Source organism: Mustela erminea, chromosome 7 (genome assembly GCF_009829155.1).
Source record: "Mustela erminea isolate mMusErm1 chromosome 7, mMusErm1.Pri, whole genome shotgun sequence".
Lineage (NCBI taxonomy): Eukaryota > Metazoa > Chordata > Mammalia > Carnivora > Mustelidae > Mustela > Mustela erminea.
In genome coordinates, this window is record NC_045620.1 from 6,170,734 (window position 1) to 6,242,822 (window position 72,089).

Consider the following 72,089-nt stretch of genomic DNA (forward strand, 5'->3'; position numbering starts at 1 on the left):
GTGAAACGGGGCTGTGGAGGGTCTGAGCGGGTAGGGTAGGCAGAAAGCAGCATCTTAGGGGGGTTGATTTGTGTAGTGATGTGCAGGGTAGATGGGAGCAGGGGAACGGGAATCTTCTCAGGTGACGGCTGTGGACGGGAAAAGTAGAGCTGAGTGAAATGGGTAAAAAGAAGGAAAACCACCTGGATTTGAAGATGCTGAGAATGAGGGGTTAAAAGAACAGGAATAATGAACATTTCTAGATTGTCAAGTGCAGCAGAGAAGCACACAGGTTCAGGCGTGGGTTTGAGTGATGTGGCACCTTTGGCGAGCTGGTGTCGTGGGCACGGCCTGTATCATACCGATGCCTCCGTTTCCTGATCCATTAAGCAGAGAAAATAACAGTCTCAGCCTCACAGGCTTGTTTAAAGATGAAATCAGTTAATATTTGTCAAGACCCTGGGAAAATATCTAACAGTAAGCTGCACTGTTAGGTGTGGGATTAACAAAGTGGGACCTTCTTCCTCTGCTGACCATTAGCTTCACATGCCTCATTCCCTTTCATTCGCACAGACAGTTCTGGAATCAGGTTGTGTGCCCTGGGTGGGGGGTCATGATCTTTTATTCCTGTTTTGCAGAGGAAAACACTCAGGCTCAGAGAGGTTAGGTGACTTTCCTGACATCACACAGTCACGGGCCCAGCTGGAAACGGAACCCAACCTGTAATCAGACACGAGGCGACTTTCCTGAAGCAGCGGGTCCTTGAGGGCTGACAGTTTTCCCCAGGCCTGTCGTGGGACCGGGAAGTGGCTAGCGGCCCCCGTTGCTGGAAATGAAGCTACCTCTCTGCAGAGCGGCGCTGGTGAATGCTGGAAGCTGGTGGCCAGAACTGGAACTGGAGTTCTCCTCGCTCATTGGCTCCTGCAGCTGCCGATGGGGGAGCAGCAGAAAGGGAACTGGTTTCCAGACGCAGCAATGGGGCAGCGACCTCCTTACACGGAGCAGGTTTCCCCTTGGGGGGCTCCTGCTCCTCCTGGCCTCAGTCTGGGATAAAAGATTTCCCGCCGCCGGTGTGTCCCCACATCAGAGAGAGTCCGGGCAGTCGCGTCTGCTCTGCGCTTCCTTTCCCTTGCGATCTGTCTCTGAAACAGTCACAGTTTTGTTTGGAGCGGTCCATAATGTCCTTTCAAACCTGTTAACAGCTCGGGGCTTTGTTTGTGTACATCAGAGAGAAGTGCAGCCCTCTGTCGCTAACGCCCCTGACAGGTGGTGACGGTCACCCGCGGAGGGTTCAAGCTGCCTCCATTCAGATTCGGGCGTGCGTCCATGTGTGTCTGAGAGCAGGTGCCCTTCCCCCTCATCAGTGTTTTCTCTCTCCTCCTGTTGAGCCACACACACGTGCACGCTTGTGTGTGAGCACACACACACGCACACACGCGCACCCCAGCACCTCTTCGCTGTCGGTCAGTATTCTCCCCGCGTGCTGAGCTTGATAACTAACGGAGAGTTTCTCCTGGCAATTTCACTTCTCACCAGAGGCACCCTGTATTTCGAAATTGTACAAAAGCCGTGTATATTCGATCTCACGCGGGCTCTCTGTGGGTTTCAAAGGTGGATTAACTTCACCAACGAGGTGGTCGATAGAACATAAACTATGAATGAGATTGTAATTTTGTGGTGGGTCCTGGAGACGTCAGTGCGTTGAAGGCAGCCTTCCTCTCCGCGGGTGGGTTGAGGAGTGGCCCTTTCCTCGTGTTTTACTGTTTCAGGGCAGCTCGGGGAGAAGCAAGAGAATTATGAATACAGCGAGAAAGCAGATCCTCAGAACCCACGGCCTTATTACTTTTGGTGGGAAAAGGACACCCACTCAGGTGGATGCGGCTGCCCTGGAGCCCCTCTTCATAAGGCGGTGGGTTTGGGGTCAGGGTGCAAAAATGTAAGCCAGGGTCCCTGAGAAGCCATGCTTGCCCGCGACTGTTGGGAGACGAAGGCCTTGGCTGCCATGTTGGGTCTGTGCTCATGCATGAAGCCCAGCGAACATCCCCCCTGGTCCCCTCCTGACTGATTTCGTTAACAGCCCTTTATCGTGTCCTGTGGATTCGACATCCCAAATACGTCTGGTCTCCCTTGACTCCTGTCCACGGCCACGACTGCAGACTGAGCTGCTTCTCTCCCTGCGCCCGGCAGCGGCGCCCCCGCTGGACTCGCTGCCCACTCTGGCGCACCCCGATCCACGGCCAAGGTGCCCATCTCACGGGGCGAATCTGGTCACATTTTAACCATCCTTCCAGCCTCCCTCCCAGCTTGGACAATTCATTAGCTCCGTCTTCCTTCTGGGGTAAAGGTGAGCAGTCTGGCTGGTCCCGGTCTCGTTGTGAGCGGTGACAGACCCCCTGACGCTTGCGTCTGCAGCCCCGCCTCCTGCTTCCTCATCCTCAGTGGTCCCTCTCATCCCCACCCCTTGCTCCCCCTCCCCCAAAGGGCTGTTCCCTCGAGCGGTAGCAGTGACACTGGTCACCCTGACACAAGTCTTGTTCCCCTGTCCCTTTCCCCCAGGACCACCCAGTGGGCCTTCAGATATCAGCACAACTGACCCGTTCATCCAGCAGGTGTTCACAGAGCACCTGCTCCGTGCTGGGGGCTGTTCTCGGTGCTGTGGTGGAACAGCAGGAAGACAACGGGCTTCCAGTCTCTCGGCGAAGGGGTCAGCGGCTGCGCGGTGTCATGTCAGGGGTGGTCAGTGACGTAGGAAATGAAGTGAGAGTGAGGACAGGGCGTCAGAGGAGGGGGTCAAGGGAGGGCTGCTTCTGGGGTCCACGACATTTCCTATGAGGATGGGACTTTTTTTTTTTTTTTTAAGATTTTATTTATTTCTTCGGCAGAGACAGATCACAAGTAGGCAGAGAGGCAGGCAGAGAGAGAGGAGGAGGAAGCAGGCTCCCTGCCGAGCAGAGAGCCTGATGCGGGGCTCCATCCCAGGACCCTGAGATCATGACCTGAGCTGAAGGCAGAGGCTTTAACCCACTGAGCCACCCAGGCGCCCCGAGGATGTGACTTTTGAGCAAGACCTGAGTGAGTTGAGGAAGGGACCCCCGGGGTCCTCGAAGTCCCCAGGGAAGGCTTCCCCGACTGGACCCATCCCCTGCTGTCATCCGCACACAGGACGGTGTACTTCTTTGCATTCTTGGTCATAATTGGACATCCTGTACATTTTTTGTGCCATCTGTGTGATCAACATTTATCTCCTGAATCAAATTTTAGTTCCATGAGGGCACGGACTGCCATCTTTCCCTTTTCTCTTCACACCTTCTTATCCCCAGCGTCCATACAGCATGCAGAGCAGGCTGAGTAATGCCGCGTGAGTGAGGGGAGCTTCCTGTGAGGCGATCCCCCAACCCTGGCAATTCCTTCTCCCACCAGATCCTTGGAATTCCCTCTCTCACTGGATCCTTGGCACAATAAAGGCCTCTTGTGTAAGGTTGCAGAGCTCAGGTACCAGCCCATCTCTGAGCATCCTGTCCTTCTGGGTTTTGGGTCACGGGATGGGGAGGGAGACGGCTTGAGACGGGAGATATGGGGGACCAGGCACACGGGCAGGGCCAAGCAGAGCCAGCGATGGGGCTTCATGACTTCTCCAGGAGGTGGATATTGGAACTTCAGCGCTGCTGGTCCTTATGCCCAAGTCAGTGGCCGTTGAAGCACGCTCATCGTCACGTTCAAGTGGAAGAGCACCTGGCGTAGCAGCGCCCACGTCCCGTCTGTCTTTGTCAGGAACCCTAGCAGGCAGGTGTTCTTCCGAGGCCCTGGAGCAGGCTGTATTCTTTTCTTGGACATCGGCCCTGATGGTACTACAGAAGAGGCATCGGAAAGATCAGATCGGGAGACCCGACCCTTGAGGCTTGTCTGTCTTGCCCTTGGAATAAACCAAGAAAACAGGGAATCGTTAATTGTCGGGAGCCTGTTGCTCCGGGAGGGGTTCCGGGATGAAGAGGGGAAAATTTGAAGCATACCTCACCCTCTCGTCACACGCTCAAGACAACACCTATATTTTGAGACGCGCTGGTAACATTTCAGAGCAATTACCATAAATAGAACATCTACCAGGTTTCGCTGCATTTACCTGTGACATTACACTAAGTGAATCTGCTGGAAGTGGTAGAATCATGCCTCACTGCAGATGCCGTTTGGCACTCCGGACAGCAAGCAGCTGGTTTGCTGGTTTAAAAGTGGAATGGAGGCCGGAGGGCATAAGCCGGGAAGTTTCGAGGCCGTCTTCCTGAGCTGCTGTTGAGTGCCTTGGGCTCCTGCCTGCTCAGCTGGGAGTCGGTCCTGTCCCAGCCCCAGACTGGTAGAGGCACGACCCTGGAGGCCGGAGGCAAGGACCGGAACAGTACCCAGAATCTCAGATGTGCAGGAGCGTAAAACACATAGGTTTCTGGCTTGTTTAAAAAGTCAATTTTACCAGGGCTTGGGGAGAGGGAGAGGGAGGAGACTGAGTAGACGGAGCGCCGAGGTGGTCAGGGCAGTGGAACTACTCCTTGTGACCCTCGTGGCAGATGCATGTCATGGTACATTTGTCAAAGCGCAGCACCAGGAGCTCACCTTAATGTAACTTAGGGACTTTTGGCAATGATGATATACCCATGTAGGGTCATCGATTATAAAAATTGGACCATGCTGGTGTGGGATGTTGATAGTTGACAATGCTGTGTGTTTTGTGGGGGGGCAGGGAGTAGATGGGAACTTTCTGTACTTTCTGCTCAATTCTCCTCTGAACCTAAAACTGCTTTAAAAAAACTGTATTAAAAAAATAACTGACTAGAGCCCCCACTGTGTGCCAACATAGAGCTCCCAGGGAAGGTAGCTGTTAAGGAAATTGATTACATAATCTATTTGCAGGTGTAATAAGTGCCATGGAGGTAAAGCACTGGGGGTTATGGGTGGTTATAAAGAAGACCTAGTCTTGCAGATGGTCAGCATCACTTTCTCTGAAGAAGGGATATTTGAGTTGAAATCATCCCCATACACCAGCAAAATGCAGCAAATAAGACCAACGGAAATTATTGGTGATTAAAATAATTCAATAATTCGATTGAAATAATTCAATTGCTGATGGGATTGAAAAATTTAGAGTGTGGTAGCTTCAGGTTTGGCTTGATGCAGGTGCTTCATCAGTGTCATTAAATCTCTCCTCTTCTCCATTTCTAGCACTGTTTTCTTCCGTATGGGTTTTACCTTCATTCAGGGTCTGTTCTGTGGTGGCACCTGCTGGCCTAGAGTCTTCTTGAGGGCCTTTTTCGTTGGGGAACCCTTAGTGTGAAGAGAGCTGATGTGAAAAGGAAATTCAGTAAATGTTTGTTAAACAAATAAAGGTACTTTTCTGCTTATATGACCTTTTGTGGGTGACATTGAGCACCTGTATCAAGCCATACCTGAAGCTAGGACTATGCATGGACTTTGCAATTCCATGAGCCAGTAAAAACTCTTTATTTTGTTGGTTTGATTGCTTGATAGTACTCTTAAGCAACTTCAACTGAAATATCACTTCTTCAGAGAAAGTTCCCTAAGCACCCAATATGAAGTCTGGCTGACTTACACAGACATTTATAAACCCCTGGGCTTTTCATTAGTTTTCTTTTCTTCCTCTCTTCACATGTTGAAATCTGTTCCATTTGTGATGGGCTGTATTGTGTCCCCCCAATCCATATATTGAAGCCCTAACCCCTGTAGTGCCTCAGAATGTGACCATATTTGAGACAGGCTCTTTAACAAGGTAATTAAGGTAAAAGGAGGTCGTTGAATGACTGATATGACTCCTGTACCTGTAGGAAGGGGTGGTTAAGGACACAGACACAGAGAGAGGGCCGTGGGAGAATATGGGGGAAAGGTGGCCATCTAGGAGCCAAGGGGAGAGGACTCAGACCCTCTCAAGCCATCTCAATTTTGCCCATACCTCGGTCTCAGATTACGAGCCTCCAAAACTGAGAAAAATCAATCTCTGTTGTCGAAGCCTGCCCAGTCTATGGTACTTTGTCACGGCAGCCTCAGTAGACTGACGGATGATCTGTAACAGATTCAGCTCAAATCTTCTCTCCTCTGTGAAAGAATAGAAGGGGGTTGGCAAGCTGTGGCCCTTGGGCCAAATCGGGCTGGTGACCTGTTTTTGTTAATAAAGTTTTATTGGCACCCGGCCATGCCCATTTGTTCACTTGCTGTGTGTGGCTGGTTTTGTGCTATAAAAGCAGAGCCGAGACGTCACAATTGAGACATCGTGACTCATAAAGCTGAGAATATTTACGTCATTTTACAGAAAATGCATGCTAATTCTTGGTCCAGGAGAGTGGTTGGTGGCTCGGGCTGTGCACTCAGACAGGCGTGGGTTTAAATCCTTGTTGTTGTTGATAAACTGGGTAAATCACTTAACCCCCCTGGGGGGGGGAAGCTAGTATTATAATCCTGAATACTCGCATTACTCTCCTGGTGGAGCTTGTAGTGCTGACCTGCTAGATGCTGGAAGGCTTGTAGAATTGGTTTCTTGTCTAACCGGTAATTTTTTCTTGAGTCGAAAATAATTGGTTGATCCTTTATGCCATCTGTGACTCTGAATGGATTGAATGGGCGCTAAAAAGATGACTAGCCTTCCCCCTGGTTTTGTTGTTTTGGTTTTCCTTCTTGTTTCTTCGTTTTTCTTTTTTTCCTGAAGCACAAGACAGAAGTCTCCTGTCTGCTGTCAGGTGGGCCGTGTCAAACCCCCACAGTGTGTTTGCACAAAAATCTGAAAAGCTTCCACTGGGAAGGCGATGCTGGTGGCTGGGGACGGGCTGGAGGGGGCTCTGTCCTGCCATGAGCTTGCACAACACGTAGTCTCAATGGCTTCACTGCTCCTCTGTCCTGATCAAACGTAATTTTATGAAGAGCTCTGTGTAGGTTAATCTTACTCTGAAGCAAAAGGAAGATGTAAGACCTCGGAAAGCCTGTTTCAATGAGGCCACTAGCTGCTACTGGGGTGCACTCTGCTTTTCATGGCTGTAAAGCATGTAAGACAGTGGGTGGCTTATGGCCCAGGTTAGGGGTAGGCTGATGAAGAGTCCAAACCTGGACTCTACTGCTGTGCTACCTTGAACTGCTTGCTTAACCTCTCTGAGCTCCAGTTCCCTGACCATAAAAGAAGTGATAATAGTAACCTACCTCCTAGGTTAGGGTGAGGATAAAATGAGGTGATTTCTGTAGACGTGTGTACAAAATCACCTGGTTTTGTATCAGTCCATGGGGAATGTTCTGTAATTATTAGCTGTTATTATTATGATGGGCTGACAGTACCTCCATTTCCTCTCTGTATACCAACTCAAGAAATTTATATAGGAGGGTTTGTTGGGAAGGTTAAGGAAAGCGGAGTAATGCAGTTTAATGGATCACTTGGTTTTTATTCCTTAACAATCTTTGAAGGCAGAAATCTGTGACCCAAAAGAAGTCCTCACTTAAGAAACCTTGAAACAGTCAATATCTGAGTGGGTGAAAATGGGATTCTCCTGAGAACTCTGACTCCTCTGTGTGAAACTACCTTTTTTTTTTTTTCCTTTTAGGAAGTGAGAGAGTATGTGTGGGCAGTGGGGAGGGGCAGATGGAGAGGGGGAGAGAGAGAATATTAAGGAGGCTCCGTGCTTATTGTGGGGCCTGACCCAGGGCTCGATCTCACAATCCTGAAACCATGACCTGAGCCAACATCAGGAATCAGATGCTTAACTGACTGAGCCACCCAGGTGCCCTTGAAATTTCTTTTTCTTCTTCTTTTCTTTTCTTCCCTTTTTTTTCCCTCTCTCTTCCTTTCTCCCTTCCTTCCTTCCTCTCTCTCTCTTTCTCTTTTTTAAGATTTTATTTATTTATTTGAGGGGGGGGAGGGGGCAGAGGGAGAGGGAGCAGGATCCCCGCTGAGCAGGGAGGCCACACAGGGCTCAGTCCCAGGACCCTGAGATCCTCCCCTGAGCCGAAAGTAGGTGCTTAACTGGCTGAGCCACCCAGATGCCCCTGAACATACTTTCTTAAGTCAAACTTGCAAACGGTTTTCAGCAGCGGTTACCCCCACAAAGCCATACCTGCAGAACTTGTTCCATCTTACTCCCCAGCACCTCGTTTCTTTCCTCCTCTTTTCTGTTGCTCTCTTTGCTCAGCCAGCAGCATGGGCACCTGTAGGAAAAGGTGATGGTGAAGAGGGTGTGGGGGAAGAGAGTCTATGACTGCCAGAGCGGTGAAGGCCGGGAGTACTATTTCTCACGCTGGAAGAAATCTGAATGTCACACACGTTAACGGAATGTGCTCATTCAGATGCACTTCCGAAAGCGCTCTATAGAATAGAAGACATTGAGCGAAAATGGGCAGTGGCCCGGCTAGATTTGATTTTCAGCAGGTGTTGCTTGATGGACTCAGTGATGATTTTGATATTTGGTTAACATTTTGGAACCTGATTGCTAAAGTCTGGTTATTTTTTCAATAATCCAAAGGACGCTCCCCATGGGTCCCCCTAAGAATCTGAGACCCAGCTGGTCATCTCTGAAGAACCGTGGACGTGGCCTGAGCCATAGTCTTTGGTGAATGAATGTAATCATGTTCTGAAGAAAGGATATCCTGCGGCCAAAGTGAAATCTTTCTAATCTTAAATTTGTTTATCCCCCTTTGTTGCCTGGCTGGTTAATAACATCACTACCAAAAATCTGCAGGCAGTGATCTAGGCTTCTTGTTTCTAGGCTGACCATCCCCCATTCTTTTACCTTGTTCTTTTTTTGAATCAGTTTTAAACTCTTCTGGATCGATGCTGGGCTACGTGATCCCACTCAGCTGGAGAGCTTCTGGGATGAATGGGCCAATTCCAGAGCCACTGCAGATAGTCTGCAAGACTGAAAAGCCAATTATAGGTAATTAGGAGTCACTCCAAGATTCTGTAGACAGTAGCTTGATACTGCCTTATGGCCATAAACAACGAACTCTGAATAAAAACTAATTTGAAATAGCTTGACTATTAGTTTCTACCATTATTTGTATGTTTCTCATTGCCACACATTCAACTTTTGCATCCTCAGATCTAAGAATTACACACGTCAGCATGTATTTTACAGATAATAGGGGCCTTGTCTGGAACCGTAGTGAGATTCTCTCCACGCTGCTCATATGAAGCTGAGACTCATTAAGATTTTCTAGTAATAAATGGGCCGACTTAGCCCTTCAGAGCTGGAGCTAGAAGTTATTGCTCACCCTCATTTCTGTCTCTTTCTGCCCATGACACTCTTTCAAAACTGAAAAGTCTTTTTAATATGAAAATATCCCTTACACACATTGAGAAACTAGAAAAGTATAAAAAATATAAATCATCTTTAATACAGCTCCTGGAGATGACCACGATGAACTTTTGGAATAGATCTTTTGTCGGTCTGTCTTTGTGTTTCTGTTTTTTTTTTCCTTCCTCCTCCTCCTTCTTTTTTTTAATTTAAATAATCTCTACATCCTAAATGGGACTCACAGTCATGACCCTGAGATCAACTGTGCCTGGCTTTGTGTTTCTTATTGTCTACTCCTCTACTTAGAAACGTGAAGTCTTCCTAAATCTGTTCTGTTTTGTAATATGGTTTTTCATCACTTTTATTAAGTGATAAATTTTTCATTACTAAGTGATAAATTTTTCATTGCTTTAAGTGATACTTTATTAAATATCTTTTTATCATCAATGAATATAGATCTTTATCATCACTTTAAATGACTGCGGCATAAGAGTCTGTAATATGTGTATTAAACACGTCTATCATTATTTTAGGATCATCTCATCACTGCCTCCCACTTCCAGCTACTGCTGGTGAGCCCATTGACCTGAAGGTTTTCACTAGCTTTGTGTGGAGGCAGTTCAATGGGAAGTGAATTGTCTTCCAAAAAATGGTGTTGGGACAACTGGATATTTATATGCAAAAATGAACTTCAATCCCTACCCTATTTCATATACAAAAATTAAAGTGAAATAGGTCATATGCCTACATGTAAGATCTGTCAATGGAAAGTTTATAGAAGAAAATATTTTTTAACCTTAGGTTAGGCAAAGATTTGTTAGATAAGACATAAAAACAATGAATCATGGGAAAACATGATTGATAAATTGGAGAAAAAGAGACAGTCTATTAAAGTATTGGCAAAATATTTGAACAGACATTTCATCAAAGAATAGGAATGAATGGCAAACAGGCACATGAAAAGTTGCTTGACATCATAGGGAGATGCAAATTAAAGTCACAATAGATACCACTTCACATTCACTAGAATGGCTAAAATTAAAGTCTGACAGTAAGAAGTGTTGACAAGGATGGGAAAGCAAAATGCTTTAGAAAACATGTTGGCAGTTCTTACAAATGTTCTTACAAATGTCAGCAACCCTCACCAGAGGGCCAAGCTATTTCATTCCTAGCTGTTTTCCCCCCAGAGGTAAAATATGTTCACACAAAGACTTGTGCTTGAATGTGTGTAGCAGCTTTGTTTGTATCAGCGGCAAGTTGGAAATAATGCAAATGTCCATGCATAAGGACATTGTGGTGTATTTGCACAGTGGAGTACTGGACCATGGGCAAAAGGCTGAACAACAGATACACACTACAAACATGAATGGACTTCAGAGGCAGTATTGAAAATGAAGTAAGCCAGAGACAAGAGTCCTCACAGGAAATTCTCGAAAAGGCAAGAATTATGTTGACAGAAAGCAGATGAGTGTGGTTGCGAGGGTCTGGGGTTGGGGTGGGGGTTGACTGCAGACGGGCATGAGCGATCTTTTTGGGGTTATGAACATCTTCTCGTCATGATTTCTGCTGGTGGTGATATGACTGTACACATTTGTCAAATATCAGATTGTCAGAGAAAGATAGTTATTGTATGATCTCACTAACTTGTGGAATTTAAGAAACAAAACAGAGGATCAAAGGGGGAGAGAGGAAAAAATAAAACAAGATGAAACCAGAGAGGGAGATAAACCGTAAGAGACTGTTAATCATAGGAGACAGGCTGAGGGTTGCTGGAGGGGAGTTGGGGGGGGACGGGGTAACTGGGTGATGGACATCAGGAGGGCACATGATCTGATGAGAACTGGGTGTCTTATGCAACTGATGAGTCACTGACCTGTACCTTTGAAACCAATAACACATTATATGTTAATTAATTGAATTTAAATTAAATTAAAAATTAAATTTAAATTAAAAAAATAATCAGATTGTGCCTTTAAAACCAGTAAATTGTGTTATATGTACATTATACCCCCATCAAGGAGATTAAAAAAAAATAATAAAGTCTTTTGGGAAAACCCAATAGAGGAATGTGCCATGATTCTTACACTTCTGCAATGAGTCACACCAGCCTGGAGGTTCAGGATTCTAGAATCTTCCAGCAGGCATGTCTCAAGCAGCAACACTTGAAAAACCACATTCCTACAAGCTCTCTCATGCCACTGTCAGGACTGGTGGATTTCCTTCATGTTAACTCAATGCGGGGGGGGGGGATGCCTTGTTAGGAGCATCCCAAGCCTTCTCTCTGCATGATTAGAAACCAGTGGAGCGCTCTGGGGGAAGGTGGTCTGAACTGCTGTGTGGGCTTGGACTCTTGCGTCTCCCCATTCACAAAGGGTTCTGGGGAGCTGGGGAACTTTCCCTTGACGTCCCCGGGCATGGCCGACATCTTAAACAGGGTTGGAATTGCTTCTTTTAGCTTTCTCTTTTTACCCTCCTGCCCCTGACTGTGGATTTAATTCCTATTTTCCTATCATCATCAGCCACTGAGCTCGATGTAAAATATTCAGAGGTGGAGGTACTTGGGGAGGGTTCGCTCTCTTGAACTGGGACCTTATTTCCCCCTTCAATTTACCTTTTGCACAGCTTGATACGCATCAGTAGCACTAAATAAATAAGCCATAATTAATACATATTTGGCTCTTGTAGTGTTTATTTTCCTCTTCTGAAACTCAGATTAGAATATGCATCCCACGGCTTGAATGTTTAAATACCAAACCAAAGGGACTTTTCTACTCCCTTCTTTCTCTTGTCTTACGGTCAACTAATTATTTTAACGAGGGGGATGGCTCCGTCCCAGAGGCCTTCCATTTCCACTCTTAATAACTAGATGACTAAGAAGAATATACTCATAGAAGAGAGTAGTTAGTGAGCAAGCTGCAGGTGTGTGTGTGTGTGTGTGTAAGGGAAAAAGGAGGTACGTAGGAATATCTGTCTGCCTTTGGAAAAGTCTCCCCGACGAGCAGCATGGGCGATAGCTCCACACGCAGAAGACACATTTGGCAGCATCCTTCCTGAAGTCACCAACATGCACCACTCAGCATTTGCAGGGTGAGAAACTGTGTCTCGTGTGGAAGCGTTTCTGCAGTAATGCCTTGGGACGCGTCATGAAATCACCTCCCTCAGTATCTTCTGGTGAGTGAAGGGAACTGTTTGGTTGTTACGGTTCATCAGAACAGAAATACTGGTTCAGCGCTTGCTGTGAGCCAACAGCTAGGGACACGTTGTGCTGTCTCATGCTTATAATCAACTTATAACATAGGAACTCTTGCCATGTTACAGATGGGGAAAACAGAGGCTCATAGAGGTTAGATAACTTGCCCAAAGTAAGGGCAGCGTTGGAGCCCAGGTCTGCCTGATTCCACGTGTGTGTTCTTGGTCATCGCTCTCCTGCTCATGTGTGACCGGTCCTGTGAGAATTTGAGACCGTTGTCAAATGGTGGTGGTGGCTTCACCATCAGGGCTGGCGAAGAATTTTATTTCCAGCAGCCAACAATCAGAATGGCAGCCAGATAATTAACTTGTCTTCCCCGAAGGAGGTTTGTTCATGGGACAGTCTTCAAATGGGGCACGAAAAGGCACTTGGCAAATTGCAAAAGGAAATAACGCTTCAAAATGAAAAATTGATGCACATTTATCAACTGTGGGTAACGAAGGAGCAGGCACCCTCCATTTCGGGCCATCGCTGAAATCAGTTACAAAGGGTCATATGGATGATGAAAATGGTTGCATTTCTAGATTCCAATCTTCTACCAAAGCAGAGATGATTTTCCAATCACTGTGTTACTCAGGCCTCACATGGGCTCCCTCTTTGTTGTATGTTATTTATTTATTTTCGTTTGCTGTTTTAATAATGGTGAAACCCACCAGGGCACCCTAGCCAGCATCAGCAATGTCCGATGACAAGCTTTTAAAATGGTTTCTTTCAGATCGATCTGTGAACGTAAAGCCTTTTTTAACACCGAGAGAGGGATCATCAAAGAGCAGTTTGCATTTTTCCCAAATTAAATCTTGTGCTCCTGGAGACGGGGCACGAGGCAGTCCTGGGGTTTGTGGTTACTAGGATTGTGAGATAAAAGTCATGTCCCTGGGTAACAAAAGAAAAGTAAGTTTGAGACGTTCGTGGTGACTGTTGTTCTCCTGTTTGATCTGTCTGGTGTCAAATGAACAAACGGAATAGTTTATACTCCTTTTCTTTCCCTACCTCCTCCAAACAGGCCTTCCCACCCTGTGTGTTTGGCCTGAGTGTGAGGTCAGCAGATCACAATCTGTGAAACTCCATCAGTGGAAACTAACACAGACTCATAGATTGTTCCGTGTTGAGGTGAAGCCGTTCGCCTCTCCTTAGTCTCATTAACAGAGCTGGGGAAGAGGGTCTTTAATGCACACTGTAATTAAAGGAAGTAAAAATTGGCTTCAGTCATGAAAAATGAATTTGAACTTTTATCCCCTAGTAATTAAATTAAATATCAAGCAACCCAGCAGTGTTTTTTTTTTTTTTTCGTTTCGTTTTGTTTTGATTTTTTAAACAATACTCTTTTAGGGACTTTCCTCTTTCTGTAGTGCACTGACTTCAGCCAGGGCTTAGGGACTGTCTGCTAATAAGTGAGCCCTTCTGTAATTTTTATTCCTTCCTCCCTGGACGCAAAGAGGCTGACTGAGATTGCTGCACTTGATTGCGGTACCTTCTTCAAAATTTCCGATGACAGAGTTCGTCGCTGCTGCGAATTTCTGTACGAGCTCTTGGCTGTTGAGTGTAAACAGTTTTGCCACAAGCTGCTGTGATCAAAAGGCAATTGTACGTTTTTAAGTTGACTTGCAAAAAATACATCTTGAAAATACATATACATGGGGCGCCTGGGTGGCTCAGTCATTAAGCATCTGCCGTTGGCTCAGGTCATGATCCCAGGGTCCTGGGATTGAGCCCGGCATTGGTCTCCCTGCTCAGCGGTAAACCTCCTTCCCCCTGTCCCATTCCCCCTGCTTGTGTTCCCTCTCTCGCTGTCTCTCTCTGTGTTAAATAAATAAATAAATGACATCTTTAAAAAAACACATGTACATTCGTGTATAAAGGGGATGAAAGAGATTAATTTGCAATTTTTTCAGTCTCGCCCCTGCCTTATGAAAGGAAGTGAGTTTTGCTTTGGGCGTTGGGCCCTTGCTTTCTTTTCTTGAGCAGGATCTGAGGAATGAGAGGGGAGAGAGCAGCAAGGAATGGTGTCAGAGAGGCCCACGGGAGCGACATGATAAACCAGCAGGCAATAAACCAGCAAAAATTGGGGGAAAGAGGAGGAGGAGAAAGGGTCGGAAGCACCATGTAGGCTGGGTTTCCAGGAAATGTTTCAGAAGTGAGTCTGGGATCAGTCATTTTCCATGTGGAGGGTGGTGGGTAGCAGAAGCAAAGCCTTTTCAAAAATGTTTAAGGTATATGAATAATATTCTGTTTTATCAAGATTCATGACAATGAGTAAAGATTTGGATTCCTTTTGGTTATGTTTTATTGTACTGTCGTTATTATGTTTTGGAATCGATAGAGATACAGAGTGTCAGCCAAGATCACACGGGCCTCTGGCTACACCCAGATATTCATTCACTCATCATTTTGGTTCATTTAGCTGTTTTCTGTCTCTTTTGTGTGGAGCATTCAAAGGTCTTGGGTTCTTAGACATGTAGTTTTTTGTGTGTTTGTTTTTTTTGGGTTTTTTTGGGGAGGATCCTGTAACTTTGGGTGATACCCAGGCCTTCTACCCTCTCTGAAGTCTCTCCTATCCTACAGCTCATTTACCTTCTGAATCAGCGGAACTAGGGAGTAAACTGGGAAAATCTTTCTGATTCAAACTCTTGCTCTGGGAATGGCATGTGGAGATTTGCTGGAACTGGAGCGGGGTGCTGTCCAGAGGGTCACGTAGGATGGAGTTCGTTCCCCTGCAAGGCTCCCCTGTTAGAATCCAGTTTCTGTTGGAGTCTACGGTGGCCGCTTGATGATGGGGAGGCCCTTGACACGTCTGGGCCAAGGTTGGACTGGATGACCTCCAAGATCTTGTTTAGCCTAAAAATGTCATGACTCTGTAATATAAAAGTTTTCTTTCACTTGCAGATATAATGATTTCCTGAGGTTAGTGGCAGGAATGGGAAGATGGTAACTTATTTAGTTCCTATGAGCTGTGTCTTCCGCCTCAGGTTTTGACATGGGACATAGGTGGCATGTCTGATATCATTGTAGAGTGTGTTCTTGTATTTATAGATCTTATAATGATTTGTGTTTCCACTGACATTTTATTTATATAGTCAGGATGGCAGATGTCTGGGGAAGGTTTGGATTTCCTTCTCTATTGTTGTGAAACATAAGGACATTTCTCCATTGGACAAATACTCAGGCATTCTCTTGACTCAACTGAATGCTCCGTCATCATCATCACCGTCATCATCATCATCATCATAGAAGAGGAAACTGGACCACTCTGGCGGTTTGAACTACAGAACAAAAAAATGGTTTACTGAAAGGCCTTGAGACCAACTTAAAGCAAAATCAAATAGTAAATTATCTTTGTTCTGATGGAGTGAAGTTACATATCAAGCTTGATTGTTACCATTTTATAGTTTGTGGGTAATCTCTGATTTGCCACTTTGGTCATTGACCATTCTAAACTTCCATTTCCTTCATTTGTAAAGACAAGGCAATGCTGTGTATTTATTTATTTATTTATTTATTTATTTATTTTAAAAGATTTTATTTATTCATTTGACAGAGAGAGAAAGATCACAAGCAGGCAGAGGCAGGCAGAGAGAGAGGGCGAAGCAGGCTCCCTGCTGAGCAGAGAGCCCGATGCGGGACTTGATCCCAGGACCCTGAGATCATGACCTGAGCTGAAAGCAGAGGCTTAACCCACTGACTCACCCGGGTGCCCCAGTGCTGCCTATTTAATAGGAGGATTATGTTGGCCAAATTGTTGAGTAAATGACCTTATGTAGAACATTTGTCACCATATCTCGGTACTTGGCGCCTGGTCACCTGTGAGATGGTGGTGAAGGCGCTGATGGCGCTGATGCTGGCAGCAGCGTGCACTAGCACCTGTTCTTCCAGCGTGTCCTTGAAAATATCGGGGCCAGTGGCTGGAGGGTTTGGCACAGACTTGGGTTTGAATCCTGGACATGCCACATAGCCGTGGGAGGGTGTGTGCTTCTCCTCTCGTCTGAGCACCAGAGGATAACAGCAGAAGCCTCATCACGGGGTTTGTATGAGGATTAAGTGGGTTAACGTAAAAAGTTGTAGCTGAGTGTTGGGCACAGAAAAAGTACTCAGTAAATGGTGGCAACAATTGCTGGTATCATCATCATTGTCATCATCCGAAGGTAATGAGTGAGTGTGCCCTGTCTTGCCATCCCTGTTGGAACATTGGAGGCTTTGTGGGTGGTTCGGTGTCTCCAGTGAGGTAGGGACTCATGGTGGATCCAGGGAAGGCTTAGCTGCACCGGACAGGTTCAACCTAGGATGGCCAGGCTGTCCTTGCGGAGGACAAGTTCCAGAGGCACAGATGGCCTCCCTTTTGGGTATCTTCTCTCTAAATGCAAAGTAATATATGCTTCTAGTAAAATATTCAACAATATGGAATGGAAAAGCAAATGCCTGACCCTTGCTATTCTGTCCAGCCACCACCCCAGACACCACCGTCAGTTACAGAGTCTCCTGGCACACCTTTCTCCACGTGCGCACAGACCCATTTAATTTCGTGTATTTAAGTAAAATTTAAAAAAAAATCATTATTTTTATTATGTATTCTTTTCAAGTTTTTGTTTAAATTCTAGTTAACTAACATATAGTGTAATATTGGTTTCAGGTGTAGAATTTAGTGATTCGTCACTTATACACAAGACCCGGTGCTCGTTGTAAAAAGAGCCCTGCTTGGGGCTCCTGGGTGGCTCAGTAGGTTAAGCGTCTGACTCTGGATTTTGGCTCAGGTCATGATCTCAGGGGCATGAGACTGAGCCCCTTGTTCGGGGGCGCTCACTCCGTGGGGAGTCGGCTTCTCTCCCTTTGCCCCTCCCTCAGCTCGCTCTCTCAAATAAATAATCTTTTTTTTTTTTTTTTTAAGATTTTATGTATTTATTTGCCAGAGGGGGAGAGAGTACAAGCAGGCAGAGAGGCAGGCAGAGGGAGGGGGAGAAGTCGCCCCCCCATGAGCCTCCATCGGGAGCCCCACTGGGGCTCAGTCCCAGGACCCAGGCTGAAGGCAGCCGCTTAACTGACTGAGCCATCCAGGTGCCCCTCAAATAAATAACTTTTTTTTTTTTTTTAAGTTCCCTCCTTAGTGCCCATTTATCCATTTAACCATCATCCATTCAGCCCATCCCCACCACTTCTCTCCATCAACCCTTAGTTTGTTCTCCATCGTTAAGAGTCTCTTATGGTTCACTTCCCTCTGTCTCTCTTTCTCTCTTTTTTTTTTTTCCTTCCCATATGTTCATCTGTTTTGTTTCTCAAATTCCACCTGTGAGTGAGATCACATGGTATCTCTCTTTCTCTGATGGACTTATTTTACTCAGCTCTCTACCTCCATCCATGTCATTGCAAATGACAAGATTTCATTCTTTAATATAATAAAAATAACTATTTGGGGGGATCATACATATGTCGTTGCAACCTGCTTTCATCAGTCAATCCCATATTCTGGACACCTGCCTGTGCTTTAATAGAAGAAACCGGAATAAGAGGCTGCATGATGCTCTTTCCTGTCCAGTTCTGTGGCTGGTGGGTCTGCATTTGTGCGAGGTGTTGGTGAGGTGGCAGACAGTACAACCGAGCTTCTGTCCCATGTGAAGCATGTGGCACGCTGGCAAGAGAATGTGCTGCTAGATAAATTGTACCCACAGCCATTTGTCTGAACAAGTGACAGCGGCCGCGTCTATGCAGAGCTTTCATGCTCTCAGGGAAAAATAGCTTTATTACTCGGTGCTCTTCTGTTGCTTGTACCTGCGTGGAACATGGTGGTTACAGTTTTGCACTATGGGGTAGGTAGGACCTGGAGTCAGATCTTAGTTTTGCTACTTAATACTTTTGTGGCTTTCAGAAACTTCTGCATCTCTCCAAGCTTGTATCTCTTCTTCTGTGAAATGGACTGTGAGAGGGTTGGAGGGTAAATGGAGATGAGGAGTGTGAAGAGGTCAGGGTCATTCCAAGGGGTAAGGCAGGTGCTCAGGAAGGGGTAGGTAAGCATTACACTGTCTGAGTAAACTGAAGAGGTTGGCAGGTGATTTGTAATGCCATGGGGAGCCCAGCCGATTAATTCCACCGAAGGAACATTTGCTGAACACTCGCCAGGTGCCCAACACTGTCCAGCACCAGAGTGGATGGCGAGTCGTTGAGGGTCATTTCTGTTCCCGAGGCCCTGACAGAGTCCTGGGGAAGAGAGGTGAGTGGCCGAGCCTAACGCGATCATCCATGTGATAGAACAAGGCCACGGAGGGACCAGGAGTGTGACCAGGGGTTCGGGCGAGGCAGCCATGGCTAATTCTCACCAGGGATGTGACTCCTCATCTCGTTCCTTCTTCCTTGGCCCCCATTTCTTCCGGTTCCCCTAGTGGAGAGATCAGAAGGTTAATTTTGGCCAATGGATGCGCTTTGTTTTTCATATGGTGTTCTGATTTTTAAATTGGTTGTCACGACTTTCAAAAATAGGGTCTCTTGGGGCACCTGCGTGGCTCAGTGGGTTAAGCCTCTGCCTTTGGCTCGGGTCATGGTCTCAGGGTCCTGGGATCGAGCCTTGCATCAGGCTCTCTGCTTGGCGGTGAGCCTGCTTCCCCCTCTCTCTCTCTGCCTGCCTCTCTGCCTACTTGTGATCTCTCTCTCTCTGTCAAATAAATAAATAAAATCTTAAAAAAAAATAGGGTCTCTTTTATTTAAAAATCTGAAAGTTTGCTTCTCTTGGAAGTGGGTCAGTTGCAGCCGAGTGGCTGTTGTCCTTTCTCTGGGACACACTCTGTCTTGTTCCCCGGGACCCCTCCTGCCCGCCGCTGTCGGGTCTTCTACCCGTCTATTCCCAGCTCCGGGAGCCCTTGCTCTCTGTAGCCCAGGGTCACTGCTCCATGTGCCCTCGGTGGCCAGGACAGCCGCTGCCCTCTTTCCCATGCCAGCATGGGCCGCGTGCCTTCTCGGAATCCCTGCTTCACTGACTTGAGTGGTTTCTTCCTGTGCTTTGTCATCACCGAGCACCCAAGGTAAGGTTGGTAAGAGAGGTCTGTCATGGGGGAGGGGTATTTTATGACCAAAAGTGTTTCAAATTTCGGGCGGATGGTGACACTAAGAAGCAGACTGACTTGGCTTTACATCCCCGACAGAGCCCCCACTTCGGCCAGTGCCTCAGGGACACCACCGCCATGGCCCCGCTCGGCCCACCCTCTGGGAGTACCCCCAGAGCCAACGCAAAAATCATCTTGATTTGTGTAATTACCTGACTCCCACCGACCGCCTCCACCCCGTCCCCTGTGCTCATGAGCTCGTGTCTGCCGAGCCCAGCACGCTGCCTGGCCCACCAGACGTGCTTGGGAAGTACTGACGGACTAGATGAAAAGTTAAGTAGTTGGGTCTGATTGTTCACTTGAGAAATTACACTGTGTCATGGACCAACTTGACTTGGAAGCAGAAAGTTTCTGAATATTTATGTTCCTCCTGGAGGAGATGGGCTAGGTATCACGACAAATCCCTACCTTCTCCTCAAGAGGAAATTAGGAATTCGGAGGGAAATTTGCACCCCCGAATCAATATATGGCAAAATTTCAGCTCTATAACCTTAAAACCCAAGCAATTAGCTTTGTTTGAAAAGGTCAGCCATGGTTGTGCTCTTCTCCTCTGACAAGTTGAACTGTCCAACAGAACTCAGTTTAAATTAGAAACATCTCTGGCGGAGTTAATCAGAGCCTTGTCAATGCTGTCCTCCTGTGGGGGGCAGGTGAGGTCCGGGATGCCATGCTGCTCGGAGGGGCAGCTAGTTTTCTTTTGCCATTGAATGTTGTTGGGCGGGGGGGGGGGGGGTCCTGCCACCTCCTGTCCATGAATGCACAAGCACAATGAGTTTCTGTCTTCTTCTGAGTGTCTTCTCTGGACCAGATTCTGAAGATCCCTTGATAGGAATTTCCCCCAAACTCTCCATCACCTGTGAGATTAATATCACGGAGACTCATTCCAGCAGAGGAAACAGGCTCAGAGAAGTGAAGCCACTTGCCCAAAGTGGCACAGTAAGACTAAACGGCATCTTTTCCTGATAAAACCCGGAATGTCTCACTCCCCTACCCATAATGCCTCAAGTTCTGGGATGAGGGAAATGAGCCGTTTGTCAGAAAACGATCACATTTCTCCTCACCTCCCCGCGTCACACGCTCACCTGCCTGTTGGACAGGCAGTGGGGTTTTCAATTTCAGAGGTTCCCAGTTGGTCTGCATGGAAGCCGTGGGCTGGGCGGCTGGACTGGGGCGTGGGGGGCTGGGAAAGAAGAGCGAGGTGTGGATGGAAAAAGAAACCTGTCTGAATGGCCCGACTGTCCTCACCTCTTCCGACACCCTTCTTCTTCCTTTGACACTCACCCCTTCATTTTCAGCAGTCCCCAGTGTAGCCAGTCTGGGCCGGCGACACCTTCACAGGGGCTTGAGAGAGTCGAGGGGGTGGGAACGGAAAGCACTTCTGTGGGCGTCGCTGTAGGGAGGTTCTGTATCAATATTAAAACTCTGTCTTGTGTGGGTGACAGGAAAGTCAACAGATCATGGGGGAAAGAACATGGATTTTGAAACCAACTGGGACCCAAGTTCAGAGGTCAGCCTTTCCCTGGACCAAGCTGAGTGACTTTGGACAAGTTACATAACCTCTCTGAGTCTAAGTTTCTTCGTCCAGAGAAAGAAGATCTTTATTTTCCTTGCAAGGTTGTTGTGAAGATAGAGGCATTTTGAAAGCCTCTAAAATATTGATTTAGCTCATACTGGGTGACTGATAGACAAAAGTTAATAATGCAGCTGGCGCCTGCTGTCATAGGACTTCTTGTCCGGGGGGAGACAAACCAGAAAGAGACAATTATAATAAGGTGTGCTAAGTGCTGTTATGGGAGAGATACTTCAGACTGTGTGAACACAGAGAAGGGGTCCCTACCCCCAACTTAGGGTGTGAGACACCAGGGCAGAATCAGAGGGACCCAGGGTGACATGGGCAATGGGAGATCCAGAGGCTGGGTGGTCAAGAAATGATAAATAATGGGGCACCTGTGCGATTCAGTCAGCTGAGGATCTAACTCTTGGTTTCGGCTCAGGTTGAGACCTCAGAGTCGTCGGATCGAGCCCCGCGTCAGGCTCCATGCTGGGTTGGGAGTCTGCTTGAGATTCTCTCCCCCTGTTCTCTTTCTCTCAGATAAATAAATCTTTTAAAAAACGGTAAATATTATTATCAGCATCATTAAGCTCCTGCTGCTTTAGTGCACATCTCTGCTTGGGTAGCTTTTAAGTCTCTCAAGCAGAACACGCCCAACACTGGCTTCTCGGCCCCTGCTCAGGTCGCCCCGTCTCCGTAAATGGCAACTGCACGTTCCCACCGCTCAGGTGGGAAATCGTGGGGTCACCCTTGACTCCTCTCTTTCCCTATTTCCCTTCAGTCCCTCCGTGAGTCCTGTCACCGACACCTCCAAAATGTGCCCGTTCCTTCCCACCTACGCCGCCGCTCCCTACACCAGGATGCCCGTCTTTCTCTCGAAATCAGCTCCGGCCCCCGGCCTGCTCTCTCTGCCCGCCAGCCACAGTCGTGTTTCTCTGGCACAGGTTAGATGGTGTCGGCTGCTCAGCTCCCACCTCTCTAGAGGCCGACTGTCTCTTCAGAGTCAATGCCAGCTCTCCCCTTCTGGGGTCTCCCGGCTGGACCACGGACCACATCTCGCCACCCCCCAGCCCCCGTGGCCGCCCTGGCTTCCTTGCCGCTGCTTAAACATGGGGCTCAGACCTGTCCTTTGTAAAATGGGTCTCGCCATTTGTCACAGTTTTCCTTCCCAGCAAACAGGGCTCGCTCTCTCATTTGATTCCAGATTTTCCTCAACTGCCCGCAGTCCAAAGACCCTCCTGGACCTTTAGGATGTGTGTCAAGCAGCCCCTTCCTTCTCACTCCTGACCCGCTTCCTCACGGCCAGCAGACCGGCACCTGACATTTCAGGCCTTTGCTCTCCATCTGTCTTTCCAGTCTTCGTATCAACTCTGCAGGAGTAGAGGGTTTGCGGGTTCTCCTCTGCTGCACCGTTAGTACGTGGAGCAGTGCCGGGCACACGGTGGGGGCGTGATGAGTGCGCGGGAGAGGAGCCTGAGAGTGATCCCCGTCGCTCTGGTCGCCCCAAAGGACTGTGGATTTGCCACATTCCGGCCAGTTCAGCTGGGGAATGGGCCTCCCAGGTCAGTCCTGTGGGCCCTACAGAACCAGCCAGCGCTCGGCCGCAGCTGCAGAAGGGCTCATGCAGGGCTCCAGAGGAGGGTCCTGACCTCTGGGGAGAAGTGCACGGCAGAGAGGGTGCCGGCCTGCTGAGTGCAGGACCTCTGTGGACCCACGGAGAGCTTTCTCTTTCTGCCTTGGTCCCCCAGCCCCGGGTGTCTTCATCAGGACAAGGGCCCTGATGTCCTCTGAATGAGTCCCTTTCTCCAGAGCCCTTCTCCGACCTTGTTCTGGCCGTGAAGAGCCCGTCTGTGGCAGAGAAAGTGGAGTCCTTTCGTCGGGATGTCGTCCTACACCGCAGGGCGGGGGTTTCTGTGGGTTTCTCTCCCGTGGGTCTTCAAGTTCAGTGTGTCTGGGCACAATGCAGAGGGTGGCGCCTGCACCCGGGGGAGCAGACGCGATGCACTGAGATGGTACTTGGAAGAGATTAATCACAATCGTTACTTCCTGTCATGTGCACCGGCCCAACAGACCCAGATTTATGGCTGGAAAGGCCGGGGCCAGGCTTGCGGGGTGCACAGGAGAGCGCCGTGTCCCAGATGGGCAGCGCAGGCTTACACGGCAAGATGGGTGTGGACGCGTTACTCGAGATTTTCGCCTAAAATAAAATTGAATAACGCAGTCATAAAGTTATCCTCTTTTCCATTCTCTTTTGACGATTCTGATTATAGGAGGAAAAAAAGTCTTGCTTGGTGCTTGAACCCTGGCCAGCCTCCCCTGTTTGATCGAGGAAGCAGCTCGTGGCAAACTGAGACCATTCCATGGGAAACAGCCTCCGGCGGGGTTGGAAGGGACACTTGTTTTCATCATGTTTATTTTAATTGTTGCTTTCTCTTGACCGCAAGTGATGCTGGCTTCTGTTGGTCGTGGTGGTATACAAGTTTAGTGACAATAAATTTATTTCAGCGAGACTCTGGGTTGGCTCTCAGAAGACTAAGTGAGTAAGAGACAGGTGGGATGTGAGCCTGTGAAGACCTCGGTGGTTGGAGCTCCAAGGGCGGAGGCTGGGAAGCGGGGTGCAGCCTGTCTTACTGCGGCGACGGCGGGCTGTCGGCTGAGCCACCCCTCATGCTTGTGGTGTGCCCCCATCCGGGGACCCTCTGGCTCCTGGCACTGTTTCCAGCTCACACTCACTTTCCAGTGACTTTGAATTGGGTCCACCAGCCAGTTCTCTGCCAACGATCAGACCCCACAAGCCTGCCCGTGTCCTTGGGAAACTGCAGCGACCCGATGATTCGTGGCTACGTGGCCCTTCCGTCGTCATTGGGGCTCATTAAAACACAGTCGGAGTGGCAGTAAACGTGGCATATGAGGCTGCCCTTTCTCAGAACCATCATCTGAAGTCAGAACGTGTTTCTGGTAATGTCACCGAGTGCAGGTTCCTGTTTCCTTCTATCCCTCCCTCACGCTTTTGCACATTCAAGAACTGTCTGGGTAATGTATGCCCCCCCCCCCCCCCCAGGAGGAGGAAATTGGATGTGACAGGACTCGAGGACCTGTTCGGGTCTCTGAATCCCACTGAGACGCTGAACAATGACGGTGCTCGGAGGAGCCGAGTGGTTCGTTTGAGCCAAGGAGTTGCGCAGGATGTGGGCCAGGGATGCGGGCCCCGCAGCTCTGCAGGGGCTGGGGTGCCAGCGGCATGGGTCAGGTGAGGTCTCTGGGGATGCCTCTAGTGTCCTCCGGCGGGCCTGCGGACCGAACAGATGAGTCCTATGAGCCCGGGGCTGTTGGCAGTACCAGAGCGTGTGTGGGGTCAGGTTGGTTTAGCGAAATGAGGGATTTTGTTGATGGCATTTTAGTAGTGGTCATTTCCCGGCTGCTGCTGTGGACTGTGTGCCTCACAGTTTCTGTGTTCATTTCTCATGGCATTTCTGTGCAGTGACCGGTAGGTATTATTCCTGTTTTTTTGTTGTTGTTGTTGGTTTTTTTTTTTGTTTGTTTGTTTGTTTGTTTTTCTTGCTGATGGGAAACTGAGGCCCAGAGAGGCTAAGTCAGTTTCCCCACAGAAGATCTGGACCCGTGGTGGCCTATGCCCGAGGGACTTATTTCCAGTCTCTGGGCTTACATCTCTTGAGGGAAGGTACAGATATTTTAGTTTGTTTAACTTCTTAAAAAAATTTATTTATTTGAGAGAGAGAGAGATAACATGTCACAGAGGGCGAGTGAGAGGAAGAAGCAGACTCCCCACTGATCAGGGAGCCCGATGCAGGGCTCTGTTTCAGGACCCCAAGATCAGGATCTGAGCTGAAGGCAGATGCTTAGCTGACTGAGCCACCCAGGCGCCCCCATACTTTAGTTTTTTTAAAAAAATAATTTTAAGTTTCTGAAACGTAGTGTCCCAGCTCTGCTACTTTGTAGCGCAGTCGGGTCTGTCCGCCCGAATCAGATGGAACCTCCGAAGGGGACGAATGAGGGGTCAGTGGAAAGGATCGTTTGCAAAGGCGCGGCTGGGATTAATCACAGGAACAGTGGGTGTGGGGGAAGTGACCATGGACAGTGAGAGCAAGAGGCCAGTCATGCCTGCAACCCTCCAGGGGCTAGGGGGAGAGTGTGTCCTGGAACCCAGGGAGACCCGAGGCTATAGCAGGGGACCACACACTAGGAGCTGTGGCCTTGGGGAGAGGAGGCAGTCAGTGTCAGATTGCAGCTCAGCTGGGAGAGCAGAGGACAGATAGGCTGACCTCACTTGCCCCCCCACCCTCTGACCTTTAACCCAGTGCTGCCCCTTGGCCAAACCCACGTAACAGCCAGAGGGCAAGGGGGCCTGGTTGATGCAGCTCATACAAGATGTTCAGGACAGAAAGCAGGTGGAGAGCGGTGGGGCTGTCTCTGGAAGGGTCCAGGGAGCATATTCAGCACAGAAACCTTGACTTCTCTGAGCCAGTGACCTGTGTCAGGCATCCACGGCTGTGTGACAAGTCCCTACAGTCCTTGAAGAGCAGGGTAGAATCCCCTACTCCCAGCCATTTTGGCTTCCCTTTCCATTGCTGCAGGTGCCTGGCTCCCTCTCTCGACAGGACTCAGGGGCATTAGGTAACACTTTCCTCTGCCAGATCCCCAGGGGTCCCCAGCCCTCCCCATCCATTTGGTCACATTAACTTTTCCTAATGCCGAAATGCTCACCTCCGTTGTTAACCTTCCCTAACCTCCCTGACCAAGCTGTTCGCTTTGTTGTATTTTTTCCATCTCTTCCTCTGTGGTCACGGTCACGAGGGTCACCACTGTGCGTTTGCACTTAGCTGTGAGATGACTTGATTAATGTCTGTTTCCTCGGCTGCAAACTTCTGCTCACATTTGCTCCCATTTTGCCTCCAAGATGCCAGCGATTCCTGCAACACAGTGGGTGCTCCGTGAGCATCTGCGGAGTGACTATGCGTGAATTGTTCTGTGATGTTTTCCCTGTTGATTATTTCACCGAGTGTCTAATAACAGCTGTGCCAAAATTCTAGGAAGAGAAAGGTGCCTGGGATCCGGTCTCCTGGAGTAAAGAAATCTGTTTAACTTCCTAAATTGAGCGTCTCCCTCCAATTTTTTGAACATACTAGAACTTTTTAACACCGTGGCACAGCTATTAAACGTTGAAAGGTGTTTGCAAGGGTGTTCTGCGAGGGACACATTTAGGAGCTTCTGTATCATAATTTCCATGGGGGCTTGGATGACTTACCGTCCGTTCATTCATCCGTCCATCCAGCCATCCAGCATTACTGCCGACAAGAGTATCGTGAGGCCTCTGGCGGGTGTGGCAGTTGGGGCTCAGGGCAAAAACCATCTGTGTTTTGAGGAAAGCTCTGCGGGTAATTCACAGGGATTACATTTCTCTAGTCAGAGCCATTGGTGGATCCTACCTGTCTTCATCAAGAGAACCTGGTGGGGTTTCTAGAGGTAAAGCCCATGAAATCGTGGGGTTCCCCTATGGTTACCCCCTCACCTGCTAAGCCATTCTTAACCTCCAGCAATTCATCCGACGACCGCCTGACTCTTCTGTCTGTTGCAGGTCCCTGGCTTCTGTTCTAGGTGAGGTCTTGGCCATGTTCTTTGAATTCTCCCCTCTTCAGATTTCAGGGTGGCTTTGTCCTGTGGCCTCACTTCTCTCCTGGGTCCCAGACCAGACATCGCTTTTCACTTTGTTAAGCTGTTTCTTGCTATAAGGATGGGAGGGACAGCGTCCAAACTCTTTTCTTGCGGGAGGCGAAACCAGAAGTCAGCGCACCGGTAATACACATTCTAGCAGCTAAAGACACAGTGTGATTTCTTCTCCTCTACCACTGAAGAGACCTCACCCTTCTTGGGAATTCTTCCATGTTCCTAAAAATGTGGGGAGTGTTAACTAGATTGCAGGAAGCTTGTCCTCTTAAACATAAGCTCGTGCTGTGAATCTATACACAGCCAGGCTATGCCAGAGTCTAGATTTTGAGCCGGTGTCTGGGAGGTAGGGGTTTCTGCACTGAACTGTGTTTCCCCTGATAAAAGGGGCCCAGAGAAGTTATCAGTGAGAAATACAGCATAGTAAGTTGATTTGCATTGAAATCAGACTGTTTTAAATTTGCTTGCCCTTTGGTTGCAGAGTGAGGATGAATCTCCAGTCTCTAAATGAAGAGCAAGTTCACTGGTAAATGGGTTCACTTGGGACACATACGGCCGAGTACTGTGGATGCAGGCAAATGAAGAGAATTCTTTGTGCTAGCACCAGTGCAGTAGCAAATGGTTCATCAGTCAGCTACACGCTGGCCTCCTCTGTGTTCCCGGAAATCATTCATGACGTTCTCCATCTCTTAGAGGCCCCATTCTGGCCCTCTGCTGGGTCAGGGACACGCAGATTTCCCCCAGTCCCCTCAACTAGCCTCCAGAGGGGCCTGCCCTTATGCACGTCCCGTTGTTACAATGTATCTGGGCCTCAGGCTGTGACCAGAGCGGTCCCCAGGCTTGACTCCTTTCAGAGAGCGAACTGGAAGAGGTCTTGCCTTGAGGCCTCTCATAAGTGCCAGGTTGCTTGTCCGTCACTGGGAACCCAAAGAGGGCCCGAGCTGGGACGAACTCGCCCAGCTACATAAAACGGCTTTACAGGACCCCGTTGACGTGGTGCGTCGGGTGATGGGAAGCTCTTCCACTGATTCGGAGGGGCTGTGAAGTGGATACGGAATCATCCGAGTGCAGAGTTGCCTTTCGTTTCTCTGAAGGAAATGATTTGCCAGAGAGTCTTGGATTATTTAAAGGCTGTGACGTGAGCAAGACATGTGGGTCATTGGGTCCTCGATGTTGGCTTGGTGTCACCTTTATGCATATCGATGATCACGTGCCGGTAAAGATCGTGTTTCACTTTAATTGGAATCCGTGCATGGACTGGACGCACGGCCCTGGCTGGCAGATTTCTCTCAGAAGAGCCCGCGTGGGTGAAGAAAGACATGCGTTGGCATTTTTGCCCTCCCCTGTTTTCATTATAATTCTTCTGGCCACAACACGGATGGACCTGGAGGGTATCATGCGAGTGGAATAAGTCAGTCAGAGAAGGACAAATACCATATGATCTCCCTCCGATGCGCCGATGAAGAAACAAAACAAATGAAGAAAAAAAGAGACAAATAAAAAAAACAGACTCTTCAACGCGGAGCAACAAAACCGGTGGTTGCCAGAGGGGAGGTGGGTGGAGGGGTGGGGGAGGGGCAAAGGGGTCCGGAGTACATCTGGGGGACGAGCATGGAGAAATGCCTAGAATTGTTGGGTCTCGCACGCTGGAAACGCATGTAACACTGCGTTAATTATACCTGAATAAAAATAAAACCGAAGCCATGTAGGTGCGGAGTCCCCAGGACAGTCCCAGCCCCCTTGGCCCCACCTGGAGGAACTGCCCCAGCGGCTTGGATCTTGAGAGAGAACGAATCAGGGTGGTTTTATGTTGGAAAGAAACAAGTGGGGAGAGATAATTCTGTTCTTTTTTTAAGTGAGACTAATGTTTTCCTTTATACGAGCGCACTATATCTGTATTGAAGTACAGGAAATTAAATGCCGAAGCCAGTCAGACCTTGCAGGAAGCGGAGCCGGGAGGCAGAGGACCGTCGGGCGCCCTGGCAGCCACGCTGGGCCTCGCACTCTCTGACCTCTCCGCATGTCCGCCTGAGTCATTTGTGCGTCTGACCGGCTCGCTCGGTTACTCGGGAACACGACACGAGAAGGCTCTTCTACGGCTCGCAAGTTTACGGGGCCTCACGCCGAGCCTCCTGCAGCGGCATTCCTGGCTGTGTCCGAATGCCAGTCCCAGACTCCTGCGGGAGCGAACGCGACAGGAAGACGGAGAAGAAGAGGACCTGTGGGGGGGGGGGCTCTTCGGAGAAAAGGGGTGTCATCTTGCAAGACCCCCTACCATGGGAGCACCTCATTTCTACTTTTATCCCCTTGGCAGAGAAGAGGAAACTTTGCCAAGGCCATAGATCCACACCTCGTCTTTCTTCTTGAATGAAGAGCATTGTGAGGAGATAGTTTTATTTTGGGTGAAAATTGGTACTATGTAGGCTGCAGCTATTTTTAAGGAAGGGGTTTATCTTCTATCTGGGGTGCATTGTTTCGCAATTTTTTTTTACTTTGTAATTTGTCAAAAGGAGACACACTTCCTCAAAATAAGGTGGAAGTCGATGAGAGTAACATTTTAGTAGGAAATAGAATGATTCCCCAAATATCCAGGACGGTTATGTAATCACAAAGTGCTCTGGTATTTTTGCATTAAAAAAAAAAAATTCAAGAAATGAACAAGAAGAGGATAAAAGTACTTCACAAAAATCAGAGCCTTGCTGTTAGCCAAAAGGTTGAGGTAAGGAGTTTTATAAGGAATAAACTCCCGAAAGGCAAATCCAAACTTGAGTCAGCCGTGGCACTGGGCTGTAGGGAGGGGGAAGGAATCCCAGGAGCTGTGGCAGGGTCGGTGGGTCCAGGCTTGTGGACACCGCTGTGGGGGAGTGCGAGAGCCATCGGACGCCTGGCTTCTCCCGCTGATGGCTGTGCAGACAACATGTTGTGCGAGTGGGCGTGTGTGCGTGGGCACATGCGTGTGTGCGTGTGTGCATGTGCAGGGCTCCCTCAGATTCACTCTGGAAATCTAGGGGAAGGAGAAAAAAGATCTTTCCTTATGTATTTCCTTATTATTTCTCTTTAATTTGTTTATATTTATTTAATCTGTTAATATTTCCTTATTATTCCTCTGTACCTCTGATCTGACTTTTCTTATCATTTTCTAGTTTTCTCCCCCTTGTTAGTCAATCTGCTAGCTTTTTCCACTGAAGTAGTGTTAGATTTTCCAAACCTGAGGCTGTTTCTGTGTTTGAGGCTAGGCCGTATTTTCGATTTTTTTTTTTTTTTTTTTTAATTTGAAGGGAATTACCAAAGAGATGGTTGTGTTAGGACGGTGTGAGACAGGACGGGTTTCAATGCCTGAGCCCTCTCTGCCTTCGGCCATCTGTCTGGGAGGGTCTCAGTGGTGCTGTGCTCCCTAGGGATCTACAAAGAAGTGTTGCTTGTGATCTTCTGGCCTGATGGTAGCTTCTACCAGGTTACCCTTCCAGCAAGTGGGAAAGGGTGACATATTACTTTCCCTGGGGCAGATGGGACCAAGGGAAGAATCCATGGAAAGAATGGCTTATCTGCTGGTGACTCAGGAGCTCCCAGCAGTAGAATATACGGGAGCTTGGTACATGTGGGGTCTGTGTTGCAGGACATCTTTGGTCAAAGCCACTGCTGGCCCTGCGGCTTCCTTTCTGGCCTTGACACCACCCTCCAGACTCTGCCCCCAGCTGCACCCCGGTGCGGTCGGCCTGCAGAGGGGGAGGGAGGCCTCCCAAGCTAAACTTGAATGTACACGGACCCACGGCCTCCCTTGATGAGACTGGGAGCGTCTCCTCACCGACAGTGTGCCAGTGTCCACACAGTTCTGCCGGGGACCTGGTCCCGTAGCAAATGAGACCCAATTGCTGGTGACGACGGAACCAGATCAGGCTGCTTGTGTGGGATCACCAGCTCCTGGAGAGACTTGAAAAGGCACCATTCTTGCTAAAGGGCTCCTTTGGGAATGTTGGCAAAAAGGCTAGCTCCTAGTCATCCTGTGAACTTTGAAGATTTTCCTTCTTTTAACAAAAATGAGAACTTAAAGTAAATGTCTCAGACTCAGACAAAAACCTTGTTTTCAAAGTTTAAACGATTTGGTTCTTTTTCTCCTTCACCTTCCCCTAAGCTCTGAACCTAGTTCTAAGGAAGAAGAGACCAGAAGTTTGCCATGGGTTCGCCTGAGTTAGGAATTACCCAGCAAAACTTTTAAAAGTATTGATGAAAATAATGGACAGAAAAAGTATCAACATCACAGGACATTGTACTTTGCTTTGCTGCCACTTTACTGTTTTCCTCTTGAGTACATTTTTATTACCTAAATTATTGTTCTGGGCTCCTTTTTCATAAATACAGCTACCATCAGGATTTGGTTTCTAATGAGCACACACTCACAGCACGTTTTGTCTCGCTGCCTGTCTCAACGTGCCGTACAACACGGGCCTCACTTAAAATAACCTTTTTTAAAAATTAGTGCTTTGAAGTCCATTAAAATTATACAACTTATACATACATAAGAAAGTGCAATCTATGAACCTAACCAGGACCCCTGACCTTTTTCACATGAATACCATCAATTTCAGTTCTGACTTAGGGAAATATTGAAAACTGTTAGCACTTCGTATTTATTTCTTATATGACGTCATACAGCTTATTTTCATCAACATCCTAAAAATCCGGCGAGACTTTCATTTTACAGAAACAGATAGGCTTGTCCTTGGTCAGTATGTGGAGGTCTACACATAAAAACGCGTGGGAAGAGGGAACTCACCAGCTGATGACTGTAGGCAGGATGACCTCCGTTTCCCTTGCTGGAGAAGACGGATGTCTGTTGAATTGCCTGTTGTTCTTTTTTTCCCCTATGAGAAAGGAAAATCCTTACCTATTGGTGTCAAGGGTTTTGGTCTCATTTTTGTATTTTCTGTATGTGTCTCCCGAACAAGTACGTTGGAATTACCCGCTGTGGGTAGTTATTCGGATCAATGTCATCTCTCAATCGATGTGGCCTCTGGAAATGCTCTTTGGAAATGCTCTTCACTCTTTGATGGTTTTAGTATCAACTTCGATATCGAAGGGAAATATTTTCTAAGGTAGTGGGGACATGCGCTTGAAGAAAACTATGGACCCACACCTCCTTCTATCAGCAGAGATGGGCTGGTTATTACCTACAGCCCCCACATTTCGGTGGCTCAGCCCAATGGAAGTGGTTCTTTTTCTCCCAGTCAGGCCTCACATCTCTCTTGGGTTGCTGGGGCCCCAGGCTGATGACTAGGCCATCATTCCACAGCCGTGCCATGTGGAATACGTGGCTTCCCCTGTTGGCCAGAGAGGGGGAAAAATACTGGAGAACCGAGTCTGAACTTTTTAATGCCTCAGCCAGAAATGACACCCATCTCTTCTGCTCACATTTTGCTGCCCCTACGTGGTTATATGGCCATTTGCCAGCGAGCTGGGAGGTGTGAGGGAGTAAATAGGAGGAAAATCAAAACATAAGCGAGAAACTTGCCTTTGGACCCAAATCCTGATGAGGAGTTGTGGTATCTGGAGAAGTTCATGTTCATTCTTAGGTCTTTGGTGTGGGGCCCGGGTGGGGAGGTCTCTTCAGAGATTCACAGCGATCGTGCTGGTTAAGAGGCAGACATGGACCCTGGAGCTTGCAATTTCCCATCTCCAGGCTTTATTTAATTCTGAAAAATTACAATGAGGAAATGTCCAGGACTTGCTGGTCTTCCTAGTGAAGCATGCTCTATCAGTTAGACCTAAACACCAGAGTTATGACTTCGCGAAAAAGAAACATCCAGGGGTAGGACGGGCTCCCGGACTGAAGCTGTTTTAGCAGAAACTGGACTTCTCCTGCTCTTGGCGTTCCTCGGCCTGTTCTGCCCCCCCATGGTGTCAGGATAGCACCAGTGACTACGGCTTTGTGTCTGCTCACATTTAAGTCCGGGGGGAAAGAATAAGGATCTTCCCTGTGGTTCTTGAAAAACTCCTGGGATTCATGCTCTTGGGACTGACTTGGGCTGTGTGCCCTCTGAACCACTGGCCAAGGGCACCTGATGCACTGATTGGGTAGGGCAAGGTCATGTGCTCTACTCTGAGTCTCCTCACTGAGCCTGAGGACAGGGACCTGGGGCCCACTGTTATCAGAAGGGGAGGGTGCCAGTTAGGGTGGGGTGCAAGAAACACCACAGTGGATGGATTTCCCAGACCTTCTCACTCATCCAAAGAAGGGTCCAGTCTCATGCTCTAGAAGAATCCTGCACTTCCGAGACCCGCCTTGAAGCCTATCGGCTCTTCCATTCCATTCAAGCAGTTGGAGTCTACTTAGTGTGTATGGGCTGATGTCTTTCCTGAGCCAGGCTCTTCCCTAGGACTCGGGCTCTGCCTTCATGCAGTGTATAATCTAGTTGTGAAACTAATCGATGACTTCACCGTCTGCGGAGGGAAGGATGGGGTGAGTTTGTTGTCATGGGAACTCTCAAACACGCACTATTTGAGTGGGTTTTTTTTTTTTTTCCCAAGGTTAGGGATTAAACAAGAGGGGACTTGTTCTCTGCTGCCTCCTGTCTTCCCACTAAGTGATCTATATACTGCTCCATCAAAGAAATCTGAAACCATGCAACCCTCTACTCCCACGCCTTATTTCCTGCCAAAACTGGCTCTTCTTACATTTGGTTCATGATGATTAAAAGCCAGATAAACCACCTGAAAGCTTGTGTGCGGTGGTGGTGGTGGTGGGGTGTATTTAGCTGGGTCTAGCCCGAGTCCAGGTAAATACAGTATGTATTTTGGCGAATGTGGCGTATTTTATTAATTAAGTATACCCTAAATAAATACCTTTCAAATGAAGAATTCCAATATGCATAATGGTTTTATCTTCAGTTTTTGCTCATTATAAATAGAGATTAATTATCTAGGAAATAATATGAAATTTCTCTGATTCACTCTCATATTTGCTGTTGTAAAGGCTTCTGGGCTTAATCAAATCTGGCTTTCCTATTCCTTGCAGGCATACCTGAGAGATTAAACTTGCCAGCCTGCCTGCCCTGTAGACAAGCCTATTGTCTGCTATCACGATAATACCTAGTGTTGGCCTGTGGGACGGGAGCCCTCCTGGTGCAGACCTTTTAGAGGTCAATTTACCAAACTGCCACAAAATCCTTAAAGTGTGTATGCTTTTCCACCTAGGAATTCTTCCTTCCACGAATTCTCCTATTCTAAGGAACCAGGTGATTGAATCATGTTCATCGAATCCCATGAAAAACTGGAAGTGACCGAAATGTTCAGTGCCAAGGACAGTTACCACAGCAGCCGTCGTCTTCGTGGCTGCATATGGCGTGTTCATTAGGAGCTGGCACAGGGTTCAAGTCATTGCATATGTCACCCCAGTTCGTCCTTCCAATCACCAGGGGAAGAAACTGGAATTCAGAGACGCAAATAACTTGCCAAGGATTCAAACTCAGGTCTGTCTCACTTAAAAACGTTTGCTGTAAGCCAGATGGTGACAGATTTTTTTTTTTCTGTAAAGGATAAGAAAGAAAATATTTTGGCATTTGTGGACCATGTGATCTGATGCAACTCATCGTTTTGGGCTTCACAGGTCAAAAGTAGCTGTAGGCGACAACATACTTGAAGGAGCATGTTTGTGCCCCAGTTAAACTTCCTTTACAGAGAGAGCGAGCCAGGTGTGGCCCACGGACCGCTGTTTGCATTTCTTTACTTACTATTGTGAAACGCCTTTTGATATCTTTTGTTGGTTCTTTTTCAGAAGGGGTATTTTCCTATCCCATACGCATTTGTGAGTGGTTTATTTGTAGTAAGGGATTCGTGCATCAGCACATACCCTTCCGTGGATACGGTTTGTCTTTCAACCTTGCTCACTGTTTTTCATTTTTTGACATGTGAGTGTCTACAGTGTGTGTCTTGTCAAGTCTACCAGATGCCCGCCTGCGGTCATGCTTGGTATCGTACTGAGACAGCCCTTCCCCAGTCAGGTGAGAGTTAATGGTGGCCACCATGGAGCGCGTGGGCAGGTGCTTGGGTTTGCTTTCCAGTTACGACCATCCCGAGCCACTGGCGGCATGACCTTGGGTAGGTCACCTAAACCCTCCCGAGCCTCCACTTCTTGCGGGTAAAATGGGAAGGAGACTGAACTGACTCACAGAGCTCCCATGTAGAGGAAAGGGGAATCTGCGTGTAAAACATTTGCTTTGGTATCTAGCTCCCAGCAAACCCTGAATTCAAATGTAGCTGACTTTATCATTTCTCTTCTCTTGGTTTACGCTTTATTCCCTGGAAGTTTGGAAACTTATTTCAGTGTATGGGGGTGAGGTTGGTTTCTGCCTAAAAAAACAGCAATAATTTCTGCCGCGAGTGGAGTGGCCAGATCCGTATTCCCCGGAGACATCGTGACAAGTCCGGAGCAGGGGGGTGGCTGACTTACACCCATCTATGGGGAAAATATTTGCCTGGCGTGCTGGGGATGGGAGGCCGCCAGCGATGGAGGTGTGTGTGGGGTGAGGGGGAGAGCCTGGGAATCTGCTTTTGATGTGAAGAGGTGGGGGGGTGGGGGGCGCGGATGAAGCCTGCCCAAAGGTTTGTCGTGGAGCAGGAGTTCGGGACGCATCCCGATGCCTGCCTGCCTTTCCTCGAGGCCCGAGGCGGACTGCTCTCTGGGGCAGAAGCTGTCGCCTGTTCATTCCGCCAGAGCAGAGCCTTGCAGCAGGTCCTCAGGGCCCCAGAATAGAACGTCTGTGCCACGTCTGCACACACAGAGGGCGAGATCCGGGGCCGGCTTCACGGGCAGACAGTCTCCCGGGAGTCCGAGCCCACGAGGGTCTCATGCTTGTTTCAAGGCTCTGCAGTCGCCGTGTTGAAATTCTTGATGACTGTTCAAACTAGAGTTCCCAGCGTTTTCATTCTGCCCTGGACCCTGCGTGCCACGGGGCAGGTCCCAGCGAGGCAGATCCGTGTCTCACCTGGGTTGGGACCGCGGTGTTCTCTTTACCACCTGTTTGTTGTGTGGCTTTGGACCGGTCACTAAGTTCTGAGAGCCTCCATTTCCTTTCTCATAACACAGATAGTAATACCGATGCACAGAATTCTCTAGAAGGATTAGGTCGCGTGAACCCCGTGGTGCCTTAGCACGTGGCTCCGCACATTGTGGACACACGAAACATTGTAGTCATTATTATTAATATCAATTATTTGTCAAGGGCCCTTGAAAAATGTGGCAACAGATTAGTTCAGGCCTTAGTGGAGTTGGATCATAGGTGGAGTTAGAGTCTGGTGTCAGAGCAGAAGGTAAAATTAACACAGAGCAAAACTGACCCCTGACAACAGCACCTCGGGGTTTGCCGGAGACAAGTGTGGCCCAGCCTGTCTGTCGCGGCCGGTTCCTCTTCGTGTACCTGCACGGACCGCTGTTTCTTTGAGCACCAGACAAGTCAGTTCCCCTGTGTTCAGCTGTGTTTTAGGGGAGAGAAGGGGTCTGGGGGTTGGGACAGAAGGGAGGAGGGGAAGCAGCTTGTGGAAGTGGCCCGGCTTCCTCGCAGCCGTCAGGTTTTTCCTGCGATTCTCCGGTTCCTGGTTTTGTTTGTGTTTGTGTTTTTCTTTTCTGCTTTTGCTTAATTTTTCTTTTTTGCTTTTGCTTAATTTTTAAAACATTTTAACTACAGACTTAAGACCTACCTGTTCTCATTTCAGGCCCAAGCCCACTTCCTAGAAGTTACCGCTTGCAACAGTTTGACACGTGTCCTTGAATAACTTTCTTCAAACACATAGAAACCCACACGTACTGACTAAATGCCTTTTTAAAATGAGAACTATCACATAGCTTTTTTTCCTTATCAACGTAGCACAGCCATCTTTCCACGTAGGTATCTATCACTGTACCTCGTTCTTTTAAGTGCTACATAAAATTCTGTGAATTCTCCAATTTATTCACTCATCCGTTATTGGTGTACATTTAGGATGTTGCCTCTTATAAAAAAGAAACATAGGGCTTTAATAACTGACCATGTGATATATATCTTTTTATTGATTTTCCTTATCTTTCTCATCCTTCTGTATAAATGAAAAATTTTACCTCCTTAGGATCATCCAAGACCCAACAATAGGTCTGATGGTTGTTTGTTATAGTAGTTGACATGTTCCAAATGCCTCTCCTCCCTCCACCTTTTTGCCGGTTAATCCAGCAAAATGTAGAGTTTATTCGTTAAGTGGAGTGGGCACTCTGTGAAACGTTCCATTGCTTAATTACCTCTGAATCACTTGTCAGAGCCCTAATAAAAATGCACACCCATCGCTGTGAATGCTTAACCGCATTAGGTGCAAGGGAAGCAAACGGTTGAGAGAGAAAAACGAGGGGTGGTCAATGTCGGGTCTTGTTTGGAATTCAAAACGCTTTCCCCGCACTGGAAAGGGAGCTCCTTGCCTGTGGGTGAAGGATTATAGAGCTGCTGTTGGTGGTCTCCGGGGAATCCCCAAGCCCTTGTCTGAACATGCAGGGGGTGGAGGTAGGAGGCTTGAAGTGGGGGGGGGAGGGGCGTGTTTTTAATTTCACAAAACTATTCTGCTTCTTACAAGATGTCAGGCTCTGGCCTTCTTTCAAATAACCTGTCTGTAGTAAGTTCAACACGTGGTTGCTGAAACGTATAATGTGCCAGGCAGCTTCTGGATATGGACACCAAGCAGTGATCAAAGCAGAAAATGAATTTACCTTCACGAAGCTTATGTTCTAGTGGAAGGAGACAAAACTGTCAACAGAGTGACCAGAAAAAGGAAAAAAGGTTCAGTGTCAGTGATGATTTCTGTGCTAAGAAATAAAGTGCGTGGGTAGCAGTGAGTGGTAAAGGGGTGCGTGGTCAGGGAAAGGCCTTTTCCAGATGGGCTGTTGAGTAGGGACTTAAACAAGGTGCGGGAGTGCCCCAGGCACGTATCTTCCAGCTAAGCATCAGGTTATTGATTAATTTATTTTTATTATTATTTTTAAAAATATTTATTTAGGGAGGCCTGGGTGGCTTAGTCGTTGAGTGCCTCCCTTCTGCTTGGGTCATGATCCCAGGGTCCTGGGATCGAGCCCCTCGTCGGGATCCCTGCTTGGCGGGAAGCCTGCTTCTCCCTCTCCCTCTGCCCCTGCTTGTGTTCCCTCTCTGGTCTCTCTCTCTCTGTCAAATAAAGAAAATCTTCAAAAATATATATATATATATTTATTTGAGAGAGAGTGTGTGCACGAGCAGGGTGGAGGGCAGAGGGAGAGGGAGAAGGAAGCTCCTCGCTGAGCAGGGAGCCCGATGTGGGCTGGATCCCAGGACTCCGAGATTATGACCTGAGCCAAAGGTGAAGGCTTAACTGACCGAGCCCTGCACGTGCCCCCTGAATACCAGTTTAAGCCCCAAGTGCAATCTGCTAGCTTTCCTGGGAAGGGTGCTCTTTCCTCAGACTTGACCCCTGGGAATTTCCTCCATTTGTGGGATGCAAAATGTTTGTGAGTTTTTCCAGTGATTACCTTTGGTGATACTCTGGACTGAATATCTGTGCCCCCAGTCCCCAGTGCATATATCAGAAGCTTAATCCCCAATAAGAAGGTTGGAGGTGGGGCCTCCCAAAGTGATCCCTAGGCTCCCGGCCAGCTCCCTCAGCCCTCCTGCCACTGAGGACTCTGAGAGGACAGCCTTCTGCGAACCAAGAAGTCCTCTGCAGACACCACATCTGATGGTGCCTTGAAGTCAGACTAGTCTGCAGAGCTGTGAGAAATGAATTTCTGTTTCTGAGGAGCCGGGTTATATGCTGTTACAGCAGCTCGAAGAGACTTGGGGCAGTTGGATTCCACAGGGGTTCGTTATCCAGCACTGGAGTTCGACATCTGCATGTGCTCAAGTGGCTGCCATATTGCAGAACGAGGATGCAGAACCTCCTCATCGTGGAAAATTCTGTTGCACAGTGTTGTTCTGGAGGATTTTCAGTGGTTTGATAAACTGCTGATGACAACAACGGTAACAATAATAATGTCAGCGTTAGTGGTAATGACAACAGTTACCGTTTGCAGGGTGCACATAACCTACAGGGCGCTTTGCAGATACTATCTCGTGCCAACCTTACATAAACTTCAAATAAACAGGTGTCGTTACTCTCATTTTACACATGAAAATCCACGGAGGGATCAAACGAGTGACTCGAGGTGGTAGTACTAGTAAATGATGGAACTGGATTGCAATGCAGTGTTGGCTGATCTGAATACCCAGGTTCTTTGCTGGTACACGGTACTGCCTCTAGGTCTGTGGAGTATTTCCCATAGCTGAAAAAAATCCCCAAAAGGGGCAGTGAAGAAGACTTCCAATGGGGAGATGAAAGTCTTTATTCTGTTATAAAAGTGTTGGGATACTCAGTTGTTCCTATTTCAACCACTTTCAACTTCTCTGTAGCCAGAAGTCTACTTACGAAAATAAGCAAAAGGTGTCCTTTCTCAATACACTTGCTGCTATTTGCTGGGCACTTGTCACAACTCTACCAATGCACAGTGCCTATAGCATGATTTGTGCCTTATAGAGTCGTACAGGAAACAACTAGAACGATCTGAGGGGTGACCCAGGTGTATCTGGTCTTTTGTCAAGTGTTGAGAGGCTTGGTTTTAAGACTTAAAAGTGAATGACTACAGATTGTCTAAGAAAAGTAAAATATTTAACAGGTGCTCGTCAGTGATTCCTGCAGAAACCACCCACACACCCTGATATTTCAGGGCTGGGACTCATTCCCACTCTTCAGACTCTTGATGGCATGACTCAGCTGTCATGGGGCCCATACTTAACTTAAAGCGTAATTTGTCACTGCAGCCCACAGTCATCAAATATTAGGGTTGAGCAGATCCGGAGGAAGGAAGGTGGAGGCAAGGGAAGAAGAGGAGGAGAGAGAATAAGCAAGAACAAGAAGTCTAGTAATAGTAATGACACCCTTCATTTATCGAGTCCCTGTTATTCACCAGTCACCGGAGAACTTACTTTATTGGTGATAGCATTTAATCTTTACAATGATTCTGCAAAGTAGGCTTTGTTACTTCAGTTTATAGATGAGCAAATAAATCAATATGGTAAGCCCAACAGCTAGCACTTGAACCTAGGTATTCCTGATCCCAAGGCTAGTTTTTCTTTGAGCCAAACTAGAGAGACAAAAGATACTAGAAAGTGCTAGGCATGGAGCTCAGTTGGTGGGGAAAACAATGAGTCCTTTTTAGAAACAAGAATATAAAGAGGTAAAAGTTGAGACAGAGCCCTCCGCTTCCAACTAAGATGAAAAAAATGTATCCTCCTTCTTGAAACATTAGGAAAGAGACAAAATATATTAAATGGGTTTTTGAGGTGAAATGGTGAGAGACAGTGATCTCTGAGAGTTGGAAAACAAGGAAGATGAACCCAAATTTGCCTTAGTTTCCTATCTTGAGGGAGTTTCCAGACTGTGACAGAGAGAGAGAGAGAGAGAGAGAGAGGGAGAGAGAAACCAGGTGGAACCTAGTAGATCCTGGAGCTGGGGAGAGGGGAGTAAGAGTACAAGGAAACCATGTGGGCAGAATTTGTGAGGTGATGTGTCAGAGGACAAAGAGCTTACATGGCAAGAACTGCCTGCAGAAGGGCCCATCCGAGTGTCCAGCCAAATACCAACTAGAACATGTGGATTCAAAATGGAAGGAAACTTGCTCAGCCTGATACAAGACAACTACTAAAAACCTACAGCTCATATTATACTTGATGGTGAAAGACTGAATGATTTTTCTTAAGATTGGAAACAGGACAAAGGTGTGTGCTCCCACCACTTTCATACAACACTGTATAGAGCTTGTAGCCAGTAGAATAAGGCAAGAAAAAGTAACAAAAAACATTCAAATTGGAAAAGAAGGAGTAAAACTGCCTTTGTTTGAAGGCTCCTACAGAATCTACGAAAGAACAATTAGAACTACTAAGTGAATTTGACAAGTTTGTAGGCTTGAGATCAATATACAAAAATCAATTGATTCTTATATCCTTGCTATATGCAATTGGAAATTGCAATTAAAAAAGAGTACAATTTACAATAGTATCATGCATATGAAGTAGTTGGGACAAGTCTTATGAATTGAAACTACATGCATGAAAGACCTATGCATGAGAATGATATAAAACACTGCTGAGAGAAATTATAGATCTAAATAAATGGAGAAATAGGCCATGTTCATGGGTTGGAAGACTCAATTTTGTTAAACTTATCTAACTATTTAATAACCCTGATCAAAATCTCAGGAATTTTTGTAGAAATCTGTAAGCTGATTCTAAAATCCCTACAGAAGTACAAAGGACCTAGAATAGATAAAACAATTTTGAAAAAGACTGCATTTGGCAGACTAATCTTACTTGATTTCAAGGCTTGTTCCAGACCTGTTGTAAGCAAGAAAGTGTAAAAAAGATCAAGACTGGCAAAAAGGTAGATAAGCATATCAGGGTCAGAGCATAGAGAGTCCAGAAATAGACCAGATAGACAGACAATTTATTTCTGACAAAGGTACAACACCAGTCTGGTGGGGAAAGGATTTTTCAACAAATGATGTTGAGCTAATTGGATATCCATATGTAAATAAGTGAACTTCGGTCCACACTTCTGACTGAATATAAAATTTGACTTAAACTGGCTCATGGAGGTAAATGAAAAACCTTAAAACCATGAACATTCTAGGAAAAAAAAAACTGGAGAAATTCTCTGAGATCTTGGTTGGACAGAGATTTCTTTGATACTAGACCAAAAACGTTATCCATAAAAAATCAAATTGCTCCATTGAACTTCATCAAAATGAGAAAACATTCTTTTAAAAAGACACCGGGGGGCCTGGGTGGCTCAGTGGGTTAAGCCGCTGCCTTCGGCTCGGGTCATGATCTCAGGGTCCTGGGATCGAGTCCCACATCGGGCTCTCTGCTCAGCAGGAAGCCTGCTTCCCTCTCTCTCTCTCTCTCTCTGCCTCTCTGCCTACTTGTGATTTCTCTCTGTCAAATAAATAAATAAAATCTTTAAAAAAAAAATAAAAAGACACCGTTAAGAGAACAAGGGGACAAGCAACACACTGGAAGCACGTATTTGTAAGCCATGTATCTGGGAAATAATTTATGTCCAGATTATATGAAGAACCCTCCAAATCTATTAATGAGTAATCAAATCAAACAACCCAATTTAAAACATGGGCAAAAAAAAAAAAAAAAAAAAAAGTCTGATAAAGCAAAGGGTTGGTGCGGTTGTGGAGGAACAGGAACTATTCTGCACTACTGGCGGGAGTACAAAATGGTACAATTACTCTGGAAAACAATTTGGGAGTTCCTTAAAATTTAAAAATATGCATGCTATGTGATGAAGCCCTTTACTCAAGAGAAAGGAACGTATAGTTCATAACAAAACATGTAACAGAATATTTATAGCAGCTTTATTTATAATAGTGCCAAACGGGAAACAACACACTATCAATAGCTAAATGGACAGACAACCATGAAATAGCACTCATTAAGAAAAAAGGAGTGAACTGCTGATAACACACAGGGGTGAATTGGAAAACACTGAACGCTGAGAGAAAGAAGGCAAAAAGAGTACATATTGACAGTTCCACTCTTCTATAATTCTATAAAATACAAACGAATATGTAGTGATAACACAGGATTAGGGATGGGGGAGGGAAGCGAGAAACTTGGAGAGGGTTTTCAAAAGAAAGTTTTATTTTTACTGTGGTGGTGGATTTTAGGGTACACACATACCAAAGTCTTAAAATTTTACACTTAAAAAAATAAGATGAAAATTGACACTTTGGGGCACCTGGGTGGCTCAGTCAGTTAAGCATTCAACCCTTGATTTTGTCTCAAGGGAGATCTCATGGTGATGAGATCAAGCCTCATGTTGGGCTCCGCACTGAGTGTGGAGTCTTCTTAGGACTAATCTCTCTCCCTCTGCCCCTCCCCTCTTAGGTTAATACATAAAACCTCTAAAACTGTTAAAAAATGAGTTAGGATGGTCAACAGGTTTCTAGAGACTGAACTGACCCTAACTTGTCACTTCTGATCCTGGGGACACTGATAGTTTTTTCTGTCACTATTTTTTGGGGCTTATACTATGCCAGACACTGTTCTAAATGCTTTACATGTAGTTAATCCCCATAAGCACCCTGAAGGTGGGCACTGGTATGGTCCCCATTTTACCCGTGAGGAAATCGAGTCACTACAGGGTTAAGGGACTTATCCTAGGTTTTGGAGTCAGCAGGTGACACAATTAGGGCTTTAACGCCCAGGACCCTTGCATCCATAACCACTGGTGGTTTTACCTGGGCCCAGAGCTAGGGCGGAGACCTAAAGATGCATTATACACGTATCTCAGAAAGCCTCGTTCTTTCTTTTCAGCTTTACTCAGGGATGACTGACAAATAAAGATTGTGTATATTAGGTTGCACAGTGTGATTTTTTAAAGGCGATGTGATGATTTAATATGCATATACATTGTGAGATGATTTTCAGGTTAATTAGCACATCCGTCACCTCCCACTTTTGTCTGTGTGTGTGTGTTGGGGCGGGGAGGTGAGAACACTTAGGCATTCTGTCGTGAGGAAAGGATGGAGCAGTAGAGAAAACCCTCATTTTCCAGGAAGAAGTAGAAATCTGTAGAGAGGTCCCAGCTACGAGCTGGGTTTTTCTTTCTTTTAAAAAAATTTTTCAATTAAGTTTCATGTCTTACTGACAATCTTTCCTTGTTCCAGCCTGGTTTCTCTTCCTCCCACTCAGGCCGTCCACTGCGCCACCAAAGCTCCCGTGCTGGTCAATATCACATTTATCCCATAAGGCTGAAATTATTGTTCTTGCTTCTCTTATAGTCTGAGGTCGTCTAGAAAACCAGCAGTAAAGCTGCCATTATAGAGCGCTGACTGTGTACGCCAGCCACTACTCTGAGTACTTTATGTATATTAATGCTTATGTTTGCCTGACTCCAGAAGAATAGACTGGCTCACCTGCATTTCGCAAACGAGAAACGTTCCCTGACGTCCCAAGGTAGGAAAGGAGGCAAGACCTTGACGTTTGGCTCCAGAGCTGGATTCCTAATAATTGCTGGGAGTTGTATCTTCCTCCTCTTTGTATTCTCTGAACTGAGCACATAGTAGGCACTCAGTGAATGCTTCTGGAACCGAAGAGAATGCCCAGAGTAATGAGGCACCATTAGTGGGAGCCTCACTCTCAGTATTTATTGGTGTCTAAAATATGATAGCAACGTCATTCAGCTGAACGGAACACAGGGCCGCAGGAATGGAAAGATAACAGAAAAAGGAAATGAAATATTGATGAACACTCACAATAGAAGGGCTGGGGTTCGGAGCAGACGTGGGGGTCTCCGGGTAGAGGTTTTTACTCTTGTACGGTCGCCCTGGCTGGCTGCTTCCCCTGAATAGGGGCTGGAGAGCTGAGAATAACTCATGGTTTATTTAAAACCCACTCTGGGCATGCTGGCCCCGGCAGTAATTCGCTCATTATATTCTGGGTTTCTTTTTAATCATGTTCCGGGTAGATGAGTAAAATTCCTCACTTGGGCCAAAGGTTGGACCTCCTCTAATGATAAGATTTCCAGGATATTCGAATGATCTCCGTCCTGTAAGTAGCAGCTATGCTTACTTTTTTTTTTTTTTTTTTTTGGTTCCTTTATAATTGAAATCCATCAATTAGGTACCATTTAAGGGGCCCAATGCATATTGTAAAAATTCTCTATAGGAAATGAGACTTTCCCTGGAAAAAAAAAAGGCTCCAACTTTAATATTGCTTCTTCGTTCTGTAATGATCCTGCCTTAGCTTCAAGATGCCATTCGCTGCATTATTCAGAGGCCGTTTACAAAAGGGTTTTGATCTCTGGCTTACAGTTCTTAAAGCCAAGGGAATCCTGAGTAGCTTGAAACTAACTTAGAGATGGACTGATTTGAAAATGTCTGTCTCTCAGCGCCTGGATTCAGAACTTGCCCTGAGGTGGAGCTCTGTATTCTTATCACACAGGACCTCGGTTAGGGGCCTCTGGGACTGTCGCCACCTTCCCTCCCTTTCTGTCAGCACCAAGCAGGTGTGCTGGGTACCCCAACCTGCCCTGCAGCCCTGCTCAATGAAATTCATCAGAGATGGTCTTGGCCGCAAGAAGGCAGAAAACCAACAGACAGAGCAGCCGCCCAACCAAAAGTCAAGCAAGCAGGAAAATGGGCGGAAATGTCTGTCTGACTGGATGAGACCCAAACGCGTTCACTGTGTTTCCCACGACACAGTTGGACAGCCTCAGCCGTCCCGATTTTAGCCAATATCATGTTGAAATTATGCAGCTGTTCTTTTTTTTTTTTTCATATATCCCTTTGAATTTTTTTTTTATTATTATTTGGGTAAATACACAGCAGTACAATTGCCAGATCATAAGGTTATTTTTAACTTTTCTGGGAACCTTCATCCAGTTTTCTACAGTGGTTGTACCAGTTTGTATTCCCAACAATTCGTGAGCGTTCCTTTTTTGCCACATCCTTTCCAACACCTGTTGTTCCTTGTGTTACTGATTTTAGTCATTCTGACAGGTGTGAGGTGATATCTCATTGTAATTTTGACTTGCATTTCCCTGATGATCAGTGATGATGAGGATCCAATCATGTGTCTATTGGCGATCTGAACGTGTTTGTTGGAGAAATGTCTGTTCATGTCTTCTGCACATTTTTAATTGGATCATTTGTTTTTTTGGATGTTGAGTTTTATAAGTTCTTTATGTATTTTGGATACTAATCTTTTATCAGATGTATCATTTGTAAATATCTTTTCCTGTTCCTTTTAGTTTTGTTGATTGATTCCTTCATCATGCAGAAATATTTTATTTTGATGTAGTCCCAATAGTTTATTTTTGATTTTGTTTCCCTTGACTCAGGAGACACATCTAGAAAGAAGTTGCTATGGCCAAGGTCAAAGAAATTGTTGCCTATCCAAATTCTAGGATTTGTATGGTTTCAGGTCTTACATTTTTATCTTTAATCCATTTTGAATTTATTTTTGTGTAGGGTGTGAGAAAGTGGTCAAGTTTCATTCTTTTCTCTCTTGCTATCTAGTCTTCCCAACACCATTTGTTGAAGAGACTGTCTTTTTCCCATTGGATATCCTTTCCTGCTTTGTCGAAGACTAATTGACTATATAATTATGAATTTATTTCTGGATTTTCTGTTCTGTTCCATTGATTTATGTGTCTGTTTTGTGCCAGACCATACTGGTTTTTTGTTTTGTTTTGTTTTTTTAAGATTCCATTCATTCATCTGACAGACAGAGATCACAAGTAGGCAGAGAGGCAGAGAGAGAGGCGGAAGCAGGCTCCCTGCTGAGCAGAGAGCCCAATGTGGGGCTTGATCCCAGAATCCTGGGACCATGACCCAAGCCGAAGGCAGAGGCCCCAACCCACTGAGCCACCCAGGTGCCCCAGGACTATACTGTTTTGATCACTTGAACTTTGTAATGTAACTTGAAGTCTGGAATTGTGATGCCTCCAGCTTTGCATTTCTTTTTCAAGATTGCTTTGGCTGTTTGGGATCTTTTGTGTTTCCATACAAATTTATGATTATTTGTCCTAGTTTTGTGAAGAATGCTCTTGGTATTTTAGTAAGGATTGCATTAAGTGTATAGATTGCTTTGGATGGTTAAACATTTTAGCAGTATTTGTTCTTCCAATCCATGAGCATGGAATGTCTCCATTTCTTTCTGTCATCTTCAATTCCTTTCATCAGTGTTTTATAGTTTACAGGTCTTTCACCACTTTGATTAGGTTTATTCCTAGGTATCTTATTATTTTGGGTGCAACTCTAAATGATTTTTTTTTTAATTTCTTTTCAGCGTAACAGTATTCATTGTTTTTGCACCACACCCAGTGCTCCATGCAATCCGTACCCTCCTTAATGCCCACCACCTGGTTCCCCCAACCTCTCACCCCCCGCCCCTTCAAAACCCTCAGATTGTTTTTCAGAGTCCATAGTCTCTCATGGTTCACCTCTCCTTCCAATTTCCCCCAACTCCCTTCTCCTCTCCATCTCACCTTGTCCTCCATGCTATTTGTTATGCTCCACAAATAAGTGAAACCATATGATAATTGACTCTCTCTGCTTGACTTATTTCACTCAGCATAATCTCTTCCAGTCCCGTCCATGTTGCTACAAAAGTTGGGTATTCATCCTTTCTGATGGAGGCATCATACTCCATAGTGTATATGGACCACATCTTCCTTATCCATTCATCTGTTGAAGGGCATCTTCGTTCTTTCTACAGTTTGGCGACCATGGCTCTTACTTTATGCAGCTGTTCTAATGCAATTAAGGCTCAATTATTTTTACACTTGACTTTCATTCACTAGTGTCGGGGCTCTATTTAAGCCCCAAAGACCCAGGATTATTTTTGATATTTATAATTTCTATAAACATCTCCTTTGAGAATATTGTGAAACCCTAGATATATAGAACTGTTTAAAACCCGCATGTTTACTTCAGCTGGGGAATTTTCTCCATGATTAAAGGATTCATTTTATTCGAGGCTTATGACTGAAACTTAACTAAGATTTCGGTGTTCCAGCTATTAAAGCAGAAAATTCAAGCGTGCAAACAGCCGAAGCCCAGCCAGGCCTTTGTGGCGCTATTAGACTATCTTGTAGCCATCAGTAACTATTTAAATATGAAGCTGAGAAAGGGGACGCCAAAGGATTCCCATTATCTCCCCTCTGCAGAGTGAGCTGGGCTGCCCCGCCAGGGGCATGGGCTCTGGGCACTCCTGGAGCACACCCACTGGGCCCTGGCGCAGCCCCAGACTCTGACCAGCAATGCCGAGGGCGAAGGGTCCGCCTTCCACATCCAGGATCCAGACACTCCAGACCTGGGAGGTCGACTCAGACTTCTTCGGGATGCCTGGCTCAGCACTGCTTCTTCCCCTTACTGCCCTCCAACCCCTCCTCCCCCACCTCCCCCACCTCCCCCTCCCTCTCCTCTGGCTCCTCTTTCCCCCAACTCTCCCTCCTCCCCCTCCAACTCTTCTCCTCCAGCTCCTCCTCCCCCTCCTCTCTCTCTCTCTCTCTGACCCCTACTTGCTCCTCTTTCTCACCCTTTCCACCTCCTTTCTCCCTCCTCCTCCTCCAGACCCCACTAATACCATAGATACTTACTAAGCACCTGCTGTATGCCGGGAACTCTTCAGGCAGTGAGGAGGCACTTGGTGAGTCAGCCGGTCTCTGCCCTTGTGAAGGTGACAGTCTAGTCCGGGAGACAGATCATAAGCAAACAAACCAGTATGTGATAGGATGTTAGGGACTGTCAAGAGTGAAGAAGTTGGGGCACCTGGATGGCTCGGTGGGTTAAGCCTCTGCCCTCGGCTCAGATCATGATCCCAGACCCTGGGATGGAGTCCCGCATCGGGCTCCCTGCACAGCAGGAAGCCTGCCCCCCCTCCCCGCCCCACTCTCTGTCTGCTTGTGATCTCTGTCAAATAAATATATAAAATCTTTTTTAAAAAAAAGAGTGAAGAAATTATTTAAAAAAGAAGCACGATAAAGAGATGGAGTGACAGGCTTGCTGTTTTCTACCGGCTCTTGAAGAAGGCATCTCTGATGAGGTGAAATTTGGATCAAATGAAGGCCATGGTGCATTTGACGTCTTGAGGAAGAACATGTAGGTGAATGGGACAGGAATGCAAATGGCCTGACATGGGAGCTTTTTCGGTGTTTGGGAAGAGCAAGGCGGTGTGTGGGGCGACACAGGCAGTGAACCTCAGTGGTTGGTCTCAGGTCCAGGACGTAGCCAGCACTCGGATCACCTGGGTCCTTATAGGCCTTAGTAAGAACTTTGGATTTCATTCTGAGAATGATGGAACGTCGTGGATGAATCGCGAGGAGGGAAATGATCTGGTTCATATTTTAGAATGATCGGGCTCATAATTTATTCTGGGAGCTGATTACCAACGACACTCTGTAAGCACGGTCTCAAATGCCACTGGGTCACTCAGCCGTCTGGCACTTACTGAGTGTCATGATGTTCCAGGCCAGACAGCTGGCCAGCGTCAGGGCTCTGTAGTGGCTGGAACATGATGTCTTCCTTCAAGAATAATAAGTAATAAGGAAGGAAGACCTGCAGTATGGAAGTCTCTTGCTGATGTCTGCTGTCCTCATGGCAGTTTTCTTGTTTTCATCCAGTACCGATTTAGATGCTGTCTAAAGAAACCTTGGTAAATAGCACAGAATTTACTGAAGATTTCCTCAGATGGATTTAAGGGAGGGCTTTTATCACACACCTTCAGGATCTGCAAAGGAGCTAACATTTCAGCCTATGTCTGAGCTAACAAGTGGCCTGCCATGGTTTCATGGATGTCGGCAGAATACAGGAGACTCTTGGTCATAGACAGAAGAACGTATGATTTCTCAGCGCAGTAGTAGTAACCAGAGCATTGGTTCCCTGAGCCACTACAGGATAGGAACTCCCAACTTAGGGAACTCGGATATTTCCTAATGGCAATAAACCTGCCGAACATTTGCTCTGGAGGAGATACTGTCTTTATTGCACTGAAAATGAACAGACATGCCATTTGCGTGGAAAGGAGGCACTATCCCGATTTTCCAAAGCTCTCTGGCAGACAGTTATCCTTGAAAAGATAGTCTATTGCAAAGGTCAGAGCAGAAGCACAAGAGAGGAATGGAGAGTTAGTCTTCTAGTACACACCTGATAATGAAGTCTTCAAATGTTTACCCCATTTTACTGGGTTCCTTTATTTCTGCTCCTGCATCCATCCGCACTGGCATTTTTCTTCCTTCCTTCCTCTCTAGAGCATTCAGTCTTTTCCTTTTATCTGAGCAATTCAGTTCTACCCCCAACCTTGAAGGTCTGTATGCTACACAAGTTAACAGGGTCCGTTTTCTTTAGGAAGTAGTTTAGAACTTTTTTCTGATTAATCTGGAAGACTTTTGGGGGTTCATTGTTTATACAAGTGGCCTATGAAAGTATTTCTTCCCAACTCTAATTCCCCCCGTAAGAGGAGAATTCAAATGTTCTCAGGGCTCTGTTCAAAGTCTGTTGTGGACATATAACAGGGGCCAAAGTAGAGAGAAGGCGGTTCTCCCAGGCTGGAGAGGGTAGGATTGGTGTGACTGATTTTCAGAAGGAGAAGGCATCTAGTGTTTGTAATGATCATTTAACTGTTTCATAGCATACTTTCTGATGCGTCCTGATTTATTTACCTACTCTTCAATGGTTGACATTTGTTGATTCCAGAATCTCATGAGTATAGAGAAAGCAGTAGTGATATCTGAAATATTATTGTAGATCTGCCAGGAGCCAGGCCTGGCATGATCGTTGAGTTCATGAGGTGAATTTAGGCATTGTCTTTGTCCTCAGGGCATTCACCGTCTAGTGGGGCAGACGAATTCTGTACGTGCAAGCAGATCACCCTCGCGGAGGAAATTCGTCAGTGTGTGTTGCGTTCACGATTGCTCGACCAATGAGCCATGTAAATGTTAGCTTAGATTCAGCCCGTATTAGATCCACTGGGGTGGGCTCCCATGTCAGTTTTAAGTTAAGGGGGTAGGGGGAGGCCTCCTACACAGGGTGGTTCGAGAGAGCCAGGTGCAGAGGTGAGCCTGTGGGGCTGGATTTGAGGAGGAGTTAGTAGTGCAGTTGGAGAGTGGAAGGAGAGGCTGGGGAGTGTGGTCTGAGGTCAGATAGTGGACTTGGAATAAAGGGCTTTATTCTTTTAAATGCTGTGCAGAGCCCCCAATAGCAATATTTTCAGAAGGCGCCTCATAACTTTTTTCTCAGATGTGATGAATATTCAGGAGTTAGAACCGCTGATCTAATGCATCAGAATACTTATTGGAAATTGTCGGCGGGACTGTGATTTAAACCACATAGGGGAGGTTCAAATTGTATGTCTTCTTACTCTAGCTGGGAAGCAGAGTACTAAGTTGTAAACAACCATGAAGTCCTTTTTAGGGGCAAAGTCACAAAGGAAATGTCCCACTAGGTACAGATGGAGCCTCTGTGTTCTGTGGAAACTCTGGCAGGAGAAGCTTTTTGGGAGGGTCAGGGGAGCAGCCCTTCCTCACTGGCTCTGTGTTCTCCCCATGGGGTGTTTAATTCAGGGGCAATCTAGAATTAATGAAGATTTTCTAATTAATCAACAAGTCCCTTTGGGCTTCACAGCCATGTTTACATCTTATCAAATTTGTATTTCAAACCAGTGAATCCGTCTGTCACCACTTCCTGTGCTAGCTCCTGGACTCAAGAATGGCTTAAGCATAGGAATGACTCTCCAGTGTGCTCTTCTGTGGTCTGACAAAGTATCGAAAAAATAAGGAAGTTTGCATTCTCACATAGCAGGTTTAAATCCCAGCTCTTCTGTTTACTGGGAGTGGAGCTTGGGTCAAATCACCTGACAGCACTGAGCCTCATGTCTTTCTTGGTACAAATTACACAAAACACAACCCAATTCAGGAGTTGTGAAAATCAACTGGGATGTGGCCCTTAGTACATGCTGGTCTTCCTTCCTCCCTTCTCTGTATTCCCTGTCCATTCTTTTCCCTTTAGTAACTGTGTTGGTCCTACAGTTCTCGAGAATGCTCTGGAACGCTGGAGCCCTGGCACCACGTATGATGGCTTGCTTACTAGAGGAATGGGAGGGACATTCTTGGGAGGGACTGTGACCACTGTTCTCAAGCTCTTGTCACTGAACTGTTTCTGAGAAGGTATCTGGAGGTCCGCATTGAGGAAAATGAGGTATGCCCACATTCCCCTGACGAGCGCCCCTCTTTTTCAGAAATACGAAGCTCTTCTATCTCCAGGAATAATAAAGCTGTGTCCCAAGTAATGAAAATGAGGCTAGTGTCAGAATTCACCCCGGCCTCATATTTCAGCTCTGCATATAGTAATAAAAAAAGATCAGATCATTACTTTTTTGTTTGGAAGACTGGTCTGGTTAGCCCCCGACTAGGGTTTCTTCACTTCGGCCCCCTGGACGCTGTGGGCTCGTGCATTGTCTGTGGTCAGGGACTCACGTGTGTGTTGTAATATGTACAGCGACATCGCTGGTCTCTGTCCGCTAGACACCAGTCACCCCTGGGTGTGACAGCCAGAAAGGTCTCCAGACACTGCCCCATGCCTTCTGGGGGACAGGGTCACTCCTGGCTGCAAACACTGGTTTGGAAGCTTGGCTCAGATTGTGGGGGGGACATTGCCTCAGATATTACCCGCCCCCCGCACCTCCCCACCAACAAGGAGGCAAACTAGGTGTCCTAAAGCCATGTCGGTGAGGAGAGACGAGAGCAGTGTGCATTGAATTTGGATATTGCTTTTGATACAAAAGAAAGGATGGAACACTATCGTGGGTCTTTGCCTCTCCACGCCATTTCTGTGGTTTTGTGTTTAAAATATCCCCAACCCAATAAGGTCTAGAGAAGGAGATCATCCTTAAATTTTACAATTGTGTAATTAGGACCTTCCCCAGCCAACTGAAATCAAAAAGCATTTACTTAGATATTCCAGTTGCCTAGAAAGGCAGACCTAGATAGAAAAAACACACACACAAACTTCCATGTGGCTGAAATAAATTGCATAATGGCACAGAGTTGCTTCTAATGTATGTAATTTATTAATTCTTAATTAATTCCATTACTGGCTTATCTTGCAAATGGCAGTGGGCTTCTCTCTCCATCTCTTGGAAGCACAGCCTTTCCCTTTCCCATCAAGATTTACGGCGGAAAATGTTAACTCACTGCGTGTCCATTCCTTCCCCATCTCAGCAGTGATGGAATGTGATCTCCTGATCCTAACGTAAGTACTGAATACAGATTCTCTGAGCTGCCTTGAACCTTTAAGAATAATACCAAATTATACCTGGTCTGTAAATAGGAGACGAGGGTTTTTTTTCCTTCCCTTCAGTTGCTTTCCACAGACTTTAATATACGAGTGAGTGATTTATAACACTAGTGACAAAGCCGCACACAGCTTGAAATTTTTTATAACGGCTGTAATACCACATCTATCATAATGAAAAATGTCTACGAAATCATTTTCTGCCAAAGAACATCTTCCCAGATTCTATTAAGAACTTGCTATCTACATGAACACCGCACATTGCTGAAATCCATTGCTTTTAAAAAGGCCCTCAGGGGCGGGGCCCAAGTGTGGCCATTGGAGTGACTCAGATCCCAGTCAGTGGCCATCAATTAAGGTGCCGTTGGGGAGACTCTCCACAGAGGAGAACGAGGAGGTTAGACGAGACGGTGAGAAAATATATTCTTTTGTAAAAAACGAATTTCATCAGGATATTACCGAATTTGGCAGTTGGATGGATTTGGATTCCATTGTGCTTTTAGTTCTTGTCACATTTACCTAGGAGCTATCAACTTCCCGCTGTTCCCAATTTTTAAAAGAATCTAATAGTTCCGCCTGCCTATTATCGCTGTATTCTATTTGTAGTTATCTCTGCTTTGAGGAAAGGAAAGGAGCGCCACCTTGATTTGTGCCCTTGTTCCACAAAATCTTTTGCACCAGCCAGAATTAGCCACGTTTTCCCAGAACGAGGAGAGCTGGAAACTGCTCTTGTGATAGACCCCAATAAGCAACCAACAGTTGATCCCTGGAGAAAGTCACTGAAGGGTTTTGTTTTGTTCTCTTTTCTTTTTGAGGACTTTATCCTCATTTATTAAATAAAGCTTTGGAACAAGTAGGATCATAGCATCTCACAACTGAATGCGTCATGCCTGATGGGGTTCTAGAACATACGTGGGGTTCAGTGGGGTGAGGTCCGGAGCCGGTGGCCAAGAAAGTATTCTTGAGACATCTTCGGTGCAAAATGGTGGTTTATTAAAGCGCGGGGGGACAGGACCTGTGGGCAGAAAGAGCTGCTGCCCTGGGGTTGTCAGGGGTGGCAGGTTTTGTACTGTGGGGGTGGGGGAAGTAAGGAAAAGGGAGGTTTCAGTAGAACTTCATATGCTGAAGAAGACCTACGGATAGCAGGGGCCTTGCCATTGCCAAGGTCGTTTTGCTCTCTTGCAAGGTATTAACATCAACATGGGTGGGAGATTCCTAAAGAATGTCACAGATGTCCCACCTAGAAGTGGGGGTGGGGGAGGGGTGGAGGGTGTCAGCCTTCTGCTTTCTCCTCAGCCGGTCTTCTCTTCCCTCAACATACCTACGAACTTTTTGGAAATTCTAAGAGACTGATTTTGGTTTTTTGTCTGAACATTTGGAGGCATGTGTCTCTGTTTCCATCTCTGTCTCCAATCCTTTGCTGATGCCTGTACGTGTAAAGGGTAGTCACTGGCAGTCATTAACTAGAGAAGTTTAGGGGACTCTAAGCCCCTGTCAAGAGGGAGAGTGGGCATGCATTAGTACCTAACATGTCAAGGATACAACATGTTTTATCTTACTGCTACTCATCACTGCCTTGGGGACAGTTCTCATCCCCATTCCGCACTGGATGAAACTGGGGTTCAGTGAAATTGAACAGTGCATCATTTGCCACATAGCTGGAAAGCCAACTTAGGTCCGTCCAGCTCCATACGCCATGGTCTTTCCAATATGGCAGCCCTGATAGGGCCAAGGTTTGGGGATGGGGTCCTGAAATCAGCCCTTCTTCCTCTGTGGTTGCGGCTGTACGTCTCTTGACCGTCATCTGGGGATGGCCACAATGACTAGCTGGTTTGCCCTTTGAGCTCCAGAGATTCCCTGTTTGTTCCCCTCGAAGCATTTAAATGCATTTAAGTTTGAGTCAGAGTACATTCCAGCGGCTGCTGATTGTTGGTGGCTGCTAAACATTCATGGCCCAAAAATCACAGTGATAAAACTGCCTCACGTTGGACTTGTAATTTGTAAATTAAAACTTCATTTTGCATATATCAGTAAATTTGATTTTTGCCATAACTCAGAGGGGTGGGGATAAGAGGGAGTATTTTCCCCTGTTCTCTAGAAGAGGAGGATGGGCTCAGGTTCTGTGAGTTGCTCGAGGAGCTGTAAGTCACACACTCCTTCCAAGGGAACCACACTGCCTCTTAGGACAAGGATTTAGGGGTTCGTGAGGCCCCAGTCCTTAAAATACAGCTTCAAGTTCATTCAGGCATATTTGCATTTTGACTAATTTCAATTTATTGTCTAATTGTTGTTTCGCATGTTTCATCGTACTGCATGTGAGCCCCGTGTAAATAGTATACTAAACAGTAAACAGGTGTTTCTTGTCCTGCAACAGAAGTAACCAGATTGAGCAAGCGCCCTCCTGGCTCCTGGGTGATTGTTTCCTTCGACTGACCTTGGTTCAGATGACGATTTCCTTTTAAGTGCTGGTTCTGGGAACTTCCTTGGCATTTTTTACATTGTTCAGGTAGCGTTGCCCTATTTTAGAACAAAGAAATCACATAATTGTATGCATGTATTCATACATATATTGTGTATGTAAGCAACGTTAAGATATTTGAATATAAAGTATTCTTTGCTACTTCTGTATTTTATGTTGTATCATGAATATTTCCATATGTCATTAAATATTGTATGGAATTTTTTTTTAAGGTTTTATTTATTTGTTTGACAGAGAGGGAGCACAAGTAGGCAGAGCAGCAGGCAGAGAGAGAGGGAGAAGCAGGCTGTCTGTTGAGCAGGGATTCCAGTGTGGGACTTCATCCTACGACCCTGGGATCATGACCTGAGCTGAAGGCAGCTGCTTAACCCACTGAGCCACCCAGGCGCCCTGGAAAATGTGATTTTTATTGGCTACATTCATCATAGTCCCTTAAAGAGACAAACCATCCTTTGTTTATTTCTGCATTGTTAGATATTTTGGTTGTTCCCAATTTTTTGTAAATTCCTTACACACTAGTATTTTGGTACTTTTAAAAAATTATTTCTTTAAGTACAGATTCCAGGAAATTTAGACAAAAGAAGAAAGGTGAAAAGGACACTTACTAAAAACAGGTTAACAAATTGCAAATATGTGGAGTTACAAGCCTTCCCCAGTTATGACAGAATACACCCTTCACCATGAAAGGTCCCCCAATAATGGGTCCGTGATTAAGGGAGCGAGACCGAGACAAAGTGAAGGTCAAGCAAAGCTTTATTTCGTGCCAAGCACGGAGAATCAAACCTACTGTTCGGGGCCACGCCTCTTTTTTTTTTTAAATTTTTAATTTTTTATTTTTTATAAACATATATTTTTATCCCCAGGGGTACAGGTCTGTGAATCACCAGGTTTACACACTTCACAGCACTCACCAAAGCACATACCCTCCCCAATGTCCATAATCCCACCCCCTTCTCCCAACCTCCCTCCCCCAAGCAACCCTCAGTTTGTTTTGTGAGATTAAGAGTCACTTATGGTTTGTCTCCCTCCCAATCCCATCTTGTTTCATTGATTCTTCTTCTACCCACTTAAGCCCCCATGTTGCATCACCACTTCCTCATATCAGGGAGATCATATGATAGTTGTCTTTCTCCGCTTGACTTATTTCGCTAAGCATGATACGCTCTAGTTCCATCCATGTTGTCGCAAATGGCAAGATTTCATTTCTTTTGATGGCTGCATAGTATTCCATTGTGTATATATACCACATCTTCTTGATCCATTCATCTGTTGATGGACATCTAGGTTCTTTCCATAGTTTGGCTATTGTGGACATTGCTGCTATAAACATTCGGGTGCACGTGCCCCTTTGGATCACTACGTTTATATCTTTAGGGTAAATACCCAGTAGTGCAATTGCTGGGTCATAGGGCAGTTCTATTTTCAACATTTTGAGGCACCTCCGTGCTGTTTTCCAGAGTGGCTGCACCAGCTTGCATTCCCACCAACAGTGTAGGAGGGTTCCCCTTTCTCCGCATCCTCGCCAGCATCTGTCATTTCCTGACTTGTTGATTTTAACCATTCTGACTGGTGTGAGGTGATACCTCATTGTGGTTTTGATTTGTATTTCCCTGATGGCCCAGTGATATGGAGCACTTTTTCATGTGTCTGTTGGCCATCTGGATGTCTTCTTTGCAGAAATGTCTGTTCATGTCCTCTGCCCATTTCTTGATTGGATTATTTGTTCTTTGGGTGTTGAGTTTGCTAAGTTCTTTATAGATTTTGGACACTAGTCCTTTATCTGATATGTCATTTGCAAATATCTTCTCCCATTCTGTCAGTTGTCTTTTGATTTTATTAACTGTTTGCTTTGCTGTGCAAAAGCTTTTGATCTTGATGAAATCCCAATAGTTCATTTTTGCCCTTGCTTCCCTTGCCTTTGGCGATGTTCCTAGGAAGATGTTGCTGCGGCTGAGGTCGAAGAGGTTGCTGCCTGTGTTCTCCTCAAGGATTTTGATGGGTTCCTTTCTCACATTGAGGTCCTTCATCCATTTTGAGTCTATTTTCGTGTGTGGTGTAAGGAAATGGTCCAATTTCATTTTTCTGCATGTGGCTGTCCAATTTTCCCAGCACCATTTATTGAAGAGGCTGTCTTTTTTCCATTGGACATTTTTTCCTGCTTTGTCGAAGATGAGTTGACCATAGAGTTGAGGGTCTATTTCTGGGCTCTCTATTCTGTTCCATTGATCTATGTGTCTGTTTTTGTGCCAGTACCATGCTGTCTTGATGATGACAGCTTTGTAATAGAGCTTGAAGAAAAGACCTCGAATAGCCAAAGGGATATTGAAAAAGAAAGCCAAAGTTGGTGGCATCACAATTCCGGGGCCATGCCTCTTACAGAGAGGGCGACCTCTCTCTGCCTTACAGGCTAGCTTTTAAGGGCAAAGGCCATGTGGTTGGGCCTGGCCACGCACAGGTGGCCAATGAAACTGTAACACAGAGAAAGCTGCACAGTCATGCTAGGTCACACACGGGTGCCCAATTGAATTACAATTTACCCTATAGTAGATATTTGAACTAGCCTATCACCTTGGTCAGAATTGGTGCCCAAAAGGCAGGGCCCATACTCCTTGGTAGCTAGGGAGACAGTGTGCGCCCACTGATGGGATACCTCCACCTGGCCTGACCCATCTTGTTACCTGGGACTGGTTTCCTGGACTTGCTTTTAAGTAAGTTCCCTGAGGGGGGCAGGGTGAGTTTAAGTTTTACTGCATAAACAACAAAATCACTGTTTAACCCAAGATGGAATCCCTCTGGCTAAATTGGCCCTTACAACCCCCAAAGTTCCCTCCCACACCCCCAGCCCAGCCGATCACTGATCTGCTTTCTGTCACCCTAGTTTTGCCTTTTCTAGAATTTTTTATCAATAAAACCATGCGAACTGCAGTCTTTCGCAGCTGGCTATTCGGACTTAGCATCCTGGCTCTGACCCTCACCCGCGTGGGCGTGTGTCAGTGGTTAGTCCTTTGGATTGCTCGGGGAGTGTTCTTTGGAAAGGTTGTCTCCTAATTTGTTTACCCGTTTGCCTGCTGATGGGCATCTGGGTTGTTTTCACTTTGTAGTTATGAATAAAGTTGCTGTGAACATTAAAAAAAAATATATTCATTTGTAGAGAGAGAGAACGAGCACAAGCGGGGGAGGGAGAAGCAGACTCAGCAGACCGCCCGATGCAGGGCTCAATCCCAGGACCCTGAGATCATGACCAGAGCCGGAGGCAGATGCTTAACCGACTGAGCCATCCAGGCGTCCCCATGAACATTTTTTTTTTAAGGATTTTATGCATTAAAGAGAGAGAGAGAGATAATACAAGTTGGGGGCGGTGCGCATAGGGAGAGGGAGAAGCAGCAGACCCCCTGCTTAGCAAGGACCTTGATCCTAGGACCTCAGGCCTGTGATCTGAGCGAAGGCAGCGGCTTATTTAGCTGAGCCAGGCAGGCGCCCCTGCTGTGAACATTTGAGTACATTTCTGTATGTGAGTGTACGTCATTTATCTTGGGTAAATGCCTACAGATTGTGGAGTCAAGTTTGTTATGAGACACCAACCAAGCTGTTTATCAAGGCGACTCTAATAGTTTACATTCCTATTAATGCTGTATGAGAATTTTAGTCGCTCCATATTCTTATTAGCCCTTGGTATTGTAAGTCTTTTTAATTGTAGCCCCCAAATCTTATTTGGTGTGTAGTGATTCCTCATTGTAATTCTTTACTTTTAATTTACACATAGGAGCATTAAATTTTTTTTAATAGTATTAACTTTTTCCAGTGTACAATTTGATGAGTTTTAATACATTTCCTTAATGAGTAATGAAATTTAACATCTTTTTATGTACATATTTTTCATTCATATATTTTTTATGGTGTGGGTAACTATTCAAATCTTGTGCCCTTTTATTATTATTATGTTTGGTCTTAGGTCAAGTTGTTTACATATTCTGGATATAATCATGAATGTGTATTCTTTATATAGTCTGGATATAATTCCTTCATGAGATATGTGCTTATTAATTTGCTCTTAATTTGTGGTTTGCCTTTTGATATTACTGATAATATCTTATGAAAAACAAAATTTTAAATTTTGATGAAGCCCAATTTATTAATTTTCCTCTTTTCTAGTTCCTATTTTGTGTCCCATCTAACACATCTAAATCATTATCAGAAAGATGGTTTCTATATTTCCTACTCATAGGTTTTACAATTTTCTCTTATCTTTAGGTGTGTGATCATATTGAGTTAAGATTTCCATGTGTTGTGGGTTACTGGATGAAGTTTTTTTTTTTGAATATGGGTTATCTGATTGTTCCTGCACCATTTGTTGAAAAGACTATCTTTTCCCCACTGAATGGAATATTTGCTGACAATCAATTGATTATGCACATGCTGGTGTCCTCCTGGACTATCTCTTCTGCTTCAGTGATCTGTACGTCTGCTATGAAGCCAACATTGCATTGTTTTGGTTAGTGGAGATTTATAGTACATTCTATAAATCCTCTAATATTGTTCTTTTAAAAAATTATTTTGGCTATTCTAGGTCCGTTGCATTTCTGTAAGTTTTAGAATCATTTTGTTCATTTATCTAAAAATTCCTGCAAGGAATGTGATTGGGAATTTGCTGAATATATAGATCAATCTGGTGATATATATAGATCCAATCTTTGACCATGGTGTATCCTCTGTTTATTTAAGTATTTTGAAAACTATTTTAGCAATATTTTATTTTAAAATTTATTTCAAAGTGTTTTATAACTTGATGCTAGTATTTAGATATATAAATGATTTTTGTACCTTGACCTTGCATTTTGAAACCTTTCTAAAGTCAATTATTAGTTCTACTTGTTATTTCTCTTAGATTCCTTAGGATTTTCTACCATGTTGTCTATCAATTAACAGAGTTTTACTTCCTTTAAAGTCCATATACATTGTTTATATTACATTAGAATAGTGAGACCCTTCAGTACGACAATGTATGGGGACAGGCACCCGGGCTTTGTTCCTTATACTAAGGACAAAGGTGTAGTCTTTCAACATTTCAGTGTGTTTCGGCTCTAGATTTTCCACAGGTGCCTTCTAATCACATTGAAGAGATGCATATCTATCCCAATTTGCTACGGGTTTTTAATCAGGAATCAGGTATGGAATTGTGTTAAATTTTTTTTTACATCTTTTGACATGATTGGTTTTTCATCTTTAGTTTGCTAATATATTGAGTGACACTGCTTTTCGAAAGTTAAAACAATCTTACGTTACTGGGATGTATCTCACTTGACTTACATGTTGGATTCAATTTCCTAAGATTTTGTTAAGGATTTTTGGCACCTATACCTGCGGTCTGCATGAGCATGGTAGTTTTCTGCTTAAAATTCTGTCTCTCTAGCGTTGTTAGCTATATAATGCTGGTTTGCTGGAATGACTTGGATGTGTCACCTCTTCGTACGGTCTTTGGAAAGTCTGTAAATTCACCAGCGAAGCTGTTTGGTCTGGAGGTTTCCTTGTGGGGTGGTGTCAAGCTATATTCAACTTCTTTAGTAGACGTAGGGCTATTGGAGCTGTCGGTGTCTTCTTGAGTAGTATTTTGTGTTTGTATCTTTCAGGATTTGACCATTTCATCTTAGTGGGCAAATTTGATGGCATAATGTTGCTCATATTATTCCCTTATTATCTTTCTCTTTAAGAACTGTTGAGATGCCATCTGTTGCATTCCTGATTTCAGTGATCAGTGTCTTCTCTCTTTTTCCTGATAAGTGGAGTCAGAGGAGTGTCAGTTTTTAAAAATCTTTCAAAGAACCAGATTTTGTTTCATTGATTTTCTCTTTTCCTGTTTTCAATTTCATTGCTACCTGCCCTTTATTATTTTTCTCCTTTTGCTTTTTTGGGCAGGTTAATATTGTTCTTCAAGTATTTTAAAGGAAGAAGTTTAGATGATAGAGTTGAGACCTTCATTCTTTTCTAATATTGGCAATTTAATGCTATAAATTTCCCTCTATTCACTGCTGTAGCTGCATCCCACACTTTTTCATGTATTCTGTCTTCATTTATATTCAGTTTAAAAGCTTTTCCGGGGCACCTGGGTGGCTCAATGGGTTAAAGCCTCTGCCTTCGGCTCGGGTCATGATCCCAGGGTCCTGGGATCGAGCCCCGCATCGGGCTCTGAGCTCAGCAGGGAGCCTGCTTCCTCCTCTCTCTCTTCCTGCCTCTCTGCCTATTTGTGATCTCAGTCTGTCAAATAAATAAATAAATAAAATCTTAAAAAAAAAAAAGCTTTTCCAATTTTTTGGTGTTTTTTTTTCCCCCCCTTAAACATGGGATATTTAGAAGCATGTGGTTTAGGGGCACCTGGGTGGCTCAGTCGGTTGAACACCTGCCCTCTCAAATAAATAAATAAATAAGTGAATAAAATCTTAAAGTAGAAAAGAAGTGTGTGGTTTAATTGCCAAATATCTGGGGGTGGGTAAATTTTGCTTTTCAATTTATTTCTATTGTATGCAGACTTTCTTTGTTAGGCAGAGTGTTTAATAAATGCTAATTATGACAACTTGTTCAACTCTTCTTGATGTTTATTGGTTTTCTGTCTGTTTTACCAGCTACTGAAACATGACTATTGAGATGTCTACATGTAATTGTGTTTATGTCTATTTATTCTTTAATATTTATATATATATTTTTTGCTTTGTATATTTTGAAACTTTGGGGAATATTTTTTCATATATGTACACACACATACCTATATACTTTCATATATATATGTATCTTATATCTATCAATGTATATATTTTAATGTTATCCTGTCCATTTTTCCCTGAAAGAGGAAAATCCTTTGTATTTTCTATATATTCTTTTCTTTCTATCCTTCATTTTAGATTATTTCTATTGTGTTTTCAAGTCTGCAAACTGTTAATTCCAGTTGGTGTATATTTCATTTTTTATAGTCCACTTGCATCTTCTGTATATTTTTCCTTTCCTTTATTTATATTATGATCATGCTTTCCTTTATGCTTTCATTTCTACTATCATGCTTTCATTTACTTTTTTTTATTTTATGATCATGTTTTCCTTTATTTTATGATCATGTTTTCCTGTCCTCTCTGGAACATGTGGAACATATTTGTAACAGCTACTTTCACTTCATTTTCTTCTGGTTCCACCATTTCTTCTATTTCTATTGATTTATATTTTTCATAATTTTAGATCTTATTTTCCTGCTTCCTTTCCTGTCTTGTAATTATTTATTGGATGCTGCCCATTGCAAAGTTTATATTGCTGGTAGCTGGAGTTGATTTTTTTTAATATTCCTTTAGATAGTGTTGGATTTTTTGTTCCAGAAGGCTATTAAGTTCCTTGGAATCAGTTGAATTCTTCTGAGATTTGCTTTCAGGCTCGTTTAAGTCAGGACAAGAGTATCCATTAGTCTCAGGCTAATTTAGTTTAATTACTAATGTGATACTTTTCTGAGGATTGCACCCAACACCCTCTATTCTATGAAATCTTTCCTCTCTGGTTTTTAGGAAGACAAACTCTTCCCAGCCCTGTGTAAACACAGCCCTGTGTCAGAAAAAGAAATACTTCTTTCTTCATCTTTTCAGTGGTTCTTCTTTTGGGCTTATCTAGTTTCTTCTCATGCACGTGTTTCTCAGTATGTTGAGGACACGTCTGCAAATCTCGGGAGCTGTGTTTCTCTGTATATTCTGATGGTCTGATACCTAAATTCCAGTCACCCTGACCTCTACAACTTTGGTTTTTCCTTCCTCATTTCTGTGGGATCACCAGGATCTCTTCATACTGCAGCCTAGAAGCAGCTTTCAGGTAGTGAGCTGGTTCAATTGTAGGGCTCACCTTGTCTGTTTCTCTTCTTGGTCCTATGCTGCCTGTTGTCCAATGTCTGGAAATGAGTTTTCCATATATTTTGGCTGGCTTTCTCGATTTTTAATGTTGGGGGAAAATATGGTCTTTTTTATTCCACCTTATCCGAGACAGAAGTCCTTATTTTTGTTTTTATCTTTATTAAAAAGCAGAAATGTGTGCTGTTTTGGCCTGCAGGTTTATGAGTGATTGTCTTCTTTTGTTGCTAGCACATTCGTGAAGAGGCTGCACTTGGAACCTAGGACTGGGAACTAAAACTTCTCAGAGGTTTCCAGCTGGTGGCCAGATCTGCCGTGTTTGAAGATGGGTCTTGTTTAGAGATTAGGACATTTTGCTTTCTGGGCTTTTTCTCTGTTCATTTTGCCAAAGACCCCACAAGTCCCTGTAGTGCTACCCAGCCTACTCTCCTTGTTTCTGTTACTACAGAGTGTGCTATAGACGGTTGACTGCTGTGTACATCCTGGCCCATCACAGGTCATGCCATTCCTTTATTGCCTGCTCCTGTCTCCCCTCTAGAGCTGCGGGTCCCCCATGCCTTATCTCAAACTTGTTTTCTCTTCTAGTTGCATCAAACTCCTTGAAGATATTTCATGTATGTACTGTCATAGCCCTGACAAGAGCCCCTGCTGTGCTCTAAGCCAGACGTTAATACCTAGTATACCAACGAATGATACAAAAACGTTGAAAAAAAAAAATCACACCAAATGGGATAAATGCAATGGCTGAGATGTGCTTAGGGCATTATGAGATGACCCAGGAGGAATACCTATGCCTATTCTATGCTGAGCTAAGGGAAATCCAGGCCTTCCTAGAGAGAGAACGTCTTCCTTGCAGGATGAATAGGAGTTTGCTGGGTGATTAAGGGAGAACTCCTCATATGTAGGTCCTCAATAAATACTTGTTGCATTGTATCACACTCTGGTGTAGTTTTTGTTACTCCTGGCCCACTAATGGCAAGCCTCAAAAATCTTGAGACTGTTTTTCCAAGTGTTTTTTACAGCCCTATTGTTGAAAAGTATATTAGCAGAAGGGACCCAAGATTTATTTTGGTGAATTTGAGAATTCGGAATGGTGATGTCAGAAAAAATGAGGAAGAAGAGACATGCACCTGTAGGAGCTTGCTGGGATGAAATATCATTCCGAACACTTTAATAAATGGAAAATCCTTTGATCACCCAACATTCAGTTCTTTTCAAATTTTTGCACAATATTGGGACACATGCCCAAGCTCACTGTCTACTAATATTACTGCATAATTACGAGCTTATTGCTGGGAGTTTTGGTCACGTAATAAACCTGTCTCAAGTCAAGATTGTGCATTTATTACAGGATCTATTTTAGAAGTATGAAGGAGACCTTTCTTAGCTGTCAAAAAGATGTGATGAAATGAAGAAATTCTATAGTGACATTCTAGTAAATGTTGTATTTAAAAAATAATTCAAATCAATCTTACTTTAAGAAAATCTATAAAAATCTTTCAACTTTCAAATTTCTGAAATTGTTTCAATATGTTAGATTCATATTAAAATGTGAATAGCATTGGAGGATTTTAGTGTAGATGAGCAGTTCAGATCTCATTTTTATTTAATATATGGGGAATGAAATGCTTTCAATTAGTACTTGGATCCCTCTCATAAAGTATTATGTAGAACAAATGGAGTTCAGAGACCTTTTAAAAGAAGAAAGACCAAATCTTTTTCACTGATTTGGAAGCATGAATATGGTTGGCTCGGAGCACCTGTATCTTTCTATGATGCAATTGAATTGATGGAGAATTTGATGAGTTTGGGGCAACCCCAGGTGACCTTGGTCAGAATGAAACTCGAAGATTAAAGGGGTCTGCAATCAGAGAAATTTAATAATGTTTGACTAAAAATGTTCACGTGATAAAGTAAGAAGTACAAAGGTCTTCTGATGTCTCTAAACGTTCCAAGGACAGATCTGAAGACTAACACGAAATGAACAATAGTAACCACAGCGGCTGTTCTGTTAAGGGTGCTCACCGGTGCCGGGCATGGTGCTGTGTGTCTTGTAAGCTTTCTCCTCTTCTGTCCCCTGAGCTCTCAGAGGGAAGCATGTGACTTTGCAGGATAAAGACATTTTCAAGTGGTTGAGATGTTTACCCAGCACCACTCTCAGATTTGTGATTCTCCTACTGTGGTTGTGCCCGCTGTGTCCTTCTCCACAGCTCACACTTCACAGTGCCAGGCCCTGTCTAGTACTTTCTGTGTGTAAATACTTAATTCTCAGCATGACTCGGAGGCAGCTGCTCTTAGAATTCCTGCTTTTCAGACGTGTAAACCCAGCACAGGGAAGTTAAGTCACTTGCCTGAGTCACACAGCTACCGAGCAGTAACACTGAGATCAGAAGCCAGGCGGTCTGGTTCCAGAGTTAGCCCTTTGCTCTCTTCTCCCCTCCGTGGCCTCTGGATCTAGGAGAGATTCAGGTGACCAGCATTGTATTATGCGTGAAAGAAAATGACAGGACAGTGTGGCTACTGAAAGAATCGGTGAGAGTTTCCATTCAGTGGCTGGTAACAGAGATGGGAACTAGGGGGGGCTTAAACAAAATAGACGCTCCTTGTGGGGAGGGGTCCTCCACGGGTCTTTCTCGTGTTTTGTGCACAGAGGCACTGAGGGCTTTTGTTCTGGAATGTCTTCGCCAGGATACTGGTTGCAGACAGCTTTGGAAGATGAAGTGCTTCCCTCTGGGGCACAGGGAAGATGTGTTTGTCGAGCAGTATAATAAAGATAACGTCTCTCTACGAGGTAAAGGTTGGGCAGGTGTGTTCACAGCCAGTGCCCCCCCCCCGCCCCGCCCAAATCAGATTTCCTAAGTCTGGGGTTCCTTGGCTTTGATGCAAAGCTGCTGCATGCCTGGAATCTGCCCCCCCCCCCGCCCCGGGGCTGCTGGACCCCGGGGAGGGGGGCGCAGGGAAACAAGAGTGACCATGAGCCGTACTGTGAGCAGTAAATTCCTTTGTCTCTGACCTAGGAGTCTCATTTCTTCTGCCAGAATCCTTGAAACTGGCAGGCTCCCTGGTTATCTTGTGAGGAGGGTGAAATATTGGACCCTTCACGGTTCTTGACAGGTTTTTTTTTCCCTCCCACACATAAAAGAGGGCGCCAGGTAGGTTGGTGTAGCCGCTGAGACAGTCAGCGGCCGCCCGGCTCCTCCAGCTCCGGCTCTGCTGGCTTTAATGTTTCCTAAGGCCAAGGGCTGCCTGCTGGGGCTCCAGGTAGGAGTCTGGAGAAAGGCAGCCCCAGAGTTGCTCCAGATGTCCCACAAGGTGACTTCTGCTTGTGTCTCCGTAGCTCCTCCGGGCGCCGGGAGGGCTGGGGAATGTGGTCGTTTGGCTGAGCACGACTTCGCTCAGAGTGTCATCGGTGTTCTGTTACAAAGAAGAAAGGAGAACGCGTTTGGGCCAAGCACTACGCCATCCCAGCTGTGGCGACACAGACGCTGTAGTGGGTATCTGCCGAGCGGGGTTGTTTCGCGTGAAGATTTCCAGCATAAATAAATATTTGATTGCAATACTAAGCCCCTCTCTCCTGGCTTTGAAAAATGCAAAGTGGAGCGTGGGAAGGCAAATCCTGTTACCGCATGCCCACTCCAACCGCTAATGGAGACCCTTGTGTGCACGGAGCATTTGGTGGTTGGAACTGTGGGCTAACAACCGGCAGAAAGGATTCGGTAGCCCCTGGAAGGGCCTTTGCACCAGTAATGACCCTTGTGGGCCATTAATCTGCAAGAGCTGCCCTGTCTCTAGGTCACTGCTTTACAAACTGAATATCAATAAAGGCTGCCAGGGGCATGTTAATTATTTCTGTGGATGGAACCATTGCAGTTGGTCTGTGAAAGTAACTGTTTGATGAGAAAACGCACTGGTTTAGTGAGTCTGTGAGAACACACTTCCTTAAGCGGGAAGGGTTGCTTGTGCTTCTCTCTCTGATATCACTAAGGGGCTTCAGAAAGGTGGTGATGGTGGGACACCCGTGTCCCCTGGTGGTATTGTGTGGCTCTTTCCCAGAGTCTGCCTGGGAGTTTGATCATTATTTGTTTTCTCTGCTGTATGTTAGAGGCTCAGAAGATATTTTTGTAAGATGAGAAAATGATGCTAATGCGAGTATCAAAAGCAGGTACCAAGACTGGGTATCCTCGGTACTTAGCATAAATTAATTTATTCCTCGTGGTAATCCCAAGAGATTAATGCTTCTGTTGGTCTGTTTCATATCTGTGTGCATTTGATTTAAGAGAAATTATAACTTGTACAACTTGTTCAGGCAGGCAAACGTTGGGGGATGGGGCTGAGAGTCAAATATAAGTCTGTGTGACCCCAGGGTCTCAGCTCTTAACATCGTGTTGCAGTGGCTCTCAGGGCCACAGAGAGCCTGAAGTTCTTCCGCCCTTTCCTCCCTTTCTCTGCTGCCTCCACACCCCCCCCCCCCCGTCTTTAACTGTAGAAACAATGAAAACAGGCACCTGACTTTCCGAGTCCAGGTCCTTGGTTTCCTAGTCCATTCAGTCCTTGTTCGCTTAGTGCATGCCCTGTACTGGGTGCCGGTGGTGCTTTGTGAGCGGGACCAATACAGTCCCAGTTATCACAGAGCAGACGTGTCACTGTGCCTTCCATTTCTTTGGATAGCCTTGTACCAAGAACCATTCCATGTCACTATGCTGTTTTCATAATTGTCATTTTTAATGTCCTCATAATATTCTATCATATTGATGTGCCATAATACATCCAACATGACACTGCTGTTGTGCAGTGAGGTCGTCTCCAGTTATTGGCTGTTATGGATAACGAGCATCTTTGATATTTTCCTAAAAAGTAACATGAATGCAGATGATCCCACAAGGAATGTCTTTGTGCCTATAGTTCTGTTCTTTTGTTAATTTTTCTTAAGGAAAATTCACTGGAGTTCAATTACTGGGCAAGAGGGAAAGTACGTTTCTATGATTCTGCAGAGGTGTTCATAATTAAGCATCACTGTGTGCAGACCCCAGGAGGCACTTTACACATACTATCTCACATGATCTTCACAACAAACTAGAAAGACAGGTCAGATCAGGTGAGGATCTTTCCTTTCCGGATGATGCAACTGAGTCACAGAGGGTAGAGTCTGTGTTCTGTGGTCGTGACCTGTGAGTGGTTGAGGGATCTAAGTGGAGAGTCACAAGAGCTGGAGTCCACATGCTAGACACAGTATCCAGTCAGTTTCCACTTGTAAGAGCTGCTTCCTCATCTTTATTCGTGAGCCAAGGAGGAATCTTCCCAAAACTCCAAAGTGAGAAGTGAGGCAGAACGTCTACCTTGTAGTTTTTTCTGACAGTGCGTTAAGCTGTCCTATGCCTGTGGTTGAACCCATGTAAGGCTCATAGGAGTTCATCTGTGGATGGAGGTTGTAAACAGCCAACAAATGGTAATCACCCCTCCTGGTCATCACCCTCATCGTCATGATGGGCTGCGACAGTTAGTTCAGGCTCTTCTAAACAGATTCCCATGTCTTACTTGGGTCTTTTCATTGAACATTGGGAACCAGGTGCTTTGGGAACAGGTTGAAGGAGTTAGCCAAGGGTCACATGTTTGTCCAGATGGATTTTTTTCCCTCCTTCTGCCCCTCCCTCCTTCCCTGCCTTTCTTTCTGAATGCTCTCTAGGGTCACACACGATTCTAAGCACTTTTACATGTACTAAAATCTTTTATTTCTCCTGACAACCTTGGAAGGTAGGTACTGTTGTAACCTCCATTTTGTGGACAAGAAAACAAGGGTTCAGAGCAATTAGATCTGGGCAGAGGCACATTTACCCCAAAGCTACCAAAGCTCAAACATCCAGGCCCTTCTCTTGCCTGGGCCGCTGGGAGTCTGAGTTCGTGGGACGTTCTAGGGAGAAGGAGAAGCGGTGGTACAACTGGGAGGCATTTCTGTGTAGGAGTTCTGATGTTGTCCAAGAGCTCTTAGAAGAAAGGGGAGTGAATCTCTAAGTCTCCAGAAAACTGTTGTGGTGGTTCTTCTCAATCAAGATTGAGTATTCCCTTTCATCTCCAGTTTTGTATTTGCCATTTTTTTTTCCATGAAAAGGGACCCCAGTTGAATACATTTTCCACAAGATCTATATCCTCTCCCAGAGTCTGGTTATGTCTAACTGGCATAACCAGCCTCATTCACCTCATCTGTAAAATGGGCTAAACACAGGACCTCATTCTGGGCTACCATAAACATGAGGTACGATGGTACCTGGAAAGCGTTTAGGAGATAGTAGGCATTGAAGAATGGTCGTTGTCATTTGTTCATAGTTTTTTAAGTGTTCACATCTGGTCAAGTTTGGCCGAGTTGCAAGGAAGATCTTCTCGGGGTTCTGGACATTATCACTTTGAGCTAAGAAAAAAAAGTACTTTAATTAATTAATATATTTAACCATTGACTCATTACATATTTGCTGAGCATCGTATATGCCGGACATGCTGCTGTGTCTGGGGCTAAAGTTGTAAGCACAGCGTCCTTGCACAGACATCAGGATGCTCTGATTTGGAGAAGGGTGACACGCTCTGAATCGTATTGATGTGTTGCTGGGGGTTGGGTGTGGTGACTCCAGACAGCCCTGGGTGGTTAACTTTAGGGACCATCTGGGGCCAAGGGGACACTTTGAGTTATTCAGAATATCTCTGACCAACATGTAAGTTTTCTTTAGACCAGATGAACGAGCAAGCATGAGTGTGACATGGAGACAGCAGAAAATGTGTTGAGTATTAACTCTGATGGTAAAAGCTGCCAGTATACTAGCGGGGGAGAGCTAAGCTCCTGTTTCTCTTGCCTGTTAGAAGAAATGCTCCTGGAAACACAGCCCTTTTAAAATGTGTGGCCTCCGCCAGCAGGCGTGGAGTCTAATGGCTGCACTGGTGTGGGGCAGACTTGTCCCAGCACCTCCGATCTCTCAAGGGGGATTTCTGAAGAGCCCAATTTTATTCTCTTGTTTGTGTTACGGGCATAAGGGTCTCAAACTCCGAACAGAATATGTTTTGCACTTCAAAAATCTACAAGCTTGAAAGTATCTACCACAGCAAAACAATAAAATTTAGGGCTTTTTGTTTTGTTTTTGTTTTCTATTCTCAGCAACAATTTGCGGAATAGGGACAGGGAGTCCCACGAGCTGTTTGGCTAGATTTCAACTTTTATCTGTGAGTAGGGAAGGCCGGGTGAGCCATGCTGGGTTCCAGTCACCTCTGGTTCCTGGTGCCTGGTCGTGTAACCGCAGCTTACATTAGCTTGTGTGTCTGTGGAATCGAGTTTCATCTGAGTGGGCTTTCGAAGCGGTGCTGATGGTGTGCTCCCCTACCTTGAATTACAGAAGTGGCCCCACAGAGGTCAAGGTCACTCTTTGGGTAGTACTTTAAAGACTGACTAACACTGGATGTGAAGAAAAAAATATCACTACATTTGAGACTTTTTTTTTTTTAAAGATGTATTTTAGAGAGAGAGAGAAGGGGAAGGAGCAGAGGGAGAGAATCTTAAGCAGACTCCCTGCTGAGCATGGATACGCGCCCCCCCCCCACCCAGTACGGGGCTGGATCTCATGACCCATGAGATCATGACCTGAGCCTAAACCAAGAGTCAGATGGTTAACTGACTGAGCTACGCAGGCATCCCAAGATTTTTCTAGGATAAGATTTGAAACGTCATGAAAAGATCCGACTCGAGAATCCCACAGGCTAAGGGCTATGTGCCGGATCTGACATGCGTAGCCACGTGGCCCGAGTCTTTGCTTCTCCTTTGTATAGAGTTGTGGTAATGATCAGATTAGATAGAAAGAGCTTGAAACAGCGGGGGACATAGAGGAAGCCTCAAAGACTTACCGTTCAGTGACTAAATGATAAAAAATGAAAGAAGGAGTGAATGAGGGATTAAGAGTGATCTCTGGATGCTCTTCACCAAATCATACGGAGCACACTAGAACTGAATTATATTTAGTAACTTGTGCATCAGTATTGGCTACAACCTGAAAACATGGAGCCCTGTGTTCAAAAATTATTAAGAATTTCTGAATGGTGACAGGTGAGCATTGAGCCAAACTTAGGGCCCTTCTGAATGTGGGCGCCCTAATGGATGCTGGGTCCTGGGTGACGCGTGGGCCACATGCCAGTGAAGCCAGCTCTGCTTCCTGTTCCAGAAGTAGGATTCATTGGTTCCTGCATTCTACCAATGGTTCCTAACGTCCTTTATAGTCTGTGTAAAGATCCCACCCCCCCAAAGCAACAGGTATAATTAAAATCTTTGAAATGCCTGGTTTTCTGTTTTCATGTTAGATCTCTTCCAAAAAATAAGTTTATTTATTTTTTTTAATCTCCATCGATGACATAGTTGGAAGAGAAAAAAAAATTCACAATGTTATAAATTCCTGTGTTTTCTTTTCATTTTCCCCATATTACAAAGTTTGGAAATGATTTCTGGTTTTCTTCCTAAACAGTGCATTATGTGCCTCGCAGAGGAAGGAACAGCAGCCCGTGTTTATTGGAGGTATAGCACACTGATTATAAGTTTCGTGAATCCACAGCCCCTGAAGTAGGAGAGCTAAGGAGATCCAATAACAAGAGGTGAAATTGGGACAGATGCTAACTCTTCATTCCCCTAATGACCATTTTCCCAGTGTGAGTTGCTACCATTTCAAAAGAACAAGGACATTATTTTTTCCTGCTTGTTCTAGGAGCCCGATCTGGAGCAAGATTATTTCTGCAGGTTAAGGCTGGTGCTACAAAGCCAAGGTCATGAGCTGGATCCCTATCTGGGGACAGTTAGTTAACCTGCAGAGAAAACCCAGACCACGTCTTTCACCCTGGGCTGCCAGTTCACAGTTCCTGACCCGGGGGACATGCTGGGCACGTGGATGAATAGCAAACCAGTGGGCTTGCCAGGGCAGCAGACCTGCAGGATGGTGCCGTAGGCTTTCTTCCCTGAGCCTGTGGCAGACGTCACTGACTGACTTGACAGTCTCTCCTCCTGAGTTCAGACAGGACTCCAACA

The 72,089-nt window shown here is 45.6% G+C and overlaps 1 long non-coding RNA gene across 1 annotated transcript; it reads left to right on the forward strand.

Moving 5' to 3' along the window:
* Window positions 1-6,305: 6,305 nt before the first annotated feature.
* LOC116594779 lies at window positions 6,306-11,064 on the forward strand. Its single transcript, XR_004287404.1, has 3 exons — window positions 6,306-6,354; window positions 8,766-8,888; window positions 9,782-11,064. It is a non-coding gene; the product is annotated as an uncharacterized LOC116594779 (long non-coding RNA).
* The last annotated feature ends 61,025 nt before the right edge of the window (window positions 11,065-72,089 follow it).